General features: G+C 35.4%; 1 protein-coding gene, 1 long non-coding RNA gene and 1 pseudogene across 2 annotated transcripts; 1 reads left to right on the top strand and 2 right to left on the bottom strand.

Annotated features, from left to right (window-relative positions):
* Positions 1-536: 536 nt before the first annotated feature.
* Positions 537-3,276, bottom strand: LOC110904280 (annotated as a pseudogene).
* Positions 3,277-10,338: 7,062 nt separating this feature from the next.
* LOC110906071 lies at positions 10,339-11,481 on the bottom strand. The gene is made up of 2 exons (XR_002573633.2): positions 11,080-11,481; positions 10,339-10,491 (listed from the first exon to the last, which is right to left on the bottom strand). It is a non-coding gene; the product is annotated as an uncharacterized LOC110906071 (long non-coding RNA).
* Positions 11,482-21,463: 9,982 nt separating this feature from the next.
* Positions 21,464-27,273, top strand: LOC110904281. The gene is made up of 10 exons (XM_022150119.2): positions 21,464-21,777; positions 21,852-21,905; positions 22,585-22,704; positions 22,812-23,243; positions 24,394-24,806; positions 24,902-25,001; positions 25,788-25,847; positions 26,085-26,174; positions 26,375-26,494; positions 26,588-27,273. The coding sequence occupies exons 1-10, from the start codon at positions 21,712-21,714 to the stop codon at positions 26,894-26,896; spliced, it is 1,764 nt and encodes a 587-aa protein (XP_022005811.1). The 5' UTR covers positions 21,464-21,711; the 3' UTR covers positions 26,897-27,273.
* The last annotated feature ends 44,816 nt before the right edge of the window (positions 27,274-72,089 follow it).

A 72,089-nucleotide genomic window follows, 5' to 3' on the forward strand; every position in this document is an offset into this window, starting at 1 on the left:
CATGTATTCAAGCACGCCACAATTATCAAATGTATGCATCTTGCCAAACTATCATTCAAGAAGCACGTCTCATTTTTCATTTTTCAAAATGTTATCCTTCTTCTATAGCGACGGATATTACCTATGGGCTATGGACTAAAGCGCCAACGAGGGAGATCACCTATAACATGTCTAAGCACGAAGAAGACAATCATCATTACTAACGTTGCACGATAGCTACATGTTGTACGGATGCTAAAAAAAATATTACCTTCGCGTATGAACTATTATCACTCAAAAGGGAGAATCAGAAAAAGACATAGAACGCTTACCGTGAATAATCGAGTATTAAATGACCTCAACTACCCGACATAAATACGACTCTCAACAAGCATGTTCGCTCATTTAATGCTCCCACTACCAATACTTATTCTCATACCAGAGTTAGTTTAGTCGCGGGTTCAACATCCCGCTACAAGGGTAACGGTATATCTTGTTGAGTTCTTTTGTAGGTTACTAGGTTTCCAACCCAAATATGATCAGTCATGTTCAACAACTTTAGTAGCAACATCCTTGATAACTATTCAACTCTTGAACTTTAAACAACACAATCACAATCTAACATCATATCCTACATCACATATTGTTACAAAAGTAATTATTCAACTTTGTGTAACCCCTAACCGGACTTTCGGATTCGCTAACTTTGATAAACTTAACTTATAGAAAAAAAATAGTAATATCCAAAGTCCAAAACACGCAAACCATCACATGTAACTAACATGTGTCGGGTCTTGGGACAGTACATGCTTTCTTCACCATGCATCACTTCCAGACCATATTCCCCATGAACTGGAGGGCCGGAATTCCCCGTATCTCCACATCAACCAACGGTGCTTCAGTTAAAGCCAAACCACCCAATTCAGGATCGCTTCGAATCATATCAAGGGCACGCATTTGATCCTGTAACGTACAATCATGTCATATTAAATTATTTATGCCAAACTACAAACCATATATAACATATATATGAAACTAAATTACCTTTCTTTTCATTGAGCAAAATTTGCAATCTGTTGCAGATGGAGGTAATATTTGGTTAACAATAAGTCTTTTTACAGGGACCTTTTCTTTCTTTAAAGATGCATGTAGCCGTGACGACTCCCTGACTGCCATAACCTGTCATACACAGTTTTCTAAGAAAGATTTAACCCACTTTTGATCAAAACCGTAAAATGACTTCAGTTTTTTATCTTCTTTTTTAACAATAACTAAACCAATAGACCGATTACCGTAGGAATAGTCACAATGACAAATTCGGTAGTTTCTGAGTCACGAAACAAGTCTCTAACTTTTGCCATTCTTTCCCTTAATTGCTCTAGTTTGTCGGTCTACAAAAAGAAATAGTGGTCAAGATCGTTTTCACACTACGATTTACAGCGTGAAACAAATTATTCAATGCTTACAGGGCCTTCCGCAAGCGATGGCTGTTCTTTTCCAAATACAGATTTAATGGCAGAAGTAGCTGAAGCAATCTTCTTTTTCATCTGGTCAGTAACAAATAACAAGTGAATTTAAAACAACATGCAGAACATGTAACGAATACAACAGGATCAAGATAGCGTTTTGGGGGATAAAAGTTAATAATATACCTTCATTATTTTGCCTATGGATGCATCCATGAAATTCGGTAAAGACAAAAGCCGAAGTGTATGACCCTGAACAAAACAGGTGTTTGAATGACACAAACAACTACCATTTTTGAAACCTTTTAAGGGATTTGAAACTGTTAATTACCGTAGGCGCAGTGTCAAACACTATCCTTGTGAACATACTATATTCTGGCGAATCAACAAACTGCATTACCTGCAAAGAATCTTTGTCGGTCAGTGTAACGCGACATTCTTAAGTTCGTCAAAGAGCTATGCATTAAGAGCACACTATGTACTAATAAATGATAAGAAAAGTCGAAAAAAAGGTACCCACTTTCGATATTGCAACAGCTTCATCTAGACCAGGAGGAGGTGTATCCAACAGCTCCGCCAATTTCAATTCTCCCAACTAAAATGTCAACGTGTTAGACACTAATCAAAAGACACACACGTTTTACGGTCAAAATAAACAAGCGTGTTATCTCACCTGTTCAGCTACCATTCCAAGGCCCATACTATCCATAATATTTTTCACACCACCATTGTTTTGTGATGCATAACGGAAATCTTCCTTGGTTTTTTCCGGATTAATCTATCAAGAATTCAAAATCCTATTAATTATTATTATACAAAGGGTATCATATATGAATATTCATACAGATTGAAGGTATTAATTATTAGTACCTCGAGTCCAAACAATGGCGAATCTAATCCTCGAATTGGAACCAGTGTCCCACCGCTCAAATCCTAGATATGCACGTATCTTGCAGTAAATCAAACGTAACTTTCCCATAACAGTTATGTAACACTACCAATGAACATATGTATACAATATTAAAGAACATATACAAACGGATACCTGATCAAATGAATCGCTTAAAGAGTGAGCAGGGTCCATAGAAACTACAATGGTGGGATGACCTTAATTTGCAAATTTTACAGCAAGGGATGCTGCACAACTTGTTTTTCCTACACCTCCTTTGCCACCCAACATGTAATATTTCCTTTGATTTCCCGTGTCGAAAAGGGAAACAGCGTTGGCATCACTTGCCAATGATCTTGCTGCAGAAGAGATATACATATATATATACCCATGAGTGCAAGAAATGTTTTTGTTACATATATATAATTACTACTTTTGTTGGTTTGCATTTGGTTAAAATCTTAAATGTAATTAATTACCAGCCCTTGAATTATGATTCCATTTAGCACACTGTTTTAAACCAATGAAATTTGAAATTTTCCTTTATTTAATCAACCCGGTTTGCCAGGTCTATTGAGGGTGATTAACATTCATTTTGGTTGCAAATTGGCTGAAAATTCAAAAAAAAAAAAAAAAAAAAAACACGCTGCAATGTGCTACAGATCCTACAATAGTCAATTCTTGACTTCAATTGCAAAAAAAGTCAACTTCAAAGACCCATAATCACTGACATTAGTTTATCAAGCAGACATATGGTTTTCTTTTCAATGGAGACAAATAAGTTGAACAAAAAAGTACCTTGAAATTGAGGTGTTAGGAGGGCTTTGGTGTTGATTTTAATCGAGAGAGAGGTGAAGTAGCCTCTGGTAATATGAAGAAACAGAGAGGAACGATGGGTTTTAGATTTACGGACTAGTCGAACCAGAGTGTAGGCCGCCATTACTGCAGTTATTAAACTATTGAATTATCAAGTAAACAACATTAGCAACTGAAATACACGGGGGGAAGCTTAGGGTTTTTTTTTTAACTTTTTTTTTAACTTTTTTTTTTTTGGAACGACCACTTTGTTATGTTAGACTACCAGACTCTCAAAATTGAAGAGCACCGTTGCGCTACTTTGGCCAGACTTTGTTGTCTTAACCGGACCCACACTGGCTTCGGAGTTTGACACCAAATCGGCTAGAGGTTACGGGTTCAAGGCATCAAAATAGTTTTTGAGGCCTCGTGTGGCATCGCGGAAGCTAACCAATCCATGTCGACAATGGCTCTCGACTAGTGGTGCATTTGTCATGTAAACACGACTAGGCATGTACACCTTCTACGTCTATTGTGGTGGTATCTGATAACGTTTGGACTAGGTAGTAAGCCCAAGCATTCAGTAAGTCGCATTTGTTGTGGTTGACCCAAACAATGCTTGGACTAAGTAGTAAACCCAAGCGTTTAGTGAACCTTAGCAAATGTGATCTTCAAACATTTGGCCTGCCACAAAAGTAGCGTATTTTTTGTAAGGAAATCATCATCATGCCCATGTAGTAAAAGAAGGGTTGGAACTGTTGTGTTAACATGGTACAATGAAGTGTTGAACATCTGGCATTAAGTGCTCTAGCCATATTGCTTTTTAATTGTTCGAATATTTGTTTGGGTTAATTTTATAATCATATTCTCTACTTGTTTCAATTTAGATGAAAGCATCATGTGACAAGAACTAAAATACGAATAAGGTGGATGCACTAGTAATCAAAGTTGATCAAGGCAGTGTAAACGAGGTAATGTTCCAACCAGAAAGAAAACATTGAATACTCTTTCATAGAAAAAAGAATGGGACTAGAAGTCTAATTTTTTTTTTTTTTTATTTGAATGTTTGTTGCTGAATTAAATCAATTTTGTATTTTTTGAATGTTTGTAATTGGAATAAACGACTTTTTTTTTAATATTTGTTACAAAAATTATTCACAAATGTTGAGGTCTATGTGTATGAATTAATAAGTAATGAAGTGAAATCCTGCCTGAAAATAGAGTCCCGAATGCATTAATTTGGGCCAATCTTTTACGGGCCCTAACTCAAAACATAGGCCCAATAGGTGGCTAAACGAACCTAATACATGACTTATATCCAGTAGGCCCAATAGGTGGTTAAACGAAAACATATCCAAATCTATTGTTTTCCCATAACCAACAACCGTGACAACATTATTGGTAATTAGTTAATACTAGAATTACCACCCGCCGCAATGCGGCGGGAATTCATTAGTTATATATCAAATTAGATAAAAGTCAAATGTCTCTTACATGACCGTGAACCTGTGTGTAAAATATAAAAAGAATAACTAAGTTGATCTTTGACCCGTGCGTTGCGACAAACTTATCAAACTGGGGAAATAGATGCTCTGCGAAAGGTCTGTTAAACGGGAAAAAATAGATGAAAAACCGTTGAAACCGCACACGCACGTTGCGGCGTGTTAACTTAGAACGAAACGTTAAACGGAAAACTTGCGAAAGATGAAAGGTATAAGGGACCAAAGTTGAATGTTAAAAAATGTTGGGGTTAAATTGCAAATGATGTAAAACTTTGAGTTAAAAGTAAAAAAAAAAATCAAAGTGGTTAAATTGTAAAAGATAGAAACTTTTGAATTATAATTGAAAAACCAAACTAATCAAAAGGTTTCAAATTATCAAAGAATGAAACCTTAAACTTAAATTGTCAAAACTTTAAACTTTAGGGTTAAAAAAGGAAAAATCCAAATTTTTTTTGAAAAACTCCCAAAACCTATGGTACAACTTCCATATGCATATATATGTTGCTTATTTATAGTTTGTAATTATGTTGTGGTTCTAGCCGATAATGGATTGATCAAAAGAAAATGAGTAAATTACAAATTTTGTCCTTTATATTTACATCGTTTTGCAGACAGTGTCCTTTTACGCAAAAGTTGACGAGTTCTGTCCTTAATGTCTCAAAATCTTGCACCGTATGCCCTTTGAGCCTAACCCAGTTAATTTTTTCTGTTAAATCAAGGTATTTTTGTAAGTTAGTATGTAGATGAGGGTACTTTTGTAATTTTTCCCTTTCATTAAAATACATGCTAATTAAAAAAAAACAAAAAATTAAAACATATAAACTCAAACCCTCTCTTTTCATTATCTCTCTATCTCTCTCTCTTCTTTCTCTCTCTCTCAGCCACCATCCACCATAGACCACCACCACCACCTCTGGCGACCCACCCACCTCCCCCTCTTTGCCACCACCATCAGCCTCCACTGCCACCACCTGCTACCTTCCACCACTACCTTAGAAACCCAACTCCTCTTCTCCTCAGATTGGTGCTCATAAGCTACGGCGGCCCTAGAGTTTCACCCCAAGGCTCGCCAGTGACTGTAAAAGAGGTGATGAGCGGGACGAACAATGACCCCCAAAACCTCACTCTGCCCCACCTCTCACACTTTCCTCCGGCCACCGCATCGTCCACTTGCCGCCGATTCATCACTCCGACTGTTTCTCCTAATTCAGGTTTGTTTACATCTACTCATCGATGTAATTTACTCATTTATGCTTTCAGATCTGCTTATCGATTGTTTCTCCTAATTCATCTACCCATCGACTATGTTAAACTGGAAGAAGACTAGTGGATTTGGAACTTGATGGCTGCTACTGAGATGTTACAAGACTAGTTAAGACCATGGGGTATGGCTTGGGTTGGAGCATTTGTTGACACGTGGAATGGGAGCCCCCCACCGCCTAGTTACATGTCCCCGGGGTATGGCGGGGCGTGGGTTTGGCTTGGGTTGGGTGTGGTAGATTGTTAAAAAAAATAATACAAAAAGAGCAAGCCAATAAGAGCAAGCCAGCTAGCATGTCCCCCCGCCCGGCTTGAAAGCCAAGCCCCAAGGGCCACGCCCCAACCCAAGCTCACCCGGGATGGTGCCTTGGGCGTTTTCCCCCAACCCCCGCCCAAACCCCCGCCCCATACCACATGGCCTAAAATGGAAGAAGACCGGTGGATCTTGGAACTAGTGGATCTATGTTAAAATGGAAGAAGACCAGTGGATCTTGGAGTTTGATAATTATCAGACCATGTGTAGTGGTTAAGAAAAATAATGCCCCCACCTTGGGACATTATCCGACACGTGGCAACCCAGTCAGCATGAGGCGTTATTGCAAAATTGGCGTAGTGAGAATAATGCCCAAATAATGCCCCTTTCAATCCTTAAACAAAAAAAAAAAAAAACAAACAAACTGATTTCTCATTGGGTGGTCAACCCAAGTCAAACCTCCAACAAGTGCAAACTGGCGTTTTAATAATAACGCTAATCAAATTTTTTTTCAAAAATAACCCCCCAAAACGCCCAATGTAATGGGAGTGGGGGCGTTATATAGCGTTTTTTTTGTTTTTTTGAAAAATTTTTAAAAATCACGCCCCACTACAGGTGGTCTCATAATTATATGAATGATTCTTGGAACTTGATGGCTGTCACTGGGATGTTAACAAGACTAGTGGATCTTACTAAGTTATAAGACTAGTAGGTGGTGGTTGCACTAGTGTTTAGGGGTGATATAATGTGTGGAACTAAAAAGGGCATGGGAAAGACTAAAACACTCTCATGTGCCTTGCACATGATTTAACTTAATGTTAGAAATTAACTGGGTTAGGCTTAAATGACATACGGTGCAAGATTTTAAGACATTAAGGACAAAACTTGTCAACTTTTACGCCAAATGCACCGCCTAGTGTAAACTTAAATGATAAAACTTATAATTTACTCAAAGAAAATATATGGAATCCAAATTAGAAAATAGAGAGATAATTTCGACTAACTTTATAACTTTCATTCCTTCTAGAAACTTTAACAAACTGACTATAAATAGCCATACAAACATCACCCACTACTTGTTAAAATGACTTAATAAACTCACCCACTATTTTACCTACTAACTAGAAAATGCAAATAAGCTAATGGAATCCTCAAAAACTGGAAAATAGACTTTATTTGGAAACATGAGGTTAGTGGTGAACCCATGAATTATTTGTTAGGGGTGCGGATGGGGTGTGCGATCAAGTTTTTTTTTTCCTAAAATATACACTAATTTTTTTCAAGAGGTGCGGCCGCTAACGTTAGCCAAAGGATGGGTCCACCCCGTGAGGCATCCCCTAGATTCCTTATTTACTGCACTTAACTTAAAAACTAAAGAAATATAATAATTTAAAAAAGAGACATTGAACTCATGCATGTATCGCACGACCTTGACATCGTGGGTACGTAACATATTAAAAAAAATATAGAAGTTAAACTATTTTGTCATAAGAGTTGGCAAACTAAGTGTGAGGATATATACGCATTAATCGTATATTAAATTAATTATTCTTGAAAAGGGAATGAGGTAAAGTTGGCTGAGGATGGAGATAAAAAGGGTGCATAGTCATAAAGATTATTAGCTTATAACTAACCCCAATAACCCTCAAAAGGGCAATGCTTACAAGTGAAACCTACGCCAAATAACATCTCGCAATTCAAAACCCACCAAATAAAGATATGCTATACGGTACCCACTCCCAATGTCACCTTAAAAATTATATATATAGGGCTCATTTTAAATGAGAACCATCACGAGTTGTAAAAATTGTGAGAACTTTTTCTTTTCGTGCGAGATAGGTCAATTTTTTATGGCACAAACATAGATGAAAATATTATAAACACATCTGTAAAAAAAATAAGTAAAAAAATTGTCGAGTCGATAGTTTTGACTGATGCAAGTTTTTTTACGCGCTGGTATAAATTTTATAGGAATATAAATATTTTTTTACACCTCATGTAAATGTGGGTATGCGACATTTTTTGTAATTTATTTTTCTTTTTGCTGAAACAAGTGATTTTTTATGAGTTTTGAGAAAAAAAATTTGGAAAAACCTTTTGAATGGCCTAGTTCTCACGGTTCTCACAACTCAAAGTGGTTCTCAATTTAACCCATCCATATATATATATACATATATATATAAGTTAGGTTAACGTACAAGAGCCCTTATCCTACATTACGTACGTGATCATCTCAGCCGTCAGATCTTCATCCCACATTAAAATCGCATGTTGGTTTTTTGTAACAATTTCGCATGTTGGTTTTTTAACATGCGATTTCATCAAAATTACCACATGCGAAATTGTTACAAAAAACCAACATACGATTTCATCAAAATTATCACATGCGATTTCATCCATGTTATTTTATAACATGTGATTTCACATCGCGTACGTTAAGCCATTTTATACAATACACTTTTTCTATATAGAAAACCCACTTGAGTTGAGAAAACCCAAGAAACTCAACATCTACCATTGATTAGAAGAGATGGATGGTTGTGATGTGTTTGGGTATTATCTCTCTTACTTTTTTATTATATTAATCAATAAATGGTACATCTAAGGGTAAAATCGGGATAGAATCAACTGTGCATCAGACTTCCTTTGATGTGTCCCCTTTCTCGTGCATCTTTTTTAACATATAATTCAAAAATACATATTAAAAAAAAAAGAAAAGAAAAAAAGTTCTGACAAATTCTTTTTCCAATGTGTCCTCTTTCTCTTGCATCTTTTTCTTATTAAAAAACATTAAAATCTGTATATCACCCTATCATCCTAAGGTACATTCATGAAATGATGGTTTTTTTAATTCATATATATTAACAAAAAAAAGTGTCAACTTCTTCATAAAGTTGTTTTGGGCCACTGGTGTAGTATATAACAAATAAATGTAAAAACATTAAGTGAAAAACTGCACATACACGTTGAATAAGGTTACATTATATGTACCATCTTATTAAGGTTACATTCTACAAATAACGTTACCATTTAAAGGATATCGCCGATATCCACATACATAAAAGTGTAACGCGTTTTCTTTTCTTTTTTCATCCGACAAAAAGTGTTATATTACATCACATTTTTTTATAAAAAGTCGTCTTCCTACTAAAAGATGTTACATGTTGGTACGTACACTACAATTTTTACATGATCAGTTTTACGTCACATATGTAACACTTTTTTTTGTAACATAAAAAAATGTAACACTTTCCTTTGATTGATTGTTACATTTCTATAAATGGCATTATTTTTGTAACACAAAAAAAGTGTAACAGGGATATCTTGCTTTGATTGATTGTTACATTTCTAACACAAAAAAAAATATAACACACTTCGTTTCTGTAATAGTCACTTTATTTTTATAATAATCTGGAAAAAAATGTAACAACACACTTTATTTTTAAAACAATCTAAAAAGTGTAACAATACACTTTATTTTCAGTAACATGCATAATTTATGTAACACGAAAAAATGTAACATGCATTTTTTCTTCGATTGTTACATTTCTAACACCCGGTTACATAGTGTTACATAAAAAATGCCTAGATCTTAGAGGTTCGTAACTAAGACGCAAATAATTGTTATGAGAATTGTTACATCAAAAATAAACATCCTTAACAATAATCCAACATATAGATGAAGTTACACCACGTGTAAACATACACTTTCTGTATAATTTCAAAAAAAATGTAAACACCCAGTAAACAAGAAAAATGTTTTTTTTAACCATTTAAAGGATATCCACATACATAAAAAATGTAACGTGTATTCTGTTTAATTTGTTTTGTAACACTTTTTATTTATTATATACTGGGTAAACGAATGTATAATATTTAAAAAATCTTTGTGTACTTTAACAAGAAAGAAAAGATACACATTTTCTATTAAAAATGAGATTAAAAAATATAAACTCATAAAGACCGAAATGACCATATGAAAGTACACTGTACTAGTCAACTTTTCCTAATCTCTCTCTCTCTCTCTCTCTCTCTCTCTCTCTCTCTCTCTCTCTCTCTCTCTCTCTCTCTCTCTCTCTCGTTTTAATCTTTTTTTTTTCAAAGATAATAATTTTAAATGTAACTGTAAAAAAAATTGTTACACTTTTACAAATAAAAACTGTTACACTTTACTAATAAAAAAAAGAATGTAACTACAAAAAATGTAATGTATTACTGATAAAAAAATACATGTAATTGCAAAAAAAAAGTTCCATTTGTAACTATCACTTCTACAAATCCAGATCCATTACATCTTCGTCGCACAATTATTATTGAACCACAATGTATCCAGATCAGTTGCATAACCTAAACATATAAAAAAACAAAAAAAGGAAATTTAGCCTTTGAAGTAAATTTATATTTTTTAGAAATAACAAAAGCCCATGATAAATGTACATGTTAAATTATAATGGATGACTTGTAAAATGAACAATACTTCCAGATTAATTCAAAATGATGTCTTCAAAACACGACCCCAAATGTCCAAATGAACTTTTAACTTTAATGCCTCAACTTTAAATAATCGAGACTACACACATCACATAACATCGGTACAAGGATCAATTAACCAGAATCAAAATCAAAATTATTAATACAAAAGAAGACAAACATGATCGAAAAAGTTAAAAGTCAAGAAAAGCTAAAACTTCAAACAATCAAAAATTTGTGATGCATAATTTTTTATCAGAATCTCACTTTTAAATAGAGTAATAATTTTTTTTATCTAGAGAGAAAAAGATCCAAACCCATTTCAAAACAAGAAACATACAACCCAAAATACAAAAAAAAAATGCCCATATGCCAGATTCAATTAATCAAACACACATACACAGTACAATCAAGAAAACAACAAACAAATCATCCAAAGTTATCAAGAAATGAAAAGGATTGAACCTTATGGATCTGGAGGATCTTTTAGATTTGGAACATCATGTTCAACATCGAACACCTTTTAGATCATCTTCAACATCGAACCGTCATCTGAAACATCATCTTCAACATTGAACATAGTCAACCGGATCTGGAGCATCTTTTGGATCTGGTAGCATCTTTCCGGAGTATCTTCAACCAGAGCATCTGGAGCATCTTCAACCGTCATATGAAACATCATCTTTTTTATCTGGATCATATTTTTATTCGGAGCATCTTTTAGGTGCGGCGCATCTGGATGATGATCTTTTCAACTGGATAATCTTTAGGATTTAGAGCACTTTGGATGTGGATGATGATCTTCAAGATTTGGAAATATATTAGAAAGATAAAGATATAAAGAGAGAGAGAGAGAGAGAGAGAGGATGATTGTGATCTATGTAAAGAGAGAGAAAGGCATGTACGTAATGATATAAAGAGAGAGAGATAGCAGACTTACATTTTCTGGAACATGTAAAATGACGTAAATACCCCTCTTATATTTTATGCACATGTGACGTGGCTAAATCCTAGCCACACATGTGGGTTTCTAGAGTTTTCTCATCTAGAGTGGGTTTTCTCATTGTAATTAGCCTCTATATATATATATATATATATATATATAGAGAGAGAGAGAGAGAGAGAGAGAAAGTATAATATACAAAAGCCCTAATCATACTTCATGTACGCGACTATCCTGACCGTCAGATATTTGTGATTATCACGCATGGATCAGATTTATCACGCATGGACCAGATTATCACGCATGGATCAGATTATCACACATGGATATAAGCCACTGAAATAATCACGTATGTATTAAATAATCACGCATCTAATTAATCACGCTTTTAATCCCCTGATCTGACGGTCAGGATTGTCGCGTACGTGAAGTACGATTACTCATAATGTATGTTAACCGCTCTCTCTCTCTCTCCCTATATATATATATATATAGGGTAATGCTAGACAAAAAAACCCTCAAATTCTTAGAAAACTCTGGAAACCCAAATCTCCCCCCATTTTTACCCAACCTCCCGACATTTTTTTTTTGAAAAAAATTACACATGTAATATACATGTTTTAGAGTGTTTTGGGCCAAAAAAAAAACAAAAAAGCGCCGAAGGGATTTTTTTTAAAAAAATAAACAAAATTCAGTGCCTAACATGTGTTAGACAAAAATGCTGAAAGTTGCTGAATTTTTTTTTTTAAATTATCCCTTCGGCGCTTTTTTGATTTTTTTTGGCCCAAAACTCTTAAAAACATGTATATAACATGTGTTATTTTTTTCAAAAAAAAAATGTCGGGAGGTTGGGTTTTCTAGGGTTTTTTATATAGATAGGGTTTTCTATCTAGCCCTACCCTATATATATATATATATATATATATATATATATATATATATATATATATATATATATATATATATCTATATAGGGAGCCGCTAGAATGAAAACCACCTCGAGTTGTAAGAACCGCGAGAACTACACCCCACGGAGCGCCGTTCGCCATGATTTTTTTTTTACAAGTAGATGTGTATATTATAAACACAGCCGTAAAAAATCATGGCGAACGGCGCTCCGTGGGGTATAGTTTTTTACACCACAAGTTTGGTGAAAAAAATACGGCTGTATTTATAATACACACATCTACTTGTAAAAAAAAATCATGGCGAACGGCGCTCCGTGGGGTGTAGTTCTCGCGGTTCTTACAACTCGAGGTGGTTTTCATTTTAGCAGCCCCCTATATATATATATATATATATATAGAGAGAGAGAGAGAGAGAGAAAGTATAATGTACAAAAGGCCTTATCGTACATTATCGTACGCGACCAAGTGTATAACATGCGTAATTACAATTTTGATCGAAAATAACGTGCGTGATTTTAACTTCCATGCGTGATTATCAAATAAAACTGATCCCATGCGTTTTTTGGTGTTCCCATGCGTGATTTTTGACTTCCATGCGTGATTATACCCTGATCCGACGGTTACGCTTGTCGCGTATGTAATGTAGGATAAGCCTTTTTGTATGTTAACCTTTCCCTATATATATATATATATATAGGATCGCTAAAATGAAAAAAAAACCACCTCTAGTTGTAAGAACCATGGGAACCACTTTCTGACCCTTAGATCAACTAGATGGGGATGGATGTGATTAAAAGTAGTTAATATTAATATTAAAAGTTTTTTTCTTATTATGTCTTTAATATTGTAATTCAAAAGGGTATTTAAGTAAAATCACTCTATTTTGTCTTTTTATATATATTAATTTTAAATTACCTTTTGTCCTATTCATTAATTAGTTTTTGACTTAATTATTTTTTATTTATAAACAGACTTTTTTTTCAAAACAATTTTTTGAAATCAAAATTTTATTATAATTTTTTTAATTTTTAAGATTTACGTCCCGGTTTTTTACGTCAACATTTTTTTACGTTTTACGCGCCGGTTTTTTGCGTTTTACGTTTCGGTTTTTTACGTCAACGTTTTACGCGCCGGTTTTTTTGCGTTTTACGTCCCGATTTTTTACGTCAATGTTTTTTTACGTTTTACGCGCCGGTTTTTTACGTTAACGTTTTTTACGTTTTACGCGCCGGTTTTTTACGTTAACGTTATTTACGTTTTACGCGCCGGTTTTTTGCGTTTTACGTCCCGGTTTTTTGCGTTTTACGTCCTGGTTTTTTACGTCAACGTTTTACGCGCCGATTTTTTTACGTTTTACGTCCCGGTTTTTTACGTCAACGTTTTTTTACGTTTTACGCGCCGGTTTTTTACGTTAAAGTTATTTACGTTTTACGTGCCGGTTTTTTGCGTTTAACGCCCCAGTTTTTTACGTTACCGTTTTTTTTACGTTTTACGTGCCAGTTTTTTGCATTTAACGCCCCGGTTTTTTACGCTACCTTTTTTTACGTTTTACGCGCCGGTTTTTTTACGTTAATGTTTTTTACGTTTTTACGTTTTAGTAAAAAAATTTACGTTTTGCGATTTACCTAAAAACTTTTAACGTTTCACGGAAAACTTTTTACGCTTTACGTAAAAACTTTTTACGTTTTACGTTTACGTTTTACGTAAAAACTTTTTACTTTTTACGTTTTACATTTTTACGTAAAATTTACGTTTTACGTTACCTTTTTTTACGTTTTGCGCGCCGGGTTTTTTACGTTAACATTTTTTACGTTTTACGCGCCGGTTTTTTTACATTTTACGTAAAACATTTTACGTTTTTCGTTAAAATTTTTACATTTTACGTTTTTACGTAAAAAGTTTTACGTTTTACGTAAAAAGTTTTACGTTTTACGTAAAAAGTTTTTTACGTTTGGCGTAAAAATTTTTACGTTTTACGTAAAACTTTTTATGTTTTACGTTTTAAGTAAAAAAGTTTACGGTTTACTTTAAAAAGTTTAGGGTTTAAGTTTTTTTTCTTTTACAAACACTTTTTTGCACAAAAACGAACGCACCCAAAAAATCGTTACCCGGTAGGTGTCTCAGATAGTTTGCTATCATCATCGACGCCTCAAAAAAATATAAAAAACCCAGCAAAACAAAAATAAAAAAGAACGAGTGGAATCTGGAAAAAAAAAAGTTTTGGCTCAGATTTTCCGAACATCAGATGCTGCAAAGTGGGGTTGCGGGTTCAAAAACCTACCCTCCACCATCCTTGCCGCGCCATCGTCCTTTTTTTGCATCATCACCGCCAATTCCAAAAGCCACCAGATTCAACATGAACAACATTCAAACCCCAGATTCAACATGAACAAACATTCAAAAACAGAATATCATTCAAACGCATATTCAACAGGATCAAAAAAAGGTCCCAATAACATCATGAATATCCAGATTCAAACATGAACAACATTCAAGCCCAGATTCAACAGAATCAAACTAGAAAGTCAAACCACCATTTTTTCTAGAGAGAGAAACTATCACTGCCAAAAATCTCAAAACACCAAATCATTTTTTCTAGACAGAGAAATTATCACACAATTCATAATTTGCATTCAAAAAACTATCACTGCCAAAAATTTCAAAACCTCAAATCATAATTTGTGTTCAAAGACAACTCACACAAATCATAATCAAAGAAAACACAAATCATAATTTGTTTCAAAACAACTTACACAATCAGAATCAAGGAACACCATCGCCGCCGTAATAAACCCACCACCGTCACCATTAATCCTAACCGGCAACCTTCACCAACGTCGCCGGAGAAACGTGGGGGCCGCCGTCACAGGTGTGGGTGGCCCACCACCACCGTCGCCGTCACAGGTGTGGGTGACCCACCACCACAACCGCCCTTCACGCAACGCCACCACCACCAACTTTGTCGACCAACTCTGCCAAACACCACCATCGGCACCGATCTGTAGCGACCACCACCACCTAGATAACATCCGACTCCGGTAAGTGAGCAAGTAGAGAGAGAAAGATCTAACGAGATGGAGTCTTGCTGCGGTTGCGGCGGCGGAGGAGTACTTGTGGTGGCGGAGACGGGTGTTGGCCGACCGTTAAATCAAGAACAGGGGGGTGTTGGGGGTTTACAGAAGGGGATCAGATATGATGAAATATGGTGGTGGGTTATGGTTTGAAGAGAGGTTAGTAGTGAACTCACTGCAATTAATTTAGAAAAATGGTAGGGATGAAGGTTTTTAAGAGAGAAGAGAGCTTTTCAAGGAGAGAGGTGATTGAGATATGACAAAAAGTCCGAAAGACTTTAAATGCAAGAGAGAGAGAGAGAGATTTGACTTTTAAAGTAAATGACTAAAATACCCCTTATTCTGATTGGTTGAGAGTGGTTCTCGCGGTTCTTACAACTGGGGATGGTTTCTATTTTAGCGGCTCCCTATATATATATATATATATATATATATATATAGATATATATATATATATATATATATATATATATATATATATAGGGAGGAGCTCATGCGAGAACCACCCTTATTGTGAGAACCTTGAGAACCAATGTGAACACAACCTAAAATAGCTAAAAAAACCTAAAAAAAACCTAACCCCCAACCCCCCCCCCCCAAAAACCTAAACCCCCCACCCCCCCCCCCAAAAAAAAACCTAACCCCCCCCCAAGCTAAAAAAACCTAAAAAAAACCTAAAAAAACCTAAAAAAAACCTAAAAAAACCTAAAAAAAACCTAACCCCCACCCCCCCCCCCCCCCGCCCCCAAAAAACCTAAACCCCCCCCCCCCCCAAAAAAACCTAAACCCCCCCCCCCCCCCAAGCTAAAAAAAACCTAAAAAAACCTAAAAAAAACAAAAAAAAAAACCTAACCCCCCCCCTAAAAACCTAAACCCCCCTCCCCCACCCCCCAAAAACCTAAACCCCACCCCCCCCCCACCCAAGCTAAAATGCTAAAAACTAAACCCCCAAAAAACCTAAAAAAATCTAAAAAAAATCTAAAAAAATCTAAAAAAATCAAAAAAAAAATCTAAAAATTTTTTTTTGATTTTTTTAATATTTTTTAGGTTAAAATCGCTACTTTTCGAAGCAAAAAAAAAAAAAAAAAATTTTAAAAAAAAAATTTAAATTTTTTTTTTTTTTTTTTTTGCTTCGAAAAGTAGCGATTTTAACCTAAAAAATATTAAAAAAATCAAAAAAAAATTTTTGTGTGATTTTTAGCTATTTTTAGGCATTTTTGGTGTGTTCACATTGGTTCTCGCGGTTCTCACAATAAGAGGTGGTTCTCGCATGATCTTCTCCCTATATATATATATATATATATATATATATATATATATATGAAGGTTTAAATGAGAACACTAAATATTCAAAGAACCGTGAGAACAAATGAAAAAACCGCGAGAACTTGGTCAAAAACAATTCAAATTCAAAAAAAATTTCTACACTTATCATTATTATTCAAATACAATGTTAGAAGTTTAATTTGCACATTTAAATTTACGTGAATTCGTAAATAAAGAAAATTTACACATGTGTAAGTTTGCCATTTACACATGTGTAAATTTGTCAGGTTATACCATTTGATCATATCATTTGTCAGGTTTTTATGCAATTCCACACAATATGCCTAAATTATGACCAAAATGTCTTTTTTACGCGTAGAATGAATTTGAAACATAATAAACATATCAACTGAGTTTGAAACGTATATATCACTATATTAAACATGTTTTAGCATTGGACTTGACATAGACCCATACGATCACCCGATGCTGCTTATGCGCGTACGGTTGACTTATATAGCCTAGTTTATATAAGTTAGCCTAATCGGGTCAAAATTCCAAATTAGTTCTAATCAGAATGTATGATTGTTTGACCCATAATACGAGTCATAGTACTCGTGAGGGTGCAAAGCACATTCTATCCGGTCTCCGCTTAATCTAGTAAACCGTACCGATTTTATTATAAGTTAACCGGTCCAAGTCATATGACTTGAATAAGACCCGTTAACATTCTAACGGATCATAGTTCCGTCCTTTCCAGACTAGGAGCCTCCAGTAAATTACACTTGTGTTAGTTATTTTGATTTAACGGTTATGCTTAACATATATTTTTGGATTGTAAAGATAAAGTATTACCGCTTGGGGTACGGAAAAATATTACCGCTTGGTCGGATATGGGTATGGGATCAATGACCAATGTGTCCAAAATCTATTTCCAGACTAGGAGCCTCAGGTAAATACTCTTAATCTATTTTCCCTATACGGGCTTGGGGTATATTACCGCTTGGTCGGGTATGGGATCAATGACCAATGTGTCCAAAATCCAAATAACCCGTTTTAATCCGTTATGCTTGATAACTTAAACAATGGGGGTTAATGCGACCGTGTCCTGAATATCCACATCTCACTTAATTAAGTGGTCACGACTTAAGCGTGGGGTGTAGGTATACACCTGGCAGACGCTAATGCTATGATAAAATATTTTTCTTAAGCGCGGGGTATAGGTATACACCTGACAGACGCTAATGCTATGATAAAATATTTTTCTTACCCAATATGGGGATTAAAGTGGTGTGTCGGTTAATCATGTATCAGAGTTTAGTTCTGGGCCCCATATGTATTAACAAACATGTAATACTGGTAACAAGAGATATAGTTTGTCCCAAGCTATTTATGAAAATGATATACCAAATAGTATAAAAATGGTTTTGAAAAGATTTTCAAAACGTGTCGGTTAATTGTATTTACCAGTGAAAACTGACGTATTTTCAAAAGACTCCAAGCAAAAAGCCTAGTAGTCTTATGTAATCATTTTGTAAATTTCGATCCGCCTGTGGATCTTTAGTACACTCTCGGTCTGTATATTATTTTGAACTTTTGGACATTTTTACTTTGTAATAACTATTTTATAATCCCAAGATTTCCGTTGTGTTAAATGTGAATATCTATATCAATCGTCACACATAAACCCCAAGTCCGAGCTCACCGGGAAATCAGAGTGTGAAAAAAATAGGGGCAAAACTCGCACGGAAATGCCGAGTTCTCTAAGTTCTCACAACTCGGAAGGGTTTTCCCTTGATCTTGATCGTGTGTGTGTGTGTGTATATATATATATATATACTAGCTTATGACCCGTGTAACACATGGGTTTGTTTTAGTCAATTAGATCAAATTTTCCATCAAATCAATTGTAAGTATATAATGTTTTAAACATCACTCATTAATTGATAGAAAATACGAAATGTCATATGATGAACATTTTACATTTGCTAACAACATTACAACGATAAATACTAATCGATAATGAAATAAATAATAATTAAACAGCGTATGCTAATGAGACATTAAAAACTAATTATAATACTTTCTTGGCAAAAGTTGTCAAGACGTTTTTGTCGTTTAGAAATTATCAAACAATAGGTTGGGGAAGAAGCTTTGGCCCAAACAATACTTGTTCTTAGTTAAGTGTAACAAACGGGTTTTCTTTAGTGGATGAGATAAGAATACATCGTACATTCTATTAAAAAGAATTTATTTAATAAAATCTTATCTATTAATTTATTAAAAGCTAAAAAGAAAAGATATACATTTATAAAATTTCCTAATAAATAATAAAAACTTGACTTCCAAAACAAAGATTGATTATAAATCAAATATAAAAATATTGATTACTTAAATAACTCTTTTTAAGAATCCTGATTATAAAGGTTTTTATAAACAAAATTATAAAACAAACAAATATTAACAATCCCAATACAACTTTCATCAACAACTCTCCTTCACAAGGCTATTGTTCACTTTCTTCTCCATCTTTGGCGATCAGAGATTTGAAGGTTCCGATCAGGTAATACCATTTGTTATCTTCGGTATTTTACTTTTCTGGTTTTACATTTGGGTTTTGGTTACTTGATTTCGATTAAATGCATCAAAATCATAATGTGAGGATGTTGAAATAGAGAAAGTGTATACAAAGTTGTTTTGTTTGATTTAGGGAAGAGTATTGTATAAATGAGTCTTAAAGTGCTAAAGGTAAGAAGTGAAGGGAATATATATATATACTGGAAGGTTTAATGAGAACACTAAATACTGTGAGAACCGTGAGAATGAATAAAAAAAGCCGCATGAACTTGGTCAAAAACAAGTAAAAAAAATAAACTTATCATTATTATTCGAATACAATGTTAGAAAATTAATTTACACGTTTAAATCTACATGTATTCGTAAATATCGAAAATTTACACATGTGTAAGTTTCTCATTTACACATGTGTAAATTTGTTGTATTTAACAAATTTAATAGAAGTGATTTTGAGAGGAGAAATGAATTATTTGTTGCCGTAAATTCTTTTTTGATGTTTTATTATAAATACATTGAGGTTATTATTAAAAAATGGTTTTGATTGATTTCTCAACCGTTTTCACGGTTCTCGCAAAAAAAAAAAACAATAATTTTTTATATGTATATAGTGGCCGATTAATGTACAATATTCCTTAACGTATGAGCGTACGCTGTGAAATTACACACGTTGTAAAACTCAAAACCCTAATCATGCATGTTGAAAACCATAACATGCTTCATTACATAATTATAACATGCTTCATTACATAAGTATAATATGCGTGATTATGGTTTTTCAACATGCGTGATTAGGGTTTTGAGTTTTACAGCGTGCGTAATTTCACAGTGTACGCTCGTATGTTAAGCAATATTGTATTTTACACTTTCACAAACTCGATTAGAAATCGCATGTTATACACAAACCCGGACATGTCATAAGCGCATGCTTCACAAACTCAGACATGTCATAATCGCATGTTATATATCAAAATCGTATGGCTCACAAACCTGGACATGTTATAAACTCGCATGGCTCACAAACTCGAACTCACAAAAAAATGGTTGTTCGCATGTTATATCTCAAAATCGCATGGTCATAAACTCGGACAACCAAAATGTACAAATCACATGTTATACACAATCACGTACACGTCGTAAGTTAAGAGATATTGTACAATACACTTTTATATATATATATATATATGTGTGTGTGTGTGTGTGTGTGTGTGTTTTAACATATATTTTAAGGCTCGCTTGGATTTAGCTCGGAAAAAGCTCGCTCGATTTGAAAGTGAGCCGAGCCGGCTCGGCTCGGTAAGAAAGTGAGCCTAGCTCGGCTTGGCTCGTGACGAGCCAAATTGGCTCGGTTTGGCTCGCTTGGTAGCTTGCATCGGCTTAGCTCGAATTATTTTACTTATAATATATTTTATTTTTATATACATATAATATATTACAAAAAAATGATTATTATTTACATGTATTTAGGCTTGTAGTCTGAAATCTATGACATATTTAAAGGTTATGACATATTTAAAGGTTGATTATCATGCTAATAAACAAATATTGTATTTACTTCAAATATAAAACTTATTTTGCGTTGTTGAACGTGATTTTGGCTTGTAATGTATTAGGTTGAACTTATTTTGAATATATTTATTTGAAATATTGAATAATATTTTAGAATATTGAAATTTGAGAGCTATGTATTAATTTTTATTTTTAAAATCGAGCCAAACCAAGCCGAGCCGAGCCAACTCGGTTTAAAACCAAGCCGAGCCCGTGCTTAGATTTTCAGCTCGATTTCAAATCTGAGCCGAGCGAAGCCAGCTCGGTTTATAATCAAGCCGAGCCTGAGCTTGGCTCGGCTCGGCTCGGCTCAGCTCATGAACAGCCCCTATTTTTTAGTATTGTCCAAGCTCGGCTCGGCTCGGCTCATGAACAACGCCTATTTTTTAGTATTGTCAGAGCTGAAAATAACATTTGCCGTCTAGAAAAAATTATTAAAAAAAAGTTGTATGTATTTTAGTTTGATGTTACGAGTCATTAAATGGTCCAACATGTCATGATTCACATGATAAACCCTTTAGGTCGTTAACTAAACACCAGAAATAGAAGTATAACATGAAGAAGCAATCTTTCTCTTTCTCATAATTGGTTCATCATGAAAGCTCCTTTTTCATCCTTATTCAACCACATCCATTTCCAAACGTCAACATTCACAACCACCGGCCGCCGTCGGCACCCCAACCCACCAAACACCCTTCCGATCAAAGCAACACCACCACCAACATTGCTTACCTCGTCATCAACTTTAACCTATTAGTAGCTTCACAAATTAACTAACCTTCATTATATGATATTCATTCTGGACACCGTCATGTGGATGGCAGCTAACATTCCCACCGACACCGTCCTTAACGTAAGTATTAAGATATCACTTCAAGATTTGATCATTTCATGATTGTTTTAGTTACTATGAATCCTTGTTTTCAGAAGAACAAGAAGCAGTTGAGTGGCAATCAGAAGAAAGAAGAATTACAAAGAGAGGTGCTAATTAAACCAACACCCCAATAGTGCATGCAAACTTGCTTGTCACGTGATATGGGTGATATCATACAACCCATATGACGACAAAGCAAGTCTAACATGTCATATCATACAGGCCGTATGATTGGACGACATTAAAGTCACATGGGCAGTATGATTCTGTCCATGAGCAAAGCTTTATTTTACTGTTTTTTAGCTCGTGGTGTTAAATTTACCGAAAATTTCAGAATCCTTTTTTTTGTAGGGTAAAATATTGGATTTTTAAGAATCCAGTAGCCCTCACCAATTTGGATTTTGAGAATCTGGCCCCTACCGAGTTTTTGTTCAAACTCTGCCACTAATTTTGTCCGTTTTCACATGAGTCGATCATTTCCTTGTCATGATTTTGTCCATAGACATCATTTCTTTTCGTGTCAAACACATCACACAAACAATATGATTTGGCCCTCATATAGCCTATTATACTACGTGTGTAACTATCAAAAGACCCATTTTACCATTTTGTGCTCTACCACACGACCGTATGACATGTGAGTGGTCTTTTCGGGTCAAACACATCAGCGAGCTTAAACGCATTTTTTTAAACATTTTCTTTGTTTTATAAAAATCTAGAAATAGTTCAAGATGATCCAATGCATTTCGGTAACCCTTTTCACTTCACGGGTTGTTAATTTTATAGGTGTCTACACTTCAGAAAATGCTAGACCATGAAGAAACAATCGGTGAGCTTCTTAAACACACGTATGATCAACAACTAGACCATTCCGCTCTTCATATCCCAAATTCTCTTCCTCCAAAGGTGTGGTTTTTTCGGTTTACCATTTAATCTAACTCACTTTCATATATAATTTTTTAATGGCACTTTCATATATAATAACTGCTGAAAATGTTTGTTTTACGTGACAGATGAAGGAGTTACTGACAGAACTAGCCATGGTTGAAAATGAAATAACAAGGCTAGAAAACCAAATTTGCAACCTACAAACTGACTTAAACAAAGAGAAAGAAGCCACAAGAGAATCGAAAATGAAACAACAACAACAAATTCGCGAAATTCGCGATGATCCTTTAGTCACAGAGACACCATTACTGTTGCTGGAAAGTAGAGGATACGGTGACAAATTGTTGTGTGACACCAAGGCAATGCACTTCATTAGTAAAGCTATAAAGGGTGATTATAGTCTTAAAGACTTCAATTCACACGAGAGATCAAGAACAAGAAATGTTGATCAGAAAGAAAATCAAGTAAACGGTGAGGAATTCGGGGTTCGTGACCGGGCCACTAGAAGAACCGGGATTCTGAAACCACCTTCACCTGCAAGACATGTAACTCCTAAGGTATGTTGCTATAGTTTACTTTGGGTTGGGCTCCAAAAATAAATTGAGCCCAAACTGAGTGTTAAGTAAGGTGTTCCTAAATTGTCCAAACCAGCCAAACCAAATAAATTTAGCTGGTTTGAAATATATAAGTTTGAACCGTTTAAACCTAGGGCTGGCAATTGGGTACCTGTTAAGACACGATTAGACCTGTTTGACTGAAAAATACACCCTTTGACTTTTTTAATTTTTAAAATAACTAAAATTACAATGTTAGAATCTATCATTCATTCATCTTTATACATAAAACATAAAACTGATTTTATAAACATGAGGTAGAAAGTAGTTAAACGAGTCGTAATCATGTTTGAAACTTATGTTGTGCGCGCCGTCAGAAACCTGTTAAACCTAGTAAGACACGATTTGCCAGCCTTATTTAAACCAAAGAGTTCATGACGTAGAAATCTGGTAGGTTCATGGTGTGGAGCATGGAACCGGAACGGTACACATTTAGTATTTATTTATTTCGTTTCCGTAATATAAAGTTATATATTATTATATATTTATATGTATATATGGAAAGGTTCTAAGCAAAACATTAATCATCCATTTTTTCAATCCTTAAAAGTAAATAAGATTTTTATTTCAATCCTAAAAAGTAAATAAGATTTTTATAAATGTAAGATTTATTGTTTCTCACGTTAGTAGAAAATTTTTAGCTTATATATAACCTACACATATGCATCTAATGTATAGGTTAAATTAACTACATGTATGTAGGCTATGTGTAGGTAACAATATATGAGTTATTTTATGTATATATAATATACATATGAAGGTAAAAACATAAAAATTTTAAAAATATGAACTTTAAATTCCAATATTTAGTAATTTAGAGTTATTCTTTTTGAATACGCAATAATTAGGATTTGTAATGATTCTCATGTATAATATAGAATTGTTAAATTTGTTCAACCCTTAGTTAAACATGCCAAAATTTCATATAAATATATACATTATATTTCATATATTTATGTGCATATGTTTTTCATATATATATATAAAGGTTTGTCTAAACTGCAAAACCAACAAAACCGAACCGTTCGGTTTGAAATTTTCTCAAAACCGTAGCTCTTCTGCCACTGATATTGTGTGTATTTCTACTTACTAGAGAGAACGCAATGTAGTGGCATCATTAGAACCGACTTTAACCCAATATGAAGAAGAGAACATCGTAAAGTGGTCAGCAAACAAGCTTTCAGAAAACATTATGAAGTGTTTGATCTTCATTTTCATGAGGCTCCTGAGGACATCAAGGACATTGGAGCTAGAGAAATCAGGACCGATTTCGCGACCAGCCAACTTTTCAATAAGCTTTAGGGGTGAACCGTGCTTGAACTCAAAGGCGAGCCTGCTGCTTCAAAAGGAGTCTAGGCAGCAAGACCCATATGGTATCTTTAACCACGAAGACTCCATTCTTAGAGACATTGGCTGCTACAAGAACTTGGTTAAGTTCACATCTACTTCTTTGGACCCTAAATGCATTTCAAGTTCAGCTTACGTTCCATTGCTACAAAAGTTGAGGTACGTACTAGCTTTTCAAGATCTTATAAAGTAACTAAACACATGCATGCATTGATGTGTTGTAAAATGTGCTAGCATATATGTTGTACTTGCAGGGCTTACATGAATGGTCTAGAGAAAGTGGATTTGATGTTTTTGACATCACAACAGAAATTGGCATTCTGGATCAACATGTACAATGCTTGTATCATGCATGTAAGTTCGAATCGCTTATAAGAGTGTTTTTGGGGTAGGGGAAAGGATGATGAGTGAAAGTAGTGCGTCTACTAATTGAGATAAAGTTTCAATGGCTTCTAACAAATGACACACAGCGTGACAAAGTCTACTATCCAGGTTAGCGGACTTTGTTGCCTGATCACTTTGCCACCTTGCATGTCACTTGTCTTAAGCCAGTAAAGCCTGTTATCTACTTATCTCAGTTAGCACACTACCTACCTTCGTTCACCCACCTACGACCATGAGGTGTGATCATGTGGAAATTTGGTGTGGAAACAACCACGTAGGCGTCACATCATTCCCACACGGTTTTCACATATGGATGCGTTGTTTAATTTCTACACGTGTGGAAACTCCAAAGTGTTTCCACATCCAAGCTCCACGTCTTTCTTTAATTAATAAAAGAAATTGAATTGATGAGATCCAAGCTCCACGCCACCTTTCCCAAGTGGTAGAGCTCTCCATCCACAAGTAGGGCATCACGGTGTTCCACGTTGTGGCTTTCAACCACGTAAAACTACACCAATCTCCACGTCAGTACACCCAAGACTTAAAAACACTCTTAAAATCTCTAAAACCTATTACTTTAGAAAAAAAAAACATCTTGTCACGCAATTTCCACTAGGGTGTCACCTTGATGATGTTATAAAAAATTAATCGCTTTAATACATCATTAATACAACGATTGGCTGCTAATATTCTTTTTTAATTAAAACTTTTTTTGAACAACTTTTTTTAATTAAAACTTAACTTCTTCAAATTCAGGGTTTTCTTCAGTATGGAGTTCCTTCGAGTCCCGAGAAACTATTGGCACTCATGAACAAGGTACGTCATCATTCTATGAATCAAGTTTTTGATTCGAAAGCCATTGATCCAACCAAAAATAGAAACAATATAGCACTAGGCGAAAGATGCAATATTGATATATGATATTTTTTTGTACATTGATTAACTCCTAATAATCTCGAAGTGATTACAAAGACAAATATTAATTAAATATAAAATAACTCAAATATATGTCTAATAATTATTCTAAAAGTAACTTTACTAAATCTGTCTCAGGCAACCCTAAAGATAAGAGGGAACACTATAAATGCTCAAGTTATCGAACACGTCATATTGAGAAGGCAAGAAGCCTCTATCATAGAAAAGGTAATCGGATATAAATGTGCTTAATTAATCTATGGTTACAAAGTTTTCTTTATGCCGCTAAGGGATTGTAGTCTGCTGGCACCAAGGAGTGTAGTGGACATTGGTAAAATATTTAAAAGTAGATTTAATGAGTCGGTGAATTTATCGTTCCAAAAAAAGAAGCTAGTTTATATGATAAAGTTAACATGTTGGTTGATTAGATTTATGGCAAGGTAGAAAAGAAAAATAAAGAAGCAATCTTTCGCAAACTTCATGGACTAGACTCAATGGACCCCAATGTCACATTCGCATTATGTTGTGGCACGCGTTCTTCTCCCGCGGTGAGTGATCGAATGATCTTATTAAATCTTGTATTTTAAGGTGTGTGTCTATATATATCATGTTTTTGGGTATTAACATGTGTTTGGGAAAAGGTGAGAGTGTATACAAGTGATGGGGTTGTAAATGAGTTGGAAAGAGCAAAGCTAGAGTACCTACAAGCTTCAATAATTGTAACAAGTGCAAAGAAGATTGGACTCCCAGAGCTTTTGCTTAGAAACATGCATGATTTTGCACAAGATTTGGAAAGCTTGGTGGAATGGTTGTACCAACAATTGCCTACTTCTGGTTCATTGAGGAAATCAATGGTGGATTGCTTTAGAGGAGTCAATAATGCAAAGGTTTCATCCATTGTGGAGAAGCTACCGTATGAATTTGAGTTCCAATATTTGTTACCTATGTAGACATTTACACATTCCATCCCTTTGTATTAATTTTTTTAGAGTAAATTGTTAAAATTGTCCATGCGGTTTGGACATGTTACCAGTTTCATCCAAAATATTTTTTTTGTATCATATTACCCTTCACGTTTGAGATTTTTTGTTATTTTCATCCAAACGTCTAACTTTTTTGTCAAAATCGTCCCTGAGATTTGAGATTTTATGTCATTTTCATCCAAATGTCGGACAAAAAAATAAAGTAAATTAGACATTTAGATGAAAATGACAAAAAATCTCAAAAGTGAAGGGCGATATAGTATAAAAAAGTTGTTTTGAATGAAACTGGCAAACATACCCAAACCTTGAGGACGATTTTGGCAATTTACTCTTTTTTTTATATATAATTTAACGAGTTTAAGTTGGCTTAAAATTTAGCTTTTATTTTATCATTATTACTAAAAGATGATATTAATATTACAGTTAAGCCGGTTGTAATAACATGGTAAAAAAAAGTTAATGGATTGGGCTAGGTGGGCCATGTACCAAGTCCAACAACTGAATTGTTCTTCGACGCTTTTTGGGTATTTAGAATTTTTAGATTTTAGATGTGAAAAATGAGAACCTTAAATATAAAACACTATTATTATAATTTATGAATGACAATTATACTCAAGAGTATTCAGATCTTCACTTTGATTCAAACTGAAGAATTGATATTTTAGATCTTGTGTGATGTGATGTGATGGTGAAATGGTATGGTCATTCAAGTTGTATGGATGTACCCACACTTTAGTTACTGTACCAACGTCAATCATAATTATACTGCATACAGATTTTTGGCTGGTTTTTTTAAATCTTGTTTCAGAATTCAGAGTCATGTTGGTTTTATATCTTGTTTCAACTCTAGTTAATAAATATTGTAGTTAAGTATTTACATTAGGCCACTTGGTGCGAGTAAATGTCCCACGGTGTTATCCATCATTACATCGGAGTAGCCCCCCATCTCATCATAACGCCATCTCTTCTATCCCTTCTTTTGCTATTGGGATAATGACCAACACCATGACTCTAAAGAGTTAATCCTAATGATTCGGCTAAAATTATGGGACGAGATAAACATGAAGAAAAGATAAAGATGTGTGAGCTAATAAAGAGAAGAAAATAATTAATACTAGTTGTTTAGATAATTGTTAGTTTGAATTAATAGGTTTATCTAGTTATTTTATTTATTGATTAATTAGGTATTATAGTTGGTATTGGTTTAGGATAGCTTGTTTAGCAAGTAATTAGTTTAGTATAAAGAGATGAGCTAGGTTATGTAATTATTTGGATGTTTTGCTTTGTTTTTTATTAATACATAAAAAGAGTCGTGAGAAGTTCTCACAAAATAATGTGTGTTCGGCGTAGTTGATCCAATTACTTCCAATAGACTTCCCCGTAATCCCCCCCCCCCTCCCTCCCCCATAATGCCTGGGTATCAGTGTTTGGCGCCCGTGTTTCTAGCAAAGGTCTCCACATTGGTGATGAGTTGGATGTTGGCGTCTGTGTGCTCACGTCCCACACCAGGCAGCCTTATTAATAAGATTACGGAACTTTGGTTAATCATATGATTATGCTTAGAATATGTATTATAAATTTTGTTCAAAACCAACTCAGGTTAAACAACATATATTTGTTTTTTTTTTTTTTAATATGCTTGCATGTTTATAAACGCTAATTTTACAAAAACCTATTTTTTTCTTGATTTTCAAATATACTATTGCAGCTTACTTTTTTCTATTTACCTTAACATTTTTTTTTTCAAATTATATTAAAAATCGGCATGATGTCCGCTATAAACTGCGAGTATAACCCGCTAGTTATAACAAATAAACAAAAAAGGGTCGATGAGTATTAACTTATTATTTAAGAAACTGTACGTAAATTGGTCAATAGACCCATTTCCGGCATCTTTTTGCCCGGATTCGGTAAACCGATTTGGTTAATCAGCCATTTCACATTCATCTTTAGGTTCCACTTAATTGGGCCACGTTCATTTTATATTTGGGCCTTGTAAAACTTGAAAGAAGAAAAATATTATGTAAACATTACACGTATGTAACCAAAACCGAAGTGAAGTGATCATGTATACTTATGAATAATCACACATAAAAACATCTGCTTCATTGAAAAAGACAATATCTATATCGAAAAGCATTAGTCCGTGACATTAGTAGGTCAGCTCTAGTGAAACTTGGAATGATTTAACTTAAAAGAGCTAGCTGTTAAAATAATAATCTTTTCTAATGCACAAGTTCAAACGTGAGCTTTATAAATAGGGTATTTATTATTTTAGTAAGACTCAAAAAATCAAAATTCCATTTGAATCTAGTTCGAAAGCAATTTTCGCATTCGATTTAAATTCGGTAATCAAATACGAATTTATGATTTTTTATCCAATTCGAAATTTAAATTTAAAATATGCATATGAGAACTAATATTAAAGATCATCATGTAATTCACTGTAGCTATAGTCAAATCTAGCTAGAGTGTTTTTCTTTTTTTTTTTTTTAATTTTGTATTGGTCTCATTGTATATATCTCAACCCTTTAACTTTCAACATTGGCAATTAAATCGATCAACTTTCTAAAACCATTTTTGTTAAATTTCATTTTGACCCGCTCGAGTTTTACTTGCTATTTATGTACATGAGTTAAATATAATATACGTACGTTTTCGGAGTTTTTTCCCAAACCAGTGTGGATGGAAAACTTATTTACCAAAATAGGTGATTTGAAAAATATTTACCAAAATGGGTGTTTTTAAAAACTCATTTTTCTCACTCTTAATCTTAATCTTCTTTTAAAAAACATAAGAAAAGAGTTTCACAATAAATAACAAAAATATATATATTTTGTTGGATTGTGAAAGTTTGGAAAAAAAAATTAACGTTTCTTTAATTTTGCTATGAACATTTTGTTTTAACTGAAAAAAAATATGTTTCTTTAATCCTGTTATGAACATTTTGTTTCTAACTTTATTAAAATACAAACATGTTTAGTCTTAATATTTTCTAGTTATTTTATAAATACTTATTTGTAAAACAGAAACACATTTATACTTTTTTTTCTTCAATCAACTTATTATTTTTTTATATGTAGCTAACTTATTATATTTTTATTTTTATAAGTTCAAAGTATTACTGATTATATATAAATCTAGTTTTATTAATTTTTTTTGTCCAATAAGTTGATGTTCATGCTTGATAGGAGTAAATATTACCATTATCTTCGCTTTCGTTTATAATCCGGAAATTACAAGTGCAAATTTTATATTAAAATTATTTATCTTACATAAATATAAAGGGAAAATAAAAGAAAAACATTAAAAAACAAAAATGAAAGAATTAAAATAGTTAGTTAAAAAAATAAAATAAACCGTATAATGAGTTGTACATAAATATAAAGGGAAAATAAAAGAAAAACATAAAAAAAATAAAAGAATTAAAATAAGTTAGTTAAAAAATAAAATAAACCGTATAATGAGATGTTTGGTAAAAAAAAGTGATATTGAATAAAAATAAAAGCAAAAAATGCAATGTATTTGTTTCAAATAAAGAAATAAATAAAAACACTCATTGGTAAATGTTTTTAAAATAACCTATTTTGGTAATTATTTTTTTCACCACCACCATTGTGGGAAAAAACTTAAAAGAAAACACCTATTTTGGTAAGTATTTTTCAAATCACTTATTTTGGTAAATATTTTTTCCACCACCACCCTTTTGGGAAAAAAACTCTACGTTTTCGTACTTATTTTTAGGTACAACTTCGGTTGATTTACATTTCGACGTAAGTTTTTCTTGGTAATGAATTAGATCAAATATAATACGTCTTCGTGCTTATTTTTATGTTTGTTTTCAGTTGGTATAGATTTTGACGTAAACTTTGTTCGGAAACAAGTCAGGTCAAATATTTGACGGTATACATTCGGCTTAGTTTAAGGTTCAACGCCTCGCAACGCGCGACAAGTCAAAATACTAGTTACTTTTATTTTATACACACACAACTACAAGAAAAATACTTCCAAGGATTAAAGTGGTAACATTTAGGATAATAACATGTACTATCCAATCCAATTATCAACCCAATATTTTAACAACATAAGCAAAGTCGTCCTTAAAGACTTAAGGGTCTCGTTCGAGCCGAAAAAAGGCCCTTTGGCCGAACAAATTATATAAACTAGTTTTTAACTATACGTTATTACCATGTCTGGATTGTACACACAATAACATATTTGTAATTAACTGCCATGTCTATATTGTATACATAACATACACTAAGTTGTTGATCAACCACTGGCAAACCACAAAGGCACCGCCACTGTACTACGGCCCCGTAGGTAATCGCCCCTGCTTGCAGCCACGCTGTTTGCAACCCTACAGGTAACCACCCTGCATAGCCCCGTTGCTTGCAGCCCCGCAGGTAACTGCACAGTCCTAACGGTCTTGTAGGTAACCGCACAGTCTCAACTGCCCCAAAGGTAACCGCACAGCCTCAGTGGCCCCAAAGGTAACCGCACAGTCACCATCTATCATGTTTTACTTGTTAAACGTTTTGGACGTAAAAGGTTGGGGTTTTGGGGTAAAAACGGACCTAGTTGGTAAATGTGATGAATTTTGTGACATTGGTGTTGAAGGTGGCGACACTGATGACGAATGTGGTGACACTAAGGACGAATTTGGTGACACTAAGGATGAATCTGGCGTCACCGAGGATGAATCTGGTGTCACTTTCAGTATTTTGTAGGAGTAAACAACTGATGTCAAGTCCTAACGCAAGTTAGGAAACAGTGTGCTCATCAGCCTTGTCACTTGCGTCACTCGCTGGCAACACTATCTAGAACCACCTAGTGGACATCCAGTCTATAAGGACTTCTGTTGTCCTTACCAGTATCTTGAATGGCCCAATAAACCTGGGCTTGACTTTCCTCTTTTACGAAAACGGATAACCCTTTCCCAAGGAGATACTTTCAAGATTACTTTGTCCCCAACTTTGAACTCGATTGGTCGACCTCTCTTGTCAGCATAAGATTTATGTCGACCTAGAGCAGCTTTCATACGGGTTTTTATCTGATCAAGCTTTTCAGATATAGCCCTTACGACCTTCGAAGTCCCTAAGAATTTCTGACCAATTTCTCCCCAATAAATAGGGATCCTATATCTTCAGCTATAAAGCATCTCGTATGGCGGCATACCGATGAGTGCATGATAATTGTTGTTGTATGAAAATTCTACCAATGGCAGATGGTTGTCCCAACTTCCACCAAAATATATGTACACACACGAAGCATATCTTCGAGTGCCTGAATTGTCAGTTTGTGGATGGTAATATGTGCTGATGTGTAACTTAGAGCCTATAGCCTCATGAAACCACTTCCAAAACTTAGAAGTAAGTATTGTTTCTCTATAGGATACTGGCACTCCATGTCGTGCTACTATCTCATTGATGAACAACTCTGACATCCTCTCTGACGTGAAGGTATCGCGTAAGGGTAGTAAGTGAGTGCTCTTAATCAACATGTCCACGACCACCTAGATGGTGTTGTGACCCTGTGCAGTATGTGGAATCTTGGTAATGAGATCCATAGTGATTTGCTCCTACTTCAAGTCAAGGATTTTTAATGGTTGCATCTTTCCATAAGGCTTTTGGTGTTATGCTTTGACTTGTTGACAGATTAAACACTTACTTATGTATTGTGCCACCTTGTGTTTCATACCGGGCAACTAATAATCTTTCTTCAGGTCTTGATACATCTTTGTGGTGCCCGTATGAATCTAGTAGCGAGACTTGTGCGCTTCATTGAGGACCTTAGTCCTAAACCCACCATAAATTGGTATCCATATACGGTTTCTCATACCTTAACTCCATGTGCAAATCCTTTTCCTCAAAGAAATACATTAAACTATTGTGGTATGTGCAAATGGTGCACTTTACTCCATAGAGGTAGTGCCTCCGTATATTCAGCGTGATCACTACTGCACCCGATTCTAAATCATGAGTCGGGTAGCTATCACCTTTCCCCTTTACATGTTCACACACACCAATCCTAATGTGTCGCATATGAATGTACTTCCGAATCCTCCTATAGAATCTAGAAAACTTAGGATCTCTAACGGCGTCCCTGGGAGATTTCCATTGTATAACCGTCTCTATTTTTGCGAGATCTATCATGATTCTATCCGCATTCACCGCCTATCCCAAGAATTGCACCACTCGTAACCAGAATGTGTAACATCCACCAAAAAACGGATCATAGAAAAACCCAACTCATTTCAAAACCCGTATCCGAATCGTAATAAATAAAAATGCGACTTTTATAGTTATTTATTATTTTAAAAATGTTGTGTAATTATTTAATTATCATTAATAAATTCGGGTTTAAAAATAATGACATTGTAAATAATGTCACTTTAGTATTATTAATATGTAACACCTCGAAAATTTGTGTCCAATAAATAAGCGACGCGTGTCACTTACGACAAAAGTATGGTAAACCCGGATTTAATTAAAGATGTGTGGTAGGATTTTTTTTACATGTCGACATGTTAATTTATACCTCTGAGCGACTTCATTATAAATCCCAAGACCCAAACATGATTAATAAACATCTAATATACCTTTAATCCGGTGATTACTAAAAGTGATGGATGCCAAATTTGCAAGAATGGATCCTATGAAAATAATACAATTTAAACCTTCGTTCATAAATCTCATCTTTGTGCAAACCAATGATACAATATGATAGGGTAAACAACTGTTCAAGCATGGGTTAAAGGCATTATGACTGATAATTCATGACCAGAAATCATTCACTACAAGTTGTCTGTTCAATGCATGAAAGGTTATTATTTTTGCTTCTGGCAAGGGCTTACGGACTGCAAGGGCCTCACCTTACAGTCCGTAAGGGGTGCCCAGCGACAGCAGCTTGGCTGTTGGCTGTTATAAACATTAAACCGACATAGTGAGATATTTACAGCAACATGGGCGACCCCTAACCTTTCCTAGACATTAGGAAACACTTGTAGATGATCTGGATCACCCTATAGACTTAGTTGTCACCATCTTGGAGGATCAAGAACACTATAAAAGGCCACAAGGTTGCAACCATTGAGAACACACCTTCCTTCTGCATTGTGAAGCTTTCTGGAGCTCAAGAGTCTTCCCTAAGCATTCCTAATCTTGCATTAGACTTCAGTAAGTATGCTTAACCCTCCTTAGTTAAGTTTTTGCTTAGTTATAGCTTAGGAGTCAAACCGTCGTAATTAACGGTTGACTTAACGATTAGTCACTAATGGTCCAGTGATTAGTCGAATCAAAGGTAGTTATATGTTGTTAATTATGTGGGCATTAAACCCCTAAAAGGGCACCCTCTGATTCCCAATCTAACTAGTCCAGATGTCGGGTCAAAGTTGCTTATAAAAAGTCAACCGAATGCTAATTTTCGATTTAATGCATGATTAACAATGTAGATGGCATGTAACATGTTTTACCACTCATATAACTTGATAATAAGTATTATAACTGGTCTAAGCTTGTTTGATCCGACCATTTACTGTTTTGACCAGATTCAGAACCGAAAGTCGCAAAACTTTGACTTTTGCTTTGACTTCAGTTCTGACCCAATTTGGTAAGATTTAGATATGCCTTAGGACTCTCTTAGGACCAGGTTACATGATGGTATAACCCTCTGTGGCTGGTTCGTTGTTTGTTCGAGTCGTTTGCACATTTCTGTTATATGCTTAAAGTTGACCATAATGCCCTTTTGATCTTAAAACAAAAATTTTGGATATGTGAAAGGACAATAACCATAGTTACTGATTTCTAAACATGTCCCTAAAATTTCATGACAATCCGAGGTCTAGAACAGGAGTTATGCTAAATAGCGCAACTAAGAAAACTTTAATGATTAAACGGCGCAATTAGCATAAAGCCTATCTAAACCCAAATTTCGACACCAAACCTTTTTCACACTGATGTAAAATAATATTTTGGAGTTTTAAAAGATTTTTAATTATTTTTACCTGCTCGTAACCTGCGGTTATGGCCTTGATTCGATAAATACCGAATATACCCTTTTCGGACATAAAATAAGTCCTACATGGTATTTTGACACGAAACCAGTTGCTACTGATTGTAAATAATAAATAGAGTATTTTGAACTTTATAACCTGGTCAGAAAACTCAGATTTCCTGTATAACCTGGAAATCTCTTTTATAACCTTTAAAATAACCAAAATACCCCTACGAGGTGTATATTGGTATTAAACTCGTTGTGGGCCTAATGGAAGATATCCCACTGATATCACAACCTCTTTAAAGCATATTGACTTAGGAAACCTGTGTGAGACTCTTTCAGTTGCCAGTTACGCCATTTACGCGTTCGGTCCGGTTTATGTAACTAGTTTACATAAATTAGCCGAAACGGGTCCAACCTTGTCGTTTTTATCTCCAAATCCAGAATGTGTTTAGTTTACCCATAATGTACAAGTCTCCGAGCTTGTTGCGTCTAAACCACATTCCTTTTTCCGGTTTCGCTTTTCATGCGATTAAACCGTATTTATCCTTTGAAACTGACCGGTCTAAGCTTAGGCTAAATTAAAGGCCCGTTAGGATTCTAATAGGTTATTATAAACCTTCGTTCCAGAATAGAGACCAGTAAAAGATACTTGCATTTGCTTGTTGTGGTTATTACTTGCTCAGGTAAATACTTTTAACTTACTTCCCCTTATACGGGCTTGGGGTATGGTATATAAAATACCGCTTGGTCGGGCAATTGACCTCAACTCATTAGTAGTTGAGTATTATCAATATGACTCGTTTAAAAATTGGTTTTTGTTTGTTTGACGCCTTTGGGAGTTTAATGACCATGTCCCGGATATCCTTGGCATCATTTTACGAAATGGCCACGACCTTGACACGCGGGTGTAGGCGTACACCCGACAATGTGTCCATATTTATAAAGGTATAACCGTTGGTTTTCCCGCCACGGTTTTTGTACTATGTGGTGTGTCAATTAACCTTAAACCCGGCATGAACCGGGCGACTGAACGCATAACGAACATGTAATTCTTTTACAAGATTAGATTTGATTAATTGTCCCAAGTTATAAAAGTTTGTGCCACGTGCATTCAAATCAATTTTATTAAACTCTTTTTTCTAAAAGTGTCGGTTGAATGTATTTACCAGTGTAAACTGACGTATTTTCCCCAAAAAGATTAAATGCAGGTTCTACACGAAATAGGCTGGCCACTCCTTAGCATCGTTAGAGTCTCGCAAGCTTGGATGCCATTATCTGTTGAACAATATCTCTTTTTATTTTGATCCACCTGTGGATCTATTTCAGCTAATATGTGATACTTGGATATTACATTTTGTTGGTTGAAATAAATCTATCTTTATGCTTCCGTTGTGCATTTAATATTGTGTTGTTTGACTATATTGTTGCCAACTACGTCACGGTAATCCCCCACCGGGCCCACCGGTGAAACGTGTGGAAATTGGGGTGTGACATAATATGTAAGGAATAATGTAACACTTGCAAACGATATGCGATACCCTGCTTCCAAACGATATCATCATCTTAAACAACATCACCATTTCATCATCATTTAAATGACACCTCTCCATAACCTAAACGACACCCTCACTCAATCCCAAACGACACCCTAACTTATTCCAAACGAGACCCACCTACATTTGTACCATCTTCTCAAATGTGAGCCCACTGAACCTAATAGTTTTACCTCTTACAATTCTTGACCATTCATTGTGGGAAAAAAAAATAAAAACAACAAATCTAAAACCACAACAAAATGTTTAATAAACTTAACAACTAACTCATTCCTTTAACTTGTAACCATTTCTCCTTTATTCATTTTACTTTTAAATCTCATACAATTCAATTCATCATTTACTCTAGAAAATCATCTTCAAATAATGGATGATACCACCAGTTTTCAAGATTTGTTAAACACAAAACAAACCTACTCAAAACAAGCCCAACCGAATCAAAAATTTGGTTTTAATCAATTTGTGTAACCAGGTTTTGCGCCACCACCATACCAGATGCCTCAACCTGGATATGATTACAAACCATATCCATAATATCAACTTAATCAATAAAGCCAACAAGGAGATTATGGACAACTTCAAGGTACTCAAGTTCAACAAGGTGGCATACATCATTTACACTAACATGTACTCAATCTCCGACGTCGACCCCATCATTGGTGGATGCCTTGTTATCACACGTCGGAAATTTTATCGAACTATATGCAAACACGTGCCCGGAAACTTTCAAATATTCCAGATATGTTGGACGAGAGGGACAAATTTCATTAAAAATGGAAGATTATAATGTAGATGGATCAAATATAACAAAACACCAAAAATTAGGTTTCTGACCGTCCGTAAGGCATTTGAAAAACTTGTGGGCACCAGAGGTCCCTTACGAATCGTAACCAACCCCTTACGGTCCTTAGGGGGTACGCTGGCAGACAGACTCTTGCTGGCAGTTGCAGCCTGCAACAAATGCCACCTAGCTCGCGATTCTGACCACCTTTCTCCTTCTTAAGACACCTGGGGTGCCACTATCTGACCCTTAACACCTTAGGAGACACTTAGCTTCATTTGAGAGCTCAAGATCAAGTATAAATAGCCTTGTTCTTGAGCCATTCAAACTTGCACCTTCACTATTCACTTTCTAATCTATTCGGAGCAGCTTTTGATCTATAGAGGCCTCCTCTATGGAGTTATAATTCTCCTTTGAACACTTGTAAGTGTTCTAACTCAGTCCTTTTCCATTCCTAGGCTAGATATTAGCCGAAAGTCAAGTAAATTAACTTTTGCTTTGACTTCCGATTCTGACAATTTCGGTCAAGTCGAAGCTCAAATTGAACTTTGCAACGTGATCGTAATAATAAAGGTGTTAATCTCTTGTGATTTCACCCTCTAAAGATCATGTTAAGTAAGCGAAACGACGAGTCAAAGTTATATAAAATAAAAGTCAAAGACGTAAAATTTTGCAAATTATGCTAAATAAACTTCTAAGTATCAAAACCTTAATTTTTGTCATCATAACAGTTCATATAACATATTTGGACATGTTTAAATCTGTCTAACTCAACATTTCCTGTTTAGAGCACGTTTCGTAATCGAACGTCAAACAGTCTGACTTTTGCTTTGACTTTTGATTCTGACCCGTTTAGTCAAGTTTAGAGCATGATTAAGTGTTGTTAAATGATCAAATTATTGTAGGGAATAACTCTTTGAGGTTATAATCTGTGATCATATCATTTGATAGGTTTTATGATAGAGTCCACATAATACGCCTAAAATGCTAATATTGCCCTTTTAGCATAAAATGGGTTTTAGAACCAAATTTACTTGTAATCTGAGTTTGGAACTGAAGTTACAACATGATGAAGTATACTTTGGCATAATGGACTTGTCATAGACCTATTCGACCATTCGATACCGTATATGTGCGTACAACTAGTTTAAATAACATAAAATATATAAACTAGCCGAATCAGGTTAAAACCTTTTAAATTCAGTTCTAATTAGAATGCTTGGTTACTTAACCCATATTGCATGAGTCCTTACACTCGGAAGGGTATAAACCACATTCTATCCGGTCAACGCTTAATCTAGCGAACCATACGTATCTATTAAGTTAACCGGTCAAAGTTAATGACTTTTAAATGACCCGTTAACATTCTAACGGATCATATTTCCGTTCGTTACAGACTAGAAGCCTCCAGTAAATTGTGCCTAAGTTTAGGTTGTTTTGAATAACGGCTGTGCTAAACATATTTGATTTGTAAAGACAAGCAAAGGTAAATACTCGTAACCTATTTTCTTTTATAAAGGCTTGGGATATGGCACTAGCCACTTGGTCGGGTATTGAATAAAGGGCGATTGATGTCAAAGAAATTCAAATAACCTGTTTTAATCCAATTTGCTTGATAACTTAAACAATGGGGGTGAATAAAGGGCGATTGATGTCAAAGAAATTCAAATAACCTGTTTTAATCCAATTTGCTTGATAACTTAAACAATGGGGGTTTAATACAACCGTGTCCTGGATATCCCGACTCATTTAATTTCAAATGGCCACGACCTAAGCGCGGGGTGTAGGTATACACCTGACAGACGCTAATGTTATATTTATATGATATTGAAAATGTGGCGTGTCGATTAATCATGTACCGACGTTTAGTGACCGGTCCCCAACTGTATTGACAAGCATTTAAACTAGAAACAAGAAATGTAGTTTGTCCCAAGTTATTTAAAATGATATACCAAATGGTATCAAATTCATTTTGAAAAGATTTTCAAAAAGAGTTGGTTACTTGTATTTACAAGTGAAAACAGACGTATTTTTAAAAAACTAAGCGTAAGTTATTTAGCAAGTACGGAATAGGCTAGATCTGCTTGGTCTAGACATATTGGAATTTGCAACTCCACGAAAAAGACCATATTAGTCTCAAGTCACGTTTTATAGTCGATCTGCCTGTGGATTTTAGTACGAACTTTGTATAAATTTTGTACTTTATTTCAAGTTCGTACGTTATTTTATTTACTTTATATTCTCATCTTCTGTTGTGTTTTGTGATTACTGATATCAATCGTCACATTGCCCTAAGTTCCGGGCCCACCTAGAAATAAGGGTGTGACACTTGTCCTCATCAAGAAAGTAAAAATGAAATCAAAATGAAGCTACAACATCTTGGGAAAAAATCACTATCCATAGATGGTCGGTGCTTTAAGAAGAAGTTTCCACGCGTGCCTATATTACCAACTCGAAGGACTCGATCATTGGAAACACACTAACAAGGATGAATTTATGGGCTCGTGTCCACTGGTATTTTGTTAACTCATTACCCTGATATGACGCCAACTATCGCCCATTTACAGTCGCACCGACACATGATCCAACTCCTACTACCAAGTTAACGAGATGTGGACAACAACAAAGTTAGTAACCCGAGTAGTTGATCGAACGACCTTGTTATAGCCAATTGAAAGCATATTTCAACAATGATTTTAGGTATGATCATGTGTTCAACATTATCGGAAACAAGCCAAAATAGCCCTCACGACCACACATCCGATCTAAGAGGACGAAAACATACAATTCCAACCAGTATATCAGCCCAGCTTCCGATTCCGACATGAACACATCCCCATCCGATCTAAGAGGACGAAAACATACAATTCCAACCAGTATATCAGCCCAGCTTCCGATTCCGACATGAACACATCCCCATCGAAAAAATATACATCTTCGACCTTGATGTTAATGAAACTAGAGACTCCATTACGGATTTCATGAATGATTTGTCTGACCAAATATGCTGAACTACCTCATCCAAGGGGCCATAAAAAAGTGAAGGCGGCATTGGCGGCGACAGTTAAGGCAAGGGCAAAGGAAAGATCGGGATCGAAGTTGATACCGGAACCAGTTGACGACCTTAAGGAGTGGATGGAAACCTATATGGCTAAATGAGAGCAAACCATGGACTTGTTTAAAAGTCAAATGGAACGGTTTTTTTACATGCAAGACATCAACATGCTTACGATGGATACACTAGCCACGACTGAGGAGCAATGGGGAATGTGTGCGGAAGTGTGTGACGAAATCAAGTTACACCAATGTTTTTAGTTTTTTTAGGTATGTTTTTAGGTGTGTTTCTATGTATGTTTGTATGGTTTTTAATTTTTAATGTTTAATTTTCTATCTATTTAATTTTAATTAATTGTAATTTATATTGTATTATTTTCAAGGGAAAAAGAAAATAAAAGTAATTTATAAGTCATTGATTTATATTTAAATAATTGTAAAAGAAAGTAGAGTAAAGTTCCTCTACAAATAAAGTTAACTTACTAAACGTACGAATAGCATGAAAAAGACAAAAGCACGAGGTAGCATTTTTGTAATTATCTGCTTGTAGGGTAATTAACAAAATTACTCTACAAATGATACTGTAGAGTAATTTTGATCTTGTAGAGTAATTTTGTAAAATGTTTTTGTAGAGTAATTTTGATAAAATGACTCTACAAGATCAACATTATTCTATAAGATCATTTGTAGAGTAATTTTGAATTGTATGTTGGTTGATAAACTTGCAGGGTAATTTTGATTCACTTGTAAAGTAATTTTGATGCAAAGTAATTTTGATACACTTGTAGAGTAATTTTGATAATTACACTGCAAGAACAAAATTACTTTACAACAACATTTTACAAAATTACTCTACAAAAGATCAAAATTACTCTTTTTGATAGTTACTGATAATTACGAAAAATGCAATCACGTTTTTTTGTCTTTTCCTTCAGTTCGTACGTTTTGTACGTTAAAGTTATTTATATTTAATCTTATGTAACGCGGACCGTGACGTGAAGTTTGTATTTGTTTAACATTGTTAAGAATACGAGGTTATTTTAGAAAAGTCTGTAAAGTTGATTTTGGATTAAAATGTAAAAATCGTTGTTAGCTTTAGTTCTTTTGCTTTTCCATCTAAAATAACTTTCTTATGCATTTGAGTCATTCATTCAGTGTTTTATTATAATTTTCATCCTTAAGTTTGATATATTAACTTAATATATTATTGTGACTTTTTTCTCTTAAAATTTGACACTTATAAATGCAAATGAAAAAATTTTAAACTTTTTGAATGAAAATGACAACAAAAGATGCAAAAATGATCAAACATCAAAAATGAAATTTTACTCATATTTTCGGAGAAATGATAATTTGTAGAAGTTTATTCGGTTTGTAAATTGTGGATCCTCTTAATCCGCATACTGTAGCAATTGCATTATTTAGAGTGAGTGGACTTGCTATAGTTACTGAGGTTTGGTTACCTTTTGACTTTAGTTCAAAACTTAAAACTTTTGAATCTGGGTCCATACGGTTTTAATTCTGTTGTTATTTTCATCCGAAAGCAAAATCTGGTTAGATTTTTTAGTTAACATTCAGTTTTTTTGTCTTTTTTCTCTCTTTTAATGAACGGCAAAATGGTCAGATTTTTTAATTTATATTAATAAAACATTAAAAAGACCATTTTGCCCTTCATTAAAACGGAGGAAAAATACCGAAAAGCTAGATGTTAATTGAAAAATCTGAGTAGATTTTGATTTTGGATGACAATGACAACGAAATTTAAACCAAAGGGACCAAGATTCAAAAGGTTTGAGTTTTGAACTAATATGAAAAAAGTGATTAAACCTCATAAACCATTTTTTCAGTTTACTCTATTATTTATTTATTAATTTACAGTAGGAAAGAAATGTATAGGGTGATTAGACTGTATTTGGCTATGAAATGATGTCATGGTGTATATCTTCTGAAACATGCAGTGGGACCTAACTGACAAAAGTAATTATTATTCAGATTTGATTGGTCATGAATGGTTACATCAAACCTTTACATCTTGATTTGCTATTTTTTTTACATTATAGTACAGTTAACTAGGTTTTCTTCTTTTATTTCTGAACAATACGTGTTATAATATTTTAGTTTACGTATTATTAATTCATCTTGTTTTGATCTCTAGTTAATTCATTTCATTTAAAGAGGTGGTGTACTTGTATCTAAGGTTTTGTAGTTTGGATTAAAGGCGATCCTAAACAGAATCCCTTCCTTGGAAATGTTGGTCAAACGAGATGTCGTTTTCTCAGATTCTACTTGTTAGACTATGCGGTGTAGGGTGTGGGTTGGGGCGTAGTGGCGGAGCCACACTTTGAACAACGGTGTCGTCCGACACCATTGAATTTTATGCAGCAAATACAACGTATAATAGGAAAAATTCGATCGACACCATTGTTTTTTTACGAGCGATACCATTGTATTTTTACAAACGACACCATTGTTTATTTTCTTCTAAAAGAATTACATAATAAACAAATTTATATTTAAAATATTAAGCCCAATTACTTGAATTTAATTAGTATATTTTAAATTATTAAAGGTCAATGTTTAATTTTTATTTTTTCTAATCTAATAAGCATTATAGCCACATGTCTAATTGGTTTTGTTTCAATTATTTAATCTAACAAGATGTTTGATGATCATTTGAATGATGTGTGCATTTGTTTGTTATAATGACAAAGAGGTTTTTTTTTTTTTTGCAAGTTGCCATTGAAAACATTATGAATCGTTTCCAAAACATGAAAATGCGTACAGAGCAACTATTAAATGCATTTTATATATTTCAAATGACTTTGTAATTTTATTATGTGTTCTTATTCAATGACATTGTACTTTTACTGTGATATTTGCTTTTATTATGTGATTTGACCCGACTAGATCTGAACCGATCCAAAAAGTTCGACTTCGGATTATTATAAACCGAGGTATCCATAAAAAATGACACCACAAAAAAAAAATTCTGATTCCGCCATTGTTGGGGCGGTGAAGGGGGTTTAACGCTGGCTACACCACCCCGGCTCAGCGTTGGGCTTGGCGTTGACCGCTTGGTGTGGAGATTCTGCTTGGCGTGGGGCGGGGGGCTGGGTAACATGACGGGCTGTGGTTTGCTGGTTCAAAGTAGCCGTTGGGGGTAGCCGCTATGGCAAACCAATTTTTTTTAAATTACATTTTATACCTATAAATACCCAACCCCAAATCATATGCTCCCAATCTTCTTCACCCACACCCACACCAAATAAAGAAAAAAAATACAGAAGGTAAACACAGTGCATGGACTGAATAGGAAGAAATCATACGTGTTACATCGATTGTCGATACCCAACGTACTCTAAACGTGGTCAAACCGCATATTGGGGTTGAGCGTTTCAACAATACCAACAACACGTCGGCAACACGCGTCACAACTTAAACGTGTGTCAAAACAAATGGTGTGAGCTCAAACCGAAGTTGGATCGCTTTAAAGCTTGCTTCGACCGTGTCCATGCGGGCGACTTGACCCACGACGATCGAATCGAAATCGCGAAGATCGAATACAGGCACGATGGGAATACGGATCTTAAGTGGGTTGCCCACTATAATATTTATCATGCTCTGTAATTTTTTTTATTTTTTAGGATTCAATAAGTAGTTTTTTGGGATTAAAAAAGTAGGTTTTATTTTTTAGGGTTGTCTTTTATGTATTTTTTTAAATTAAGATATATACTTTTAATATAAATTGTCAACTTTAAAAAAATAATAGTAAAATGAATGCCACATGGCACCCTAACGTCGGCATCGCCACGCCCCTTCCACACTCCACTTTTTTTGATGTGGACTGGTGGAGCCCATATCTTCCACGTGTCAAGCAATGCATCCGACCCAAGCCCCTCCACACCCCATAGTCTTATAGGTGTGGGATTGTCTCTGAATCCACGGTTCATGCTCTGGCAGATTCTTTAGTGGCTCGGTCCATAAGACTAGTGGGTATGGGGAGGCTCATCCCCACGAGCAAGGGCCGCTACGTAGACACCACATCACCATCCCATAGAGGATGGGCCTCCTCCATTTTTGAGGGGGGTGGATGATGGGGCTACCCCACATAATTTTTTATTGTTTAATTTATTTATTTGTTTAACTTTTATTGTTTAATGTTTAATTTTTATTGTTTAACTTTTTTATTTGTTTAACTTTTTTATTTGTTTAACTTTATAAAAACAATTCAAAATTTAAAAATATGATATAAAATCCATTACATAACATAAATAAAAATCACATAACCTAAAAAAAATTACACGACCTAAAATTTATAAAAAAAGACAACATTTAAAAATTTAAAAAAATTACACTACTCGTCTTTGTCACCGTCGCCGTCGTTTGCGTTGTTCCATATAAGTTCTACCAGATCCACAAATCTTGTGACGCCACGACCTCAAGTATTAAGGTTGGATGGCCGTAATCACCTCGCGTGTATTGGCCGCATCACGCAGTCGGGCAGTTATGCCACGCCCAATGCATACAATCAATGCTTCCAAGCATTCCCGGAAACCCGTGTCGTGCTTCATGAGCTTGGTACAACTGTTGAACATCATACGCGTTTGGTTTCCGCAAATATTGTTTGCTATACAGTTTCACCACATTATGGCAAAACCGATAAAAACATTCCCGCGTAGTTCTTGCCGACATCTGTAAGTACCCGTCCAAAGCATCGGCCCCTGTCCCGTACGCCAGTTGGCGAATGGTTGCAATACACTTTTGTAACGTGGTGAACCTTTCATAATTCCGAGCATCGGGTCGTTGCGTGAAAAAACGGGTCTAGCCCCGCCAAATCATCAGCAATCCGTGTGAATAACCGACGACTCATTCGGAACCTTCGTCTGAAAATGTCGGCGTTGTAAAGGGATGCATCTGAAAAAATAATCGTTCACCAATTTCTCGTGCGCTCCTGTCGTAAAAAATATATAAATACGAGGAAATAAGGAATAAGGATAATAAAATTTATTAATGACAAACCTTCGCAGTCTCTGTTTACCCGTATTCGTCTGGTAATAACGCTTTCAGACGAGACGTCTTCATCTTCCTCCTCCATAAGAATCTGCGCCGCCTTTACCACAGCGTTTGCAAAAACACATCTCCTCTTCGTCCGAAGAACCCGAGGACCACCAAGAATAAGATGCCATTGTGGATGATGAGATGGTTTTATAAAATAATGGTATAAAAATGAGAGTGTTTTGGGTTGAAAGTGGGGAGAAAATGATGAAAAATAGTATAAAATGAGATGGTTTTATAGAAAAAATGATTTTTTTATTAAATGTATATAGCCGTTGAACGGCTATATATTCAAAAAATGGGCCCGTCAAGATTGTCTTCACCAAGCCGGTTATCACAAGCCGGGCCAAGGGGGCGGTGTGGGGGACCGGCGCTGGGCCTCGCCGGGCCTAAGCCAGCCCCCATACCCCTTGGTCTAAGGTGGAGTGTTTTTTTGTGCCTTAAACTACCGGTTCCATTTTGGTCATGTAGTAGCTAGTCAATCATTACTTGAAGCCTAAAATAAATGTGATGGATCGAAAGACTAGAAGAGGGGTCAGGATCGATGTGTTTGACTACCTGTTGGGTCATTTGGAAGTTGAGAAATAAAAAAGCTTTCAATAACAATAATGTTAACATCCCTATCGGAAGAACGATGGACAATATAAAAGAACTATCCTTTATATGGATCAAAAGTAGGCCCTAAATTTGTAATCTCAGTTGAGATAGATGGTTTGATTTCAATAAGGGATATGATCTTATAATTTTGGGTGTTACAGTTTCTTAATGGCACGTTTCTGTATTTAGGGTAAATTACATTTTTTGTCCTTTAGGTTTGTAGTGGGTTGCAATGGATGACCTTTAACTTCAATAATTACAGTCACAATCATTTGTTTGGAAAACTCATTACACCCTACGTCCTTTGGCCCTAACCAGGTTATATTTTTAAGTTAATTCCAGACATGTGCAAGGCACATGAGGGTACTTTAGTCATTTTCAGTTAAATACAGCCATGAAATACTCACCGGAGGCTAAGGTCACTTCAGACTTTAGTGTTCCCATGGGCTTTCCGGCGTAGGTTTCCGCCGGTTATGGTGGTTGTGCTTCAACTTCTTGTTTCGGTTTTATGGTTCTAGTGTGACGGTAATCGGTTTTCTTCGGTTTTTTTTACCGAGTTGCCAGTCTTTTTTTCTAGGATTCATTTGTGAAGAGCTTGAATCCGAGTCAAATCATTAACCGCTGAGTCGAGGAACGAGGCAGGTGATCGGTGTTTCAGGTGGAGTTTGCCCGACGGTTTTGTTAAGGTTTTTGAGTTCTCCGGCGATATGAAGTCGCAATTTAGAGAAGATGAAGATGAATCGGCGTTGAAGTTGTGTGGGATTTCAATTCCGGTGAGAAGAGAAGAGAAATTAGGGTTTAAAGTAACATGAGCATGAAACCTGAAAACAGAGGTTATGAAGATGAGGAGAAAGTGAGTTGAGAGAGAAATGGGGATTGTTCTGATAGTTAGAGAGAGAGAAAGTGAGTTGAGTGAGAAACGATGATTTTGATTTTAATTTCTTTTAATCATATTTGTTAAATGTATTTTAAATGAATTAATAAAAGGGAAATTGGCCTGTAATAATCCAACCTAAACCTTATTGGCCATTAATAATCCCACCTCAGAATATTCTCCCCCACCAGTCCCACCTTTCACCTATTTTTCCTACAATGGTCCCCCGTTAAAAAAGCTTAACGGAGTTAAGCTTTTTTCCAAATTATAAACAGATTTTTTAGGGCTTTTGATTAGAACGACGATACGAGTCCATTGATGTAAAACTTGCCTCGAAACGGTGCTCCAAATGATGAAAACGGCGCTTCAATTCGTGTGTTTAAATTTTCAATTAACCAAAATCAAGTCATTTGGAGCATCATTTCGAAGTAAATTTTACATCAATGGACTCGTATCATCGTTCTGATCAAAAACTCTAAAAAATCTGTTTGTAATTTGGAAAAAAGCATAACTCCGTTAAGTTTTTTTTAACGGGGGACCATTGTAAGAAAAGTAGGTGAAAGGTGGGACTGGTAGGGGGAATATTCTGAGGTGGGATTATTAATGGCCAATAAGGTCTAGGTAGGATTATTACAGGCCAATTCCCCTTAATAAAATTACTAACCTACCCTCATGTGCCTTGCATATTGCTGGATTTAACTGAAAATTATAACTGTAAGGGCCAAAGAACGTAGAGTGTAATGAGTTTTCTAAATAAAGTATTATGATTGTAATTATTGAAGTTAAAAGTCATCCACTACAACCAGCTCCAAATATAAAGGACGAAAAATGTAATTTACCCCTATATTTATATAAAATTTTCGTTGTTAAAAAAAAACCTAGTATCTTTTTTTTTTCTTTTCCTATATCACCTATTTATTATTTTTATTTTATTTAGGTAAATCATATTATTTTGTTTTTATATTTATTTTAAGTAAGATATATAGATGGTAGGTACAACAAGTTTTTTTTGAAACTAAACTTTCATTAACACAAAAACAAAGCCAACTGCCAAAACTTTCATTGAAACTAAATCATATTGTTTTGGTAGGTACAACAAGTATAATCTAGCGTCCATCATGTCTATCAACCCCCGTTTCCCATGGCTTTCTCATTGGGAGTGTCACCTGAAATTATTCCCTCTTTTCATGCCTTATCACCTGCAAAACCTTCCGACTCATGAATTGTAGTATTATTATATTTTGGACATACATATATTACATTACATTAACTTGGAGAATACAAGATAGCAAAATCACGAGTTTCTTCTGAGTTATGTTATATAAGTTATAAAAAATCAATCAAATAACAAATGAGATATTATTAAAAATACTAGTGTTGTCGCGTCTTGCATTCTTAATAATAGTAATATCTGTCACGTTTGAAAGTAACTACATGTACAATTATAACAACATAACTTACCATTTTATTTTAATCGATTAAATGCGTGAGATACGTGAATTTAGTGTCGCGTATTAGCTTCACTCCCCTATTATATCTTTAACTAGCTAAAAGTCGTGTGTTAGAATTTGTTAAAAATCTTGTTTATATACCTTTTTTCTTTCCTGTTTTCATAGCTTATTATTTAGATTAAAAACAATGTAAACCTTTAACTTATAATCACAGCATTAACACATGAATTCAATTTTGTTGATGTTAATACATCCGGACCTTAAACATAAGTATATAATTATGTGTTTGAACTATGATACTTTATTATAAATAAATAAACAATAACGATTTATAAAAATAATTTAAACATAGAAGTACATGTCCATTATAATGATTACTTCTAAATTAGAAACATGTATTATTTCTCATAATTCGATTTCAACAAGAGAAAGAAAGGGTTATTGAAGATAGATATCTGAGGACGGACCTTCCTCGTAAGGACTGGACCGAATCATAAAAGGCCGAATACCCTAAAAGCTACGCCCCCCAGTCGCCAACAGACGGACCACTAATAGGTGCGGCCTGCCGGATGACGTCATCACAGTTGACCAATATAAATACCTCATTCAAGTACAACTCAAGTACGATTTTCTAAACCTTTGTCCTACTTTCTCTCTCTATCAAATACTTATACTCATGCCCGAGGGTGGTCACAGAGAGGCCCTCCCATCTCTGCGGCGAGCCTAACGGTTTGTTCTTTTGCAGGTTCAGATCCTCAAGCATTAACAAGACCCAAACTAAGATTACAGGCTTCGGCCTTAATCTTTGGATCTTCAGTTATAAAAATTAAGAATTAAGAAAATCTTATTATTTCTCATAAGTCGATGTTATTATTCGACCAGCATGTAAACCATCCGGTAGAACCAGCCAGCCAGCCACTGGACGTAGGCCAAGAGCACCTGGAACAGCTTATAACCTTGTGAAATCACCATTCAACTTCATAGGACAAAATCAAGTTCATTGAAAACGATATTTGGTGGTAAAGATTAAGAAGGACCACACAAGAAGTAGAACACTCTGTCTGGGTTATGATTTGACGGTCGTCAGCGCCAGCGGGCTGCTGCTGCTGCTGCTGCTGCTAAATGTACGTAGATCAGCCGTTGGATTAACATCGGACGGTGTAAATGGAGCTTATCCTCTGAACTAGTGTACCCCTCTTATCAAAAAGCTTAAGCGGTCCCATTTCATGTTCAGATAACTTGCATCTAACCTTAAAATTTATGGTAGGGGCTTCATAATCATTCACCACCAAAGTCCAAAATTAATTGCCTTTTTTTTAACAAGGTATCTTCTTAGTTATATATGAACTAGCCATTGGGATATTTTGTGTGATGCTGTTTGTATTTGGTTTCGCTGTTGTTTATATATTCGACATTTTTACAGTATTGGTAATTAGTATAGTTTATAATGCTAAATTAGAATGCAATTCTGTCATCGATAAAATTTACAACGGAATGTATACTTGTTTTTAGATAATGAACATGTCTATATTTCATTAGTTAGACTAGTCTAGTTTTAGTTCTTAGCTTTTACTATTGTTTCATGTTATTTTGGATGTCTCCATAGGATGGTGGGACACACCGTACCTAGTGGCGGACGCAAGATTTTTTTTCGATAGGGTCCATTTTTTTCGGTGTTCAAAGTTTTCATAACAAAACGTTAAAATTTTCAGGTCGGTCCTCGCTCGGGTCGGGTCATAGTGAGGTTTAAACTAGATTAATAAAAAAGGAAAAACAAGGTATACAATTATTGAACCCATGACCTCTTGTTGGTAAAAAGAGGGATTTACCACCACACCAGGTTTCTTTTTCTTTTTATAGTGTCCACCTAATTGTATTTATAGCATCCTTATACAATTTAATATATCGAATCTACTAATTTTTTTTAAAAACATTAGGGTTCGGGGGCCCCGACCCACTCTATGTGGGTCCGCCCCTGACCATACCGCTCTCCCAAGCTCCCACACCCCTTGCAAGCCAAGGGGCCAAGCTCTCAACCGTCTAAACACATTCCCTCTCCATGTCTTTCTTCTTTATGTATCTCTCTTGTTAGTGCATGCGTCTGTCGACTTCGTCTTGTATCGAGTCTTGTATTAGAATGATAGATCAGGACACGTTTTACGAGAAATCAGGTAATATCGCTTGAATGGGTAATTCCGCATGAAAGGTGTTTGTATGTAATTCCGCACGGAATTAAGTTCCGCGTGGAACCTTATTTCCGTTTGGAGCCCATTCATGCGGAATCAGACGTCTATAAATACCCTATTCATGCGAAATTAGAGGGAACAGTTCCGGTCAGTGTAACGAAGTGCTGCCGAAGTGCCGTCTCGTTGTAATTTGTCATCATATCAATCAAAAAGGCAGTTTAAGTGATATTCTAGCTGAATTGATCTCAGTTTGACTGTTTTCGCCTTTCAAACTGAGTATAAACTCTTCTGATCGACTTGTTCGGGTCTGAATACAATCCTACAAGTGGTATCAGAGCTCAGGAGGAAGAGTTCATACCAATTCAGCTGCAAATTCTGATTTCTACACCTTCTTTTTCAAATTGAACTTGTTTTCACGGTCAAAATGATCTGAATTTCACATATTATAAGCGAAACAGTGTTTTAACAAAACTTTGAGAAAATTGGACCATAATTCAATCTAAATCTGATAAATCTTTTAATTCCGTTTGAAATTCTGAGTCGAAATGATGACGTCAGCGTGATTCCGCACGAAATCAACACTTAATTCCGCACCAAAAGTTAATTCCGCTTGAAATTTCACGCGAGATTAGATAATTCTGTTCGAAAAAGGTAATTCCGTTTGGGTGGTTCATGCGGAATTAGTATTTCCGCATGAAAGTCCAGAATTCGCTTGATAATTCCGCACGGAATTAGTTATTCCGTTTGAAAAGTGGTTATTTCGTACGGAATTAGGGTATTTCCGTTTGAAGGTTGTGATTTCGTTTGGACAGTAATTTCGTTTGAACAGACAGTTTTTGTGAAATTTGAAAAACCAAAACATGGAAGAGGATTTTTATAATGCCTTTGCTACTCCAATCACAGTTGCTCAGCAGACAATGCTGGAAAATGAAACTATAACTATGCAAAAACCGCCTAAGCTAATGAACATCGAGGAGTATAAGGTTGGGAGGAACGGTTTGAGAACTGGGTGCAAGCAAACTATCTAGATGCTTGGGAATGTATTGAAACAAAATACGTTAGACCAACGAATGATGACGAAGAGGTGATTGCTATCAAAGATCTTAGTGCCGAGGAGAAAAAGAAATACAAAAACGAAAAGATGATGATCAGTTTACTGCAACAGGCAGTCAAAGAGGATATCTTGGTCTTATTGCAACACACTGGGAGTGCATATTCGATTTGGAAAGCTTTACGATCAAAGTTTGTTGGAAGCCAAGAGATGATCAAAAACAAGAAATCACTTCTGAAAAAAGAGTTTGATTTATTCCGTGGTTTGAAAAATGAAAGCACGAAGCAAATAATTGAAAGACACTGCAATCTGTTGGTAAACATGAAGAGGGTTAGCATTAACAAAGATAATGAAGAGTTGATTGAGAAACTGGCTGATGCATTGCCGCATGAGACTTGGGGCACATACTTGATGATGCTAAGAAACAAGAAAGGATTCAACAATCTTACACTAAGCAAGTTTATTGAGAAGCTTGAAGCACAGGAAATGGAACAGATAAAGATTTCAAGAATGAAAGTGTTTGATGGTGAACAAGACATCGGTTTGTATTACAAAGCAGGGCTGAATGATAAAACCAATATGTCACCAAAAATTGAAACTGCATTCAACACAAAAAGTTCATCAGGTGGTTCGTCTAAATGATCAAGTAGCAAAATGAGTTTTTCATCATATCCATCATTTGATCCGAATTTGGCAACAACAAAGAATGGCAGGAAGTTACAGTGCAATATTGTTTTGAATCTTGAGGATGATCAAGATTATACTGAAGAAGTTGCAAAAAGCCACATGTCTTTGTTGGGAACTGTTTTAGAATCATATGGGAGTTTTGTAGCCGGAAGGATCGGGAATCCAATGTCACACCCCCAAAATCCACCATGCGGAGTACCACCGCTTGGAGGCGTGACGTGACCAGGATCGAGCCACCAATCATATTGAACAATGTATTTAAGTAAATAAAACCAACCACAATACAATTGGTGACCAAAAGCCAGTTAACCAAGTTTTAAATTTAAACAGCGGAAGCATAATACGTGATACCAAAATATAAGTTCATAGTCCATGGTTCATAAGGTTAAAGTCCAAAACGTAGGTTTAATAAGTTCTAGTTTTAAGTTGTTTTCCGAAAACGTGGTTTGTCTTTCGTTGGCGTAATTGCCGTGGGGGTTACCCCGTAGTTGAAAGAAAGTTTAACCAGTTCATTCTTTATTACCCATACCCTGTTCATGATTAGTGGGGGCTTCCCCATGTGAACCACTAGACTGTACCATATCGACTACTACGCAAGTAAGTTGTGCCCTACATCAGTGTCTATCAGCACTGACGGTTTGCCATAGTCCATTAGTACACGCCCGTCCGACTGGCACGGTGTGAGGTTTGTTAAACCTAATAGCGCTATTAACTAATGACCCGCTCGCCATTGGCCTCGGCGATTAAGTCGATATAAAAATGAGGGACTTATGATAGAGTTTTGTCTAGTAAGTTGTAAGGTTGTTGTCCTACCCAAGGAGGACGAACGTACGTAGTTCTACCCAAGGAGAATACGCAGGAATAATATTGGCATCCTACCCAAGGAGGATGGCCATACATATCCTACCCAAGGAGGATATGTAGATTCAGTTTTAAATTCTTTAACCCATTCCCAAACCACCGGGAATCCCATGCCTTAGAAAGTGTGTGAACTCACCTTGGTTTGCTCGGTTAGATTCTCAATATAGCTAACAGTCAAGGTTGGTCAATCACGTCCTAATATAATTTACCCGTTAGTCATTTAGTGGCTTTCAAATAGAACACAAAGTTCCTACACGTATTTATCACACAACATGCATCGTTTTAACGGTTTATGCCCCTCTAAGTTTCCCATCCATTCCCCACTCAAAATCAAACATACGATAATGCACATAACATATATACCATGTTAGATCATTCACGGATAGCATACTCGACATTTAGACACGTATGGTCACAACCTATATCAATTCAGCATTAATATTCAAAACCGGCAGTTTTCGGTTGTTTTAATAAAATAGTTAAATTATTCCAAAAATTCCCAAATTTTTACAAGATGTCCTCAACGTTCCATATTTTATTGTGTAAAAATATCGGGGTCCGGTTCACTACCAATATTTTATAAAAAATCATATTCCGGACTGAACTCAGATTTATGAATTTCTGACCACAGTCCACGGAACAATTTATTAAAAATTCATCGAGTGTCCGATTTACGAAATTCCAGTGGGGTAATTACACATGCATCGGTTGTCATCTACTGTACAAATTTCATGGTCCGATTCATCACAAAACTCAGGTTATGACTGAAAGTACGACACCCATTTATTGCTGTCAAAATTCAGCTTAAGTTGCTGTTACAAATTAACACTTTAAAAATAGTAAACGAAGTCCAAAAATTACGATTCCGGTGCCATTAGAACCGTATTTCATAATATCACATTGTAGACTTAAAATATCAGTTTTTCGTTAGGTTTATGACCTATTTACAGCCAACTTCAGTTGGCTGTAAAACTTGGACAGATTCTGATTTTTAGTGTTTAACCTTCTAAATCGTGTTCGATCGATACCGTTAACAAGTTTAGTATTCACAACAACATCAAACATTAATATTATCCAGCAACACATCAGATAATCAACCAATAATCATAATCACACAAGATCTACATGCTTTACACTAATATTCATCCATTAACCACCTTGTTCATCATTTTAGTAGACTTTTAGATTTTGATCTTGTATGTTCACAATTTTTAACCGACTAATCTCTTATTAACCACATCAAACATGAACAAGAAGTTGATTAGAAGCACTTACAACTAGCTCAAGGCTAGGGAAGAAACTATGCGAAAAAGAGGTGGATAAAAGCAAGATAGAGAGGTCCTTCGCCTTCCGTTAGCTCCAAGACTCCTTATGCGTGACCCGTAACACTTGTGTAACTTTGGAATGAGGAGATCAAGAGCCGAAAATGGTGGTGTGTTCAAGGGGGGTCTCGGCCGTGAGCTAGGGAGGAGAGGAGAGAAAGAGAGTTTTGGTGGAATGGTGGTATTTATAAGATCTTCCATATAGCATATTCCTAGCATATTCCAAGCATATTCCTAGCATATTCCTAGCATATTCCTAGCATATTCCTAGCATATTCCTAGCATATTCCTTAGGATATTCCTTAGCATATTCCTTAGCATATTCCTTAGCATATTCCTTAGCATATTCCTTAGCATATTCCTTAGCATATTCCTTAGCATATTAACAAATACGTGTAAGCATAACACAGATATCAGAAAGCAGTTAAGTAATTCCACACAGTCGTCAGACACTTTAATTATCATTAATAATTTGTACGGAATACATGGGATTTTGAGGGTTGTCACATCCAATGCTTACAAAAGAGGATTACGATCAGATCGATGCTGAAGAGATGGAGCTAATGAATATAAAATGGTGTTTGGCTAGTGTGTTGAGGAGAGCTGAGAAATTCAAGCAGATCACAGGAAGAGATGATCTCCGTGAGGCTAATGTTTCTACTTTAGGCTTTGATAAATCTAAAGTCACTTGTTTTCGTTGCAGGGAAAAATGACACTTCAAGAAGGAGTGCACTAATCGCGAAGCAAGTGGAGCTCAAAATCCATTCAACAACAATGATTACTACCGGAAGGCCATTTACCATCAAGTTGCTCAACAACCAAATCAACAACAGGCACAAACGACACATGGAAGGAATGTAATTGAAGAATCTTCAAAGAGAGCTTGTATGGTGAATCAAGATGAAAAGAAGTCATCAACAAGGTTCAACTGGGACAAATATATACCAGCTGATGGTAAAGCATGTGTGATAGATCAAGATGATGAAAAGTTACCTGAAGGGTTTAACTGGGAAAATTTCAGTTGGGATGATTATGATCCTAACAAAACTCCAGTTCACACAGCTTTTGTTGCTCGAATTGAAGACGATAGTGATGATGATACTGAGTATTATGCAAAAAGAATGAGAGATCATTTGAAAATGATGGCAGAAAATGACAGTGAAGATGAAAAAGCTAAACAGAAAAAGAAAAAGGTCAAAACACCGGTCAGCAGTGATGATGAAGATGTTCCGGTGGTCAGAAGAAAAGTTAAAGAAGTTCCAAAATTCAAAGTTGATGAAGAAGCTGATGCAAGAAAGATTCCAGCAAATTGTGAAACCTGTGAGATTTTGAAGAAGAAAAACAGTGAGTTGATTAACAACATGAACAGGTTGAAGGAATCTTATGATGTATTGAACAAGGCAATGAATATGTACAATGATACAAGTGAAGAACAGGCAACAACAATGAAGACACTTCAAGGAGCGTTCATGATAAAGCAGAAAGTTGTGAACAATTACATCGAGAAGTGTGCTGTTCTTGAACAGAAACTGGAATTACAAAGAATTGAAATTGAAAGGGTTAATCGTTTGTTGAAAAGTTACTCATTTACTTCTTATGTCATTGACAGGATTTATCCAACTGTTGAAGGCATGAAGGTATTTGAAGAAGATGATGTAATTGACGAACAGACGACATCTGATGAAAAGACTCCTGGAGAAAAGACTGAAAAGAAGAATGACACAAAGAAAAAGACTGACAAAAAGAATTCTGGTAAGAAACAAGGTGTCAGTTATAACAAGTGTCCACCCCCGCTGGAAAATGGATATTTGCCTAGAAATCCAAATTCTAAAAGAGTCCAAAAGGCAACAAACCTACAGTGGGAGTCGGAGTCATCAGTTAATTTACCAGAAAACATTAATGTTACGTTTACATCGTCTGACACTGACCAACAATCTCAATTGATGAAGAAAGTGGTGGATCATGTGTTAGATAATGATGAAACGGAGGAGTCAAAGTCGGAGTCAATGTTGGAGTCAAAGTCTGAGTCCAGCATTCCGAGACAAACTGAAAAACAGGGCAAAAGAGTTTACAGTAATGAATTCTTATTATCAAAATCTAATTTGGATGACGAAACGTTTAAAGTTGCATATACTTTAAATGATTCTGACAAATTATATTCTGATGAAGAATTTCCAATAAGAGGTGTCAAACTTGAAATGATCAAAAAGGTTTTCAAACTAACAGAAATCAATATTTCTGAAATAAAAGATGTAAATCTTACTGATAAACCTAAAAAATACACCTCAAGAGTACAACAAAGGTTAAACAAGAAAAAAGGTTACAGTTCTGGTTATCGAAAGAAACCAAACCATAACGGTAATTTCAAAAAGAAAGGTCTTGGATTTATTCCACCAGAAAATCAGAAAAATGAAAAATATATTCGAGATTTTAAATAAAAAATGACATTTGTTTCAGGTACATCTTCTGAAGAAGAGAAAGAAAGATTGTTCAGAAAGCAGTCTAACAAGGATTTCCTTGCGAAGAAGCAAGAAGAGGTGAAGAATGCTGAGCAGATGAAAGAAACAAGAACCTGTTTCCAATGCAACACTGTTGGTCACATTGCTAAGGATTGTTCCAAGGCAATTCAATCAAAACAGGGAGTTTCTCGTAAACTGAAAGAGAAAGTGATTGAGTTTGAACCATCAATTGATAGAACCAAACTTTTCAAAATTTCAACATTTGAAATTGGTGAATGTTCAAACAGGTTTTACAAGAAAAGAGCTAAATCTGACAACCAGAAATGGGTTGTTAAGAAATCTGTTGATAGTTCTAGCAATGATTCTGATTTTTCAAAATCAGGGGAGCTATCTTCTGGTGATGAATCTGATTCCACAAAGTCAGAGGAGCCACAGGTTGATGAAAAAGGTGAAAAATTAGTTCCGACTGTAGATGATGTGAATTTTCCACCACTTCGGGCTGAAAATTTTAAGAAGAAAATTGGTAAAGTTGAAATTTCAAACCAATTTTATTCTGATAAAAAGGTTTTTGATGTTGAAAAGGCCTTTAATCCCAAAGTGAAACATATCTTTGGAAAAATGATTGACAGAAAAGTCAAAGGGGTTAAAGAGTTCTATGAGAAGAAGTTGGAAGGTAAGAAACCGAGTGTTGGTAGCTCGGTAACACCCAAGGCTGGTCAGGCTTGGGTGGACATATTCTTTGAATGAAAAACCTGACTTGCCGGAGCTCCCAGGTTGGTAAGAGTGGAGCAGGAATCGGCGTCATTCTTTGTAATTTGGAATGGTAAAGTTACAAGTGATACAGAGGTTTGTTCTGTAAAAGTGATTAATCAAGGTTATTAATTTAAACTTGATGTAATCCTCATACAAGTGGTTGAAAAGCAATGTGATGAACCCCTAACCTACAAGTGGTTAAAAACAAATCTTATTTACCGGAAAAACCATTTTGATTAAAACAAACTTAAGTGTTTTGAAATCATAATGGGAAAATAGTTTGTTGTAAGGGGGAGTTCTGATTGTTTAAGCCAAGTGGATGGCGAATTGAAGCAATTCAACAGTTGTCACTTTATCTGTACAGTTTGTTTTCAAATTTCTTTAAATGTGTTTGCATTTTAGGGGGAGTAAAAATTTCGTAAAATCCAAAAACATTAGAAAATTTTGAAAAATATAAAAACTTGATAAAATCAAAAATGAGTTTTGTTGTATAAAAGAGGAAATGATAGTACATCAGTAGATTATCACAACACGCTAAAGAATTGGAAAGTCAAAAATGTGATAAACAATCTCACTGTGGATGTGCCAGTAGGTTTTTGTACATTTAGTAGATTGTTTTCGAGATATAAACATAAATTCAAACTTGCTTATCTCGTGGGTAACATTTCTTGGATATATGGGTAACCCCCGAAATCTTGTTTGAAAGGTCCCTCTTTCTGAGATACTAGGTCTTTATACTCAGTGATATCTGGGGTATTATCCTGAGACTTCTGATTTTGCGGAAGCAGTGGCATAGTCCCGGTATAATACTTTGCAAAATGCTTGCCCCAAATCGGCCTTGAAGAAAGGAACCTCACGTCAAATGGGTTTGGCTGATGCACTGCGTCCCAGCGATCGTTGGCTAACACTAGATTCTAGAAATGGCTTTGTTTTGAAATATAGCGCAGCCCTCAGTACAAAAAATGATGAAACATTGAAAAATGCTAATCATGTGATGTTGAAGAAAAGATTCTCTAAAGGGAACACACCAAAAGTCGAGCCGTCATCTCTCTGCTGAACGGAAGTTCTGACCTAAGCTCTTACGGTTTCGCATCTAACCCTTTAACAGATATCATCTAGGTATACACCTGTAAGACTGAATATTGGGATCTGGATACGAGAGTATATTCAAGTAATGGGACACGCGAATAAGCTTAAGTCATTAAAACATTAATCTCGTATCTCAAAACAATTGAACTTTGTGTGAAAATTTAAGTGGACCAGTATACTGACAATCTAGGTGAATTGTTTAGAACTCAAAATGTTTAAAGCTTAACGGTGTTGGTGATTTATCTCAAAAACTGATATGATCCTCTTACACAAACTCACAAAAAGATTGTCTGTAAATATTTCTTTATTGCATTTCATTTATATAAAAATTTCAAAAAGATTTTCAGTGTGTTTTAGCATAGATTTTGAAAAATTCAAAAAGATTTTCGACAACTGTTGTTGGAAAGCTGATTTTTAAAATTCCAAGTGCTAAACAAGATGAACATTATTTGAGGGATCTGCAAGTAGTGTCTGAGATTGCAAAGTCTTTATGGTATAAAACTTACGTTTGTGGAAGAGACTTTGCAGGTTAGCCAGGTTCCGATTCCTGAGGATTCAGTGTTTAGAGAGCCAGGTTTCGAGTCTGAGCAGAGTGTAAGCCAGGTGACGATCTTGAACCTGTGAAAGCCAGACTGCGATCCCAGCTTATCAAAAGGGGGAGTCTGAAGATGCTAAGAGCCATGTTTTAATTATGGAAACCTGTTTTTCACGCAAGCTGCTGATGAACATTCGATGGGGAGAGTATTTGTTCGAGGGGAGTCTGATGGTGCTAATAGAGAAGAGAAGAGAAGAGAAGAGAGAGATTTGAGGATGCTTTACAATGTAAGATACGTTGTAGAGAAGCCCAAAGACTGATAAAGACTGAAGATGTTGAAGACTCGACACTAAAGACTCGTCAACATTCGAGGGGGAGTCTGTTAGTGCACGCGTCTGTCGACTTCGTCTTGTATCGAGTCTTGTATTAGAATGATAGATCAGGGCACGTTTTACGAGAAATCAAGTAATATCGCTTGAATGGGTAATTCCGCATGAAAGGTGTTTGTATGTAATTCCGCACGGAATTAAGTTCCGCGTGGAACCTTATTTCCGTTTGGAGCCCATTCATGCGGAATCAGACGTCTATAAATACCCTATTCATGCGAAATTAGAGGGAACGGTTCCGGTGAGTGTAACGAAGTGCTGCCGAAGTGTCGTCTCGTTGTAATTTGTCATCATATCAACCAAAAAGGCAGTTCAAGTGATATTCTAGCTGAATTAATCTCAGTTTGACTGTTTCCGCCTTTCAAACTGAGTATAAACTCTTCTGATCGACTCGTTCGGGTCTGAATACGATCCTACATCTCTCTTGCTTTATATTATTGAACCTGGGTCGCAAAATCTACATATATCATTTTAATTTAAAAAATCTATAAAACATTAAATAAAATATAACTTAATTAATTAAAAATATAAATGTGACACACCATGAAATAGAAATAAACTAAAAAAATAATTTAAAAAAATGAAAATAAACTATTCTGAATCCGACTCCTCAATGTAGGATAGATCTACAGATGCAATGTTCCATCACAAGATCACATTGAAGCCGTAAATGTATGTCTTCATCATGCAACTTTGCAGGGACGTTTTCGTCAAAAACTGGCATGACGGGAAGATCTCTTATGTGGTATTGCATGGCCCTCGTCCTTTAAGATCTTGTTGTGCAATATCATGGAAACATAGACAACGCTCATAATCTTATCTACGACCATAGCATGCAATGATCGCTTAAGTATACCCCATTTCCCCTTTAGTACTCCAAACGACCGCTCCACGTCCTTTTTTGCTGTCACTTGCGCCTTTAGAATTTCTTTTCCTTCGCATCCATTGGATAGCGAAATGCTTTCACAAACGTTGACCAAGTAGGTAGACCCCGTCAGTAAGATAGTTTCCATGTTTGTATAGGTGTCTATTTAAATTAAATGGACAATTCAACGCATTTCCATTTCGTTGGTTGGTAAAAAATGGGGATTATTGGACATTAATGTCGTTTAGTGATCCGGGCGGACCAAAAAACATGCCAAAACCACAAATCATGTGACGCGACCGTTTCTAGCATGATCGTAGGATATTCATAATCACCTCTCATATATTGAACTATTTAGGATTCGTTCTCCAATTAAAATGTGTGCAGTCAATGCTACTGATCATACCTAGAAGGTGATGTCTTTCTTCGTGTGCTTCGTACAAGCATGCAATGTCGTGGCCTGTTGGACTTTGAAAAAACTCGTCACCGTAAATCTAATCATGACATTACAAAAAATTGAAGAAATTCACGCGAAGTCCTCTCAGCCATACATAAATATTCATCGTACTCGTCAGGAGGATTACCGCTTGCAAGTTGTTTAACAACGGATGTGCGTTTTTGTATAGCTGTAAAACTTCTTTTCATCCACCCATTGAAGCCCTCTTGAAATCACTCGAATTTTGCTTCTATGTCGGCTATTATTAAAAAATAGACGTTTTGATGTACGGAACCTTTATTTGAATATAACTTCGTGGTATCTGGGCTCATCGGAAAAATGATCTTCAAACAATACATTTTTGCTTTCTCACGATCATGCGACACAAATCAATTTTTAGATGTTCCTATGTCTTTCAATTCGACTCGCTCGGCGACATCCAAAATATATTGCAGACTATTATATCTGATAATAACACTCTAGGGATATCAAATGGTGGAGTGAAAAACTCGTGAGACATGGTGTAAAAAAATTGTAAGAGAATGGATGCATAAAGATGAGAGTACACAAGAGTTTGTGGTTGAATTTTTGTGATTTTAGTGTGATTTGCGTATGTATTTATAGCGTTTAAAACGTATAAAAATAAAATATAAATACAAAATTTGACCGTTCAACGGTCTTTTTTTAAACAACAACAATTACATGCGACAACCACCCAGACCACATCCTACCTGCCATGGGACACCCGTTGGATCCGCGACAATGTTCCCTGCGGGAGTAAAGGGTACCCGTCGACAAAAGTCTAGGTGGGCCTCCTCCTAAAAGTGTAAGTGTGAGATTTTTTAGGAAGCCATAATAGGAAAGTTTAAAAATAACCTAGTATAAACACAAGGTTGAGGTCCATGGTCTTTGAACAGTATCTATCTATCTATCTATACTATATATAATGGATAAAACAAGTTCATTTTAAGCTATCTAAAAGTTAGGAACTTTTTTTACTTTAATGCATGAGGGTACATTAGTCTTTCAAACACTAATTATAATCTAATCTCTAATCTTAATTACATTTTAATTCCCTTTAGCAAAATTATAGATAATTTGTTAGTAGTTACACTTTATTCCCTTATAAAAAATCAACTACTTCCACGATTTTTAAATGGTCACTTTTTTGTACGTTAACATTTTTTTTTTAAATTATACCACAAAAACGGGTATTTTTTTAATTTATGTATAGTGTTGCTATACTTTTTTAATTAAAAAAAATATTGGATTTTAATAATCCCAACTTCAAAAATAACTACTGGCAGTCCCAACTATTGACATATTGGCCACCAATGGACCCTGACTAATAGAACCCTAACGCCGTTAGTCTCTAGTCGCCGAAAAACCGTTTTTGTTCAGAAAAAGGTTTCTAAAGGTCCGTTCTAAGGTTACAAAGAGGTTTGAGACGAAAATGTTGAGTTTTCCGGCCAAAAAGTTTAGTTTTTCGGCGAAAAAGGAGTTTTCCGGCGACTTTAATAATTGGGTCTTTTACTAGAAAAGGGTTCCCAAAGATCCATAATAAGGTTACAAAGAGGTTCGAGACGGAAATGTTGAGTTTTCGGGCCAAAAATGAGCTTTTCCGGCCAAAAAACGTTTTTCCAGCGACCGGAGACTAACGGCGTCAAGGTTCTGTTAGTTAGGGTCCATTGGAGGCCAATATGTTAAAAATTAGGACTGCTAGCGATTATTTTTAAAGTTGGGACTGTTGGCGGCCAACGACGAATACTTGAGATTATTAAAATCCAATATTCCATTAAAAAATGACGTGTTATGTGATTAACAGTGTCTTAGAGTGAGCAATAACTGAATAGTTAACCAAAACCAAACCGATGACATACGAAATCGAACCGAAATCAACTAAAAAGTGAAGTAACTAAATAGCGGTCAACCAAAACCCGAATTAACCAAAATTAGTTATCACTCGTTTAACGAAAATTAAATGAACCGAACCATTCATTCTCATAGATTGGTAACTTTTATACCTCTAGGTCATGTATTTTATCTCAATTTCATGTATTTATACCTAGATTTGATGTATTTCTAATAAAAGTTTTAGTCCAAATTTGGTTTTGGATTTTAACTTAAATTAAAATAATCGACAAAAAACCGTCAATTTAACCAAATATACCGAATTAAATTAACCGAAAACCGATTGGTTAATAAAATAGACTAAGCGATAACTTTGGTTTCATCTTTGTTTGAAGATAAGAATTGAACCGATCAAACCATACACACCACAATGAAATGGACTAACCAGTTACTTTTTTATAATTTATATTCATATTATATAAATAAAAAAAATAGCAGAATCGAGGATCGTTATGTAAAGTGTCACCCTCATTGCGTTTCACAGGCCCTGCTTGAGTGTTTACATGCATTATAAACTTTTGCCATGTAAGATAATTGCTGGCTATCATCAAAGCATACTTTGTCTTCGTTGCACCCCCTCCATCAAACACATATTTTCATATCACATTCATCGTTAACTTTTATATTTATTTTATAACCAAATTATTTAATAACCCGACCTCATTCACCTAAAATACTAACCGATTCAACTGTGTGAAGTGATTCTTCTTATAGAAACCAGAGCTACGAAACTGTAGTGATTTACTGATTTTCTAAAAACATTACCTACCATTCAAGAACTAAACTAAAAAGAAAAGAAAAGAAAAAATGACAAGTTAAAGGTAGCAATTTTCTGATGATTGGGTTCTTTTTGAAGTGGAGTGGTAGGAACAGAAAGAAGTAGGGTTTCGGAAGGAAACAAAAGAAAAGAAAAGAAAGATGCACTATATATTATTGTTCGTACGTAACTCAGTGACTGACTGTTATTCATCGGTAATTGGAGATATTACCACTGAGAATAGGCATAATATACGACAGACAGACGACACCACTGCACTACACTGTTTCTCTCTGGTTTTTCCACAAAGACGCATATTAACTAATTATACCCCTTGTTTTTCACCTTGCTGCTTCTCTTTTTGTGCCCACTGTTGCTTCTCTTCACTCTCTCTTACAAGAAATCACATATTATATATAATATATACACAGTGTATGTGTTAATTTGGATGTAAGTTCGACCTTGTTTTAAGGCTTGACTTCACTAGTGCTCTTTACAACTGAATACGACGCTAGTTCAAACATTACGTATATAACGTAGGGCTGCAAACAGGAAATTGACGATCACTATTTGATATCAGAACCTTTTAAGATAGTCTCGTTATTCTCAAAATTCTCGTTATTCTCAACATTTGTGTTCTTATTTAAAATAGGCCCCCTTATTCCCACATACCCTATATCTTATTTTCACACCTCCTATTATATACGGGCTGTATACAGTTATACGGTCCGTATAACTATGTTTTTGAATAGGAAAATGCGCAGGAAATGTTTTTTTTTTATTTTACTATATACGGCCCGTATATAGTTATACGAGTCGTATACATGTGTATACGATTTGTAAAACGTATACGGCTCAATGGATTTATTTTGTTAGGTTTTTGAGGTTACCAAATGTATACGGGCCGTATAACTGTATACGGGCCGTATATAAGGATGTTTTTTCAAGTATCACGTTTTTTCCAGTAAAAAAACAATCATTCTAGAGTTTCTAAACTCTTCATCACCTTTAACAATGTCGATAAACGTTGATCGGAACACGCCGCTTAAATCGGAGCACAAATAGAGTGACGTTACCGATCAGTCCGTTGATGGAAACCTTAGCGATCGCAGAGATCTTCGTGTTGGTTATTTATCGATTCTGCTAGTTAACGGCGGCGATAGGTACAGAAACCACCAAGGGTGATTATGGATTGGTTACAGAAACCACTAGCAGAAGAACCTAACACGTCTTCTACGATGATCCGAAACATTCCGAATAACTAGCAGAAGAACCCGACACAAACAAGTTCTCCACAGTTTGTTATTCAGATCTCTATTCGGTCATCTTTCCAAACTACAACACACGATAACTTTAAACTTTATATTGTGTAATTTTACCAGCAAATGATTGGAGGTGATTGCTATTTTTAATAAACGGATTGTTGGATTTCTTGTTCCAAATGCACGCCTCAATTCATCTTTTTTTACTCTTTTCTTCGATTTCAACAAATCTTTTCCTTTTCCTTCAATTTCGAGAACATTCTCCGTAACATGAAGACGTGTCGGGTTCTTCTACTAGTGGTATTTTAATGAAGTATTGAAGATTGAATGTGTAAACCGCAACCGTTTTTTACTACGGAAACAGTGGCTATGCGAAATACAAACCGCAATCGTCTGTGACTATGGGAAACACAAGTTTTCTTTTTGAGCTTGACGGATGTCCGTTATCTTAGTTGAGGCGTGCATTGTTTAAATCTGAATCAGTTGATATGTGTTCGTATCAGCGTTGTTTATCACCCTGTTGGAGTTCTTGTTCCAAATGCAGTTGTAACAATCCTCAAGAAAACAGACACCCTTGTAATTTTTCTGACACCCTAAAAATATTTAAAATGTCCCAAATATGTCTTTAAATACACCCCGTATGTGAAAACCGAGCCCGAAATACAATATAGCATTAAAAAAATAAATTAAAATTTTGAAATTTTAAGTTGAGGCGGGCCGCGTAACCCCACCCCAACCTTCACGCGGGCCGCGAGAAGCCCAGAATGTGGCAAAGCCCGGTGCGGCCACGTGGCCAAACACCCGGCAACCTATGTGATGACCCAGCCAAGCTATACGTTGACCCGAGTTTGACGCGGGTCGCGTAAGCCTAACCTTATCTTTACGCGGGCCGCGTGAAAGTCGAATTCAGCAACTATAAATAGATGGCCTCGGATTTTCAGTCTGCTCGTTCAAAATTCAATTCTCAATCTCAATTTCTGATAGTAGGCTTATTATACGCGGGTATTATACCCCCTAAATAGTGAGGTTCTGCTACAATGTAAGTATCATAACCCCTGGTGAGTATTAGATACTCTGCCCGATTGATCTAGGGTTCCGTAACGGCTGTCGTGGTTCTGCCCGACATAGTCGTTGGAATGCCGTCTCGGGGAGGGTATTACTAATGTTAAAATGGGTATTATACTAACACACCTGCATTTGTGTAATTTATAGATTAATTCCAGGAAATCCTTACTGAAAACCCTAAGACAGCAATGTGAGTTGATCCACTTTTTGAAAACCTTTTTATTTATTGTTTTTACAAAACCTTGAATACCTTTCCATGCGAATAACAGTTATTGAGTATTTGTAAGAATACAATTAAAGTGGGTATGTTGGGGTTTTGTATACAAAATTTGTTACCACCTGGTCAAGGAGTAACATTTCCACAAGTTGAGTACGACAATACCACTGATGTTAATTGTTATATCTTGGAAACAAATGTAATTGCGGATGCGCCCTCAATACTGTACACTGTGAAATGGTTTTACTTAAACTTGATTAAACTGGGAGTTACTCACCAGTATTTCCACTGACAAAATGTTTTTAAAACGCGTTTCAGGTAACAAAATGTGAGAGCCAAATAGAAGCCAGCTGGACAGCACTGAAGGCTTGGAAAAGTGGCAGTAAAGTTAACTAAGAATAAAATAGATGTTTTTGTTAAATAAAATAGGATTTATTCCTATAAAAGTGTGTATACTGAAAACTTGGATTTTACCCATGTGTTTAATGTTATAAAATGTGGTGGTTTACTCTGATAAAATATTTCCAAACTACGGTCCTGATGAAAAATCCCGCTGCCAAATTGGAAAATAATGTGATACCACAGAAACTGGCTCGCGGCCGCCCGCTCCCGGGGATTAGGGATCGGGGGTTGCGACAACAGTTGTAGTACCGGGACCACTGGACCAGACACATGTCACATAGTTTGTCAGTGAACAAAAGGATATGAATGACAACTTGAGGGGTCTAGCCCTAGCTAGTTTGTCATGACAAAAGATATAGATGTAGGAAATATAACTAGATGTTACGTTTAGCTTCATTAAACCAAGAACAAAGCCTATTTCAAAACACATGTAGATGAAGTTAAATGTGATCAAACTTGGACATCAGACGTAAATCTTGAAGCAAATATGTGGTTCCCAATTGGTTACAGAAACCACTAGCAGAAGAACCCGACAGGTCTTCTATCTAGTCTAACACTTGAAAATGGATATGATCGTGTCAAGATCTTTATCTATCATGTCATCGACCAACTGCTCGAAATCTCTTTCGTTTCTCATGTTAGGGAGAATGTTCTCGAAATTGAAGGAAAAGGAAAAATGGTTGCTAATGTTTGAGAATTAAACGCATATACGTGACAAAACAAGGATCGTTCTAATAGATTAAAGATATTAAACAGTTGTCAAATTTGTTGCGGGTTGGTTTTGGGAAGAAAAGAAGGGGTTTACGGTGTTTTGGTAGGTTGAAAGAGGTGAATGGTCTTGAAAGATTTGTTGAAATCGAAGAAAAGAGTAACTAGCAGAAAACGTGTTGGGTTCTTCTGCTAGTTATTCGGAATGTTTCGAATCATCACAGAAGATGTGCCGGGTTAGTATTTCCCATAGCCACCGTTTTCGTATACAAAACGGATGCGGTTTGCATATTCAATCTTCATTGCTTCATTAAAATTAACAACCTGATTCAGATAATCTTTAGTAGTGTTTGTTGAACCTGATTCAGATTTAAACATTGCACGCCTGATTCAGATCTTTATTCGCTCATCTTTCCAAACTACAACACACGATAAGTTTACACTTTATAGTGTGTGATTTGACCGGTTGTCAAATTCGTTGCGTGCATTCATATTTTTAGACAACAACAGATAATGAACGGATTGTTGGACTTCTTATTCCAAATGCAGCTGTAGGATCCGTACTTAAAGGTCTTTCTAAAACATGCAACCGAGACCGCCTTGTTAATTTTAATGAAGCAATGAAGATTGAATATGCAAACCGCAACCGTCTTTGACTACGGAAACAGTGGCTATGAATGCTTGGAAAATTGCATCAACTCTCCTATGTCAACATACTCTTCTCCAGACGCTTAGTTGTTATGAATGACAACTTGAGGGGTCTAGTTATCTTTCAGATTCAGATTCAGGAAACAGATGATTTGTCAAAAGACATGGCAGACTGACAGGTGCATGCATTTAATTCTTTAATCTATTAGAACGATCCTTGTTTTGTCACGTACATGCATTTAATTCCCATACATCATTACAGATTCCACGTTTAATTCCCGAATGCATCTACTTCTCGCAGTTATAACACATAGTCAATGAAGTAAAATGTGAGCTTTTACACCAACCATATCGGTATTCTAGTTCTCCTTTTCCTTCAATGATTAGTTTGTAATATATGAATAAGATACCTTTGAGATACTTTGTGTTAGTTTGATTTGAATTTTGAAAGTTGGAAGATGTATCTGGTGGGGGTGATGTGGTAATTGAAAATAATGTAGGAAGGATTGAGCTTGATGGATGTTTGTTATCTCAACGCTTCTCCTTACATTACTGATCTGGAATTGGACAACCGCAACCGTTTTAGTGCTTCTCAATCAGATATTATTATTGAATCATAACTGAAACAGTCAGAAAAAAACTAAACCAAACCAACATAGTTGAAGGTGCATGTCTGCAAAAGGTCCAAGAGAATGGCGAGTAATCAGTTGTATTTTTACATATTTGTTTCTTATTGGCCATTATTCGACCGAGTAATCAGTTGTATTTTTTTACAGACATGTCGTGCATTGTTTAAATCTGAATCAGGTTCTCAAAACAAGGATCGTTCTAAATATATTAAAGAGAATAAACCATTTTTTACCATTTTTAACCATAGTATACAGGTCGTATAATAGTATACGGCCCGTATACAATCATCGTATACATTGTATACGATCTGGTAAATTTTTTTCACATAGTGTATACGGGTCGTATAATAGTATACGGCCCGTATTCTTAGGGTAAAAAATGGTAAAAATGGTTTATTCTCTTTAATTTATTAGAACGATCCTTGTTTTGCATCTCCTCTCCTATATCAACATACTCTCATATAAAGATGAGTTGGTATTGAACCAAGAATACGAACATCAATAAAGATGAATTGGTATATAACAGAGTAACCCTCACACTCAGTCATATCTATAGAGAGAGTTGGGTTTTCAACAAATCTTTGTGTAGTTATTCAGAATGTGCTTGTGCTGTAGAACCAACAAAATCTAAAGGGGGTGATATAGTAATTTTCAATAATGTAGGAAGGATTGTAGTTATAGAACCCGAGAAACCAACAAAATCTGAATACTTCAAACATTCTAAACCCTAACTGTGTATGTGCTTGTGCTGTAGAAACCGGTGATGAATTTGTGTACACAACTGAATGTTCATTACTGATCTAGAATTGGAGAACCGTTGTGTATCTGAATCAGGTTCTCAAACAAACACTACTAAAGAAGAGTTGGTATTGAACCAACATTCCTTCAAACATTCTAAACCCTACCTGGAAACAAACCAACAAAATCCTAATAGTCAAAAACATCAGCAACCATTTTGTCTTTTCCTTCAATTTCGAGAACATTCTCCCTGTGTATGTGCTTATGTTGTAGAAATCGGTAATGAAATTTGTGTACACAACTGAACGTTCATTACTGATCTGGAATTGGAGAACAGTTGTGTATTTGCTTACTCTAGAATTGGAGAACAGTTGTTTATATGAATCAGGTTCTCAAACAAACACTATTAAAGATGAGTTGGTATTGAACCAACATTCCTTCAAACATTCTAAATCCTACCTGGAAACCGGTGTATGTACTTGTGCTATAGAAACCGGTGGTGAATTTGCGTACAAAACTGAAGGTTCGGTGCACGAAAAGTTTCTAACGAAATGTACGTGACAAAACAAGGATGTTGGAAATTAAACGCATGTACGTGACAAAACAAGGATCGTTCTAATAGATTAAAGAGAATAAACCACGTACAAATCATCTGTTTTCTGAATCTGAATCTGAATGTTAACTTTGACTCATAAACCCTTGAATCCAAATGCTTCTCTAAAAAAATTGTTTATTTCCTTTTCATATGGTAAAACCGGTTTCAACATCAAGGGGTTGTTTTTCACCCTGTGTGAGCATTGGAAGCCCGACAAACAGTCTTGCAATTACTTCTTCAATGAAGACCGCATTGTTAACTTTAATGATGATTCGAAACATTCCGAATAACTAGCAGAAGAACCCGACACGTCTTTTATGATGATTCGAAACATTCACGAACCACAATGGACTCAGACTCATACTGCTCACCCTCCCCTGAGGAAAAGTTTTCCCGACGACTCAAGATAAAGCAGTTGATTTGTGTTCATATCAGCGTTGTTTATCACCCTGTGTGAGCATTGGAAGCCCGACCACTAGCAGAAGAACCCGACATGTCTTCTATGATGATTCGAAACATTCATGAACCACAATGGATTCAGACTCATTGTTGCGAATTTGGTTTCTTCGGTACAGGCGGATCAGCTGTCCGGAGAAGAGTATGTTGATATAGGAGAGTTGATGCAATTTTCCAACTCATCTATAGTGGTTTCTGTATGGATGCATTTCACGGTAAACGATGCAGCTGAAGAAACCGAAGTTGTTATTTCGGTTGTTCAGTACTTCCGAGATGATTCAAGTGAGTCCTATGAAGCAAGTGTCTGTCTATTCAATTGAGAGGATCATTGCATTACATCCCCGTTGAAAACAAGTGGTTGTAATGACGGGACCCCCTTGATTTGAAACGAAATCGTTTGTGACTATGGGAAACACAAGTTTTCTTTTTGAGCTTGATGGATGTCCGTTATCTCAATGCTTCTCCTTACATTACTGATCTGGAATTGGAAAACCGTTGTGTATTTGCTTACTGATCTGGAATTGGAGAATCGTTTTGTAACTGAATCAGGATCTCAAACAAACACTACGTACCCTTCCTTTTTATTACAGTCATACGACGCGGGTTTTTGTTCTTCAATCTTTGTTACTTGTTAATGTTTTATTTTTTTTCTACTTTTAGAAAGGTTTGACAACCTCACGACTGTATGATAAAACCGCTTATTTTGCTAGTGGGTTTTATAAGTCAAAGTTAACGTTGCTATTCAGATTCAGATTCAGGAAGACATGTCGGCTTCCGTACCGATCCCTGCGTTGATAGCTTCCGTTTTATTACAGCCATACGACACAGCTTTTTGTTCTTCAATCTTTGTTATTTGTTAATGTTTTGTTTTTTTTCTACTTTTAGAAAGGTTTGACCACCTCACGACTGTAAAATGTCTTGTGTGATTGGCACCTTAAACCCCTTATATACTTTGAGAAAAATCCAATTTTCGAATAATACGGCCCGTATAACATTATACGGCCCGTATACAACGTTCGTATACATTTTATACGACTAGGTAACTGATTTTCACATGGTGTATACGGGCCGTATAATGTTATACGGCCCGTATAGAATTAAAAAAAAAAAACTGAAAAAGTCTAGTGGCACAAACTTTGTTAGTTTTTTAAATTCTATACGGACCGTATACACAATGTGAAAATAAGTTTTTTCCATGTGTTAATATTAGGACCCTTAAAATAACTTAGCCTGTCATTTCAAAATATGAAAAGCTAGATATAATGAGCAAACAATTTGCGACGCTCGTTGTCGGAAAATTTGTTTATGTTCGTTCGTTAAATAAATAAATGAACACGAACAAAAAATGTAATTCATTATTCATTCATTTAGCTAAATGAAAGAACATGAACAAATACATTGTCCATTCATTTATGTTCATAAACATTTGTAATGTGTTCGTTTAAGTTTATTTGTTAGTTTATGTTCGTTCATTAGGGTTTTAATTTTTAGAGTTAAATGTCATTTTAGTCCTTGTGGTTTGGGCCATTTTGCCAGTTTAGTCCAAATGTTTCATTTTTCGCCTGTGGGTCCAAAAAGGTTTTACCGTTGCCATTTAAGGTTCTAGGTCCCGTTGAAAAAGGGGGGTTGGGTTGGGCTCACTAAAGGATATGAATGTAAGTTTATTGCTAAAATGGTGGTGGCGATTCAAACATGAGAATGATACATTACGGGGTCGGTCATCATGGCAATCCACTTACACATGCATTCTTCTTCATATTTACCGGTTAAGGAGGG

This window comes from Helianthus annuus, chromosome 14 (assembly GCF_002127325.2).
Source record: "Helianthus annuus cultivar XRQ/B chromosome 14, HanXRQr2.0-SUNRISE, whole genome shotgun sequence".
In the NCBI taxonomy this organism is placed as follows: Eukaryota; Viridiplantae; Streptophyta; class Magnoliopsida; order Asterales; family Asteraceae; genus Helianthus; species Helianthus annuus.

What these genes read in the sequence shown, in the direction of transcription:
- LOC110904281 (XM_022150119.2), top strand. Translation starts at nt 21,712, where the DNA reads ATGATATTCATTCTGGACACCGTCATGTGGATGGCAGCTAACATTCCC. An exon ending in TATTGGCACTCATGAACAAG is followed by an intron (nt 25,848 to 26,084) that starts GTACGTCATCAT and finishes AATCTGTCTCAG; the next exon opens with GCAACCCTAAAGATAAGAGG. An exon ending in AAGCCTCTATCATAGAAAAG is followed by an intron (nt 26,175 to 26,374) that starts GTAATCGGATAT and finishes TTGGTTGATTAG; the next exon opens with ATTTATGGCAAGGTAGAAAA.